Consider the following 71,653-nt stretch of genomic DNA (forward strand, 5'->3'; position numbering starts at 1 on the left):
GTTCCACCACAAAACTGCGGATGACAAAATCGCGGTCGACGAAAGCGCGTATGTGACGTCATCAAAGCGCGACGAAAAAGATCGAAAAATGTAAAAATAAAGCGAAAACCTTACCCTAACCCCCCCAAACCTAACCCTAAATCTAACCCTAAACCTAACCCTTAACCTAACCCTAAACCTAACGCTAAACCTAACCCTTAACCTAACAAAAAACCTAACGCTAACCCTTAACCTAACGCTAAACGTAACGCTAACGCTCTAAACCTAACCCTAACCCTTAACCTAACCCTAACCCTAACCCTTAACCTAACCCTTACCTTTATGTGAATTGGCTTGCTGTAATTTAATTTTTATTTCAATTTTTCGATCTTTTTCGTCGCGTTGTGATGACGTCACATACGCGATTTCGGCGACCGCGCTTTTGTGGAACGCGGTTTTGACGGGTCACGACTAATCTCGATTCTTCTTCCTTGTGAGGCTCCTCTTTGTGCATTTACACTAGTCAGTAGCACCTGGACTGTCTCTTTATGAGGCACCCAAACTTTATCTTGATCTCCAATTTTTAATCCAAATATGCAAAGTATATTTTTTTCACAAAGTCTGTAATATTCTGCTGTTGCTTCAACACTGTATATTCACCACATATGAAACAGAAACTGTCTGGCCAATTAATACACTTTTGCGAAACAATAACATAACGGTTGAAGAATGACGAGCTAACATGAATTGCAATGAAAAAGTGTAAACAGCCTAGAACCAAGAACTTGATGATGATTCATGCACAAGTGTGGCATGCAGGAGAGAGCAGGTTTTTGTCTGTACACGAGACGTCACAGTGCTGGCCACGCCCCCTGCACAGACCGGAGATGCTGCTATCTGCCCTGTGTCTCCCTCCCACTGGATTCTTCAGGAAAGATTAACCCCTTCTACCATTAGAAGCACAGACTTAAAACTTGCTTAGATTATGTATATATTGCTGACCATCAGATTTACAGTGCTATATTTTTTTACATAACTCAGACAAAACCTTTAGAGTTATTTCAGCATTTTATATCTTAAATGCACTTATGTGAATTAATTAATAGTAATTTGGACTTTAAATTTTGTTAAAAACCCATAATATAAAAAATACCAAAAATTAAAAAAATTGATAAATTTGAAGACAATTTTGCATGTTGTGGCAAATCATGACGTCTAGCAGTTTTTTCAATATTTTATTTGTTTTCAGTACACTAAATTAGATGAAAATAATCAAATAGCTTTTTAGTCACAGACTTTTGTAATGAACCATTTTTTTGTTGAAATTCCTGGGCAGAAAATGTTTCCACAAATACAGAAGTAATTTGGTTGGCTCAACTTATCCTCTTTTATAGCAGAGGATAACATTCAAGAGCTGCAGTAGTGCAGTGGTTAGAGTTCAGTACTGCAGGCTACTGCTGGCTGCTAGCTGTTCGGCAGTTCGGGTCTCACCAGGCTCAAGGTTGACTCAGCCTTTCATCCTTCTGAGGTGGGTAAAATGAGGACCCAGAGTGTTGGGGGCAATAGGCTGACTCTGTAAACTGCTTAGAGAGGACAATAAAGCACTGTGAAGCAGTATATAAGTCTAAGTGCTATTGCTATTATTCGCAGTTTCCAAAATTTTGAAAATGATCCCCATCCCATAAATTTAAAATATGATATTAAAAAGAAAATGTGTTGGAAAGAGGGTACCAATAAATTGGTAAACATAAATACCCCACACACATGCATGCTAATTGTTTCCAGCTCTAGGGGCTGTGCTCATCTCTGCTTCTAAGGCAAAGAACCAGCGTTGTCAAAAGACTCCGTGGTCATGTGGCATGACTCATGAAGGCATATGAAGGTGCTCAGAGCACTGTTACCTTCCCACCAAAATGGTCCCTATTTTTCTACTTGCACTTTTTATGTCATATTCTACTCAGTATCCAGAATGCAGCTCTAATGGTGATCAATAGCATTAAGTATCCGGGGGTGCAGACAATTAACAATCTGAATTGGTCTCTCCACATGTCATCCTGAGTGAAGCAAACCAACACCTGCATTCCTGTGTCAGATGAGGAGAGCAGATCTTTGTCCTTCTGTCCTGGTCACTTTTTCCAGAGAGAAGATTGAGATCATTTTAACAAACAATCTCTTCATCACTGTTTGCTTTGGTGGTAGTGCCTTAGTCAGAAAGTCCATATAGAGAGTGGTAAGGACAGCCAGAAAGGTTATAGGAAGGCCACTTCCTGTTATTCAGGATACTGCTTATAAGTGCTATGTGCATTGTTAGAGACCCCACACACCCACTTTATGGACTGTTTTGTTGCTTCCCTCTGGGAGGAGGTTTTGAAGTATTTCTACCAGGACTACTTGATTCTGTAACAGCTTTGTTCCCTATGCCATCTGTCCAGTAAACTCGCAAGATTTCTTTTTCTCACCCTGTACATTTATAAATCCAAACTAGACTGTATTATTTCTCTGTGTCATACAATATATTTGGGTATAGGGGAAAAGCTCATTTATTTATTTACTTATTTACTTATTCATTTATCATGTTTATGAAGTTATACTGGAGGAGATGACCCTTTGAGGGCTGTATGGAATGAAATTTCATTTTAATGTATGCCGATTAGTGTACATTTAAAGTGACAATAAAGTTATTCTAAATTTAAGTCTAAGTCTAAATATGAATGAGAAAAAATCTTACTCAATAAACAAAATTAGTTCTGGAAAACCCAAGCACTGAACAAAGAAGTCTTCATATAGATTCTCCTTGATATTGTGTATTTGTGAAGTTTCTTACATTAAGAACCCAGAGGGCATAGTAAGAGTAAATTTTCCTTTAAACTCTGCCCAAAGCCTTGACTTCAATCCTGAAGGCACTCAAAGTTGACTCAGCCTTCCATCCTTCCAAGAATTAAAGGACGCAGATTTTGGGTGCAGTATGCAAAGAATGCTTACATAGTAAACCACCCAGACAATAAAGCACTATTGGGCAACATACAAATCTAAATGTTATTGCTATTGAAAAATGGGAAAAGACAACTATTCCTGAATGACATTTTTGGCCGATTATTGTCATGTTCTTTTTATAGCATCATAGAATTCAATGTTCATGAATTCATGAATTCATATTGCACTTGAAATCACACCATTCTTTTTCCTAACTAGCTGATCCAGCTCTGGCCTCAGTGTGATAATGTAGCACTTGGGCAGGAAAATGCAAGCTAGTAAACCACCACTTGAGGCCAAAATAGAGAAGATTTCCACAGCCACCATGGATTTCCCCTTGGTGCTCAAGTACGTGGGCACAAAGGACACCCAAACACTGCAGAAGACCAGCATGCTGAAGGTGATGAGCTTGGCTTCATTGAACGTGTCGGGCAACTTCCGGGCAAAGAAGGCCACTGTGAAGCTGATGAGGGCCAAAAGCCACATGTAGCCCAGCACAACGTATAACATGATCTCCAAGCCTTCGTTGCACTGCACTAAGATCTCATCCAGCTGGGAATGCATGTCCAACTCTGGGAAAGGAGGAGAAATGGTCCACCAGGCAGCACAGATACTTGTTTGAATAAGGGAGCAAAAAACAATGACTGAGACGGACAGCCTTTTCCCCACCCACCACCTCATGCGGTTCCCTGGCTTTGTGGCCATGAAGGCCAGAACCACAGTGATGGTTTTGGCTAACACACAAGACACTGCAATGGAGAAGACAACTCCAAAGACTGCTTGCCGGAGCAGACATGTGACTTTCCCTGGACATCCAAGGAAGAGGAAGGAGCAAAGAAAACAGAGCAGGAGCGAGACAAGCAGGGTGCAGGTGATATCCCAATTGTTGGCTTTGACGATGGGAGTGTTCTGGTGGAAGATGAATGTCCCCATCACCAAAATTGTGATGACAGCAAAAGAAACAGCAACGCCAGTCAGGACTTCTCCCAGTACTTCTTTGTAGGATAAGTAGGTGATAATTTTGGGAATACATTGATAGTGTTTCTCATTTGGATATTGCTCCGCGGGACAACTCGCACATTGGTTGGAATCTGAAAACCATAAATAAACGCTCTAAAAAGTCTACACATTGAATAGAATTAAGTTCTTAAAAATTATTCCATCCTGAAGCTGTTTTGGCAGAGAATAAACCTCTTACATTTTTTTGCTTTAAGAAAATCCTTTTAAAGTTTATTTTTATTCAATAGACTACATTTCCTGAACAAGAGATTACGCAATTAAATAAAGAAATGTTTTTACTTTAAAAAGAAGAAAGAGAACAAGGCTGGTGAGAGATCCCAATCAATCCATGCTTTTCTTTAAAACCACCGTATTTTGGGGAGAATAAGATTTTGAAGAGGTGAACTAAAAAAAATTTTTTTTGCACTGTGCAATCCTCCCAAACCTCTGCACACCTCATTTTTTTTTAAAAAAAAAATAAAGCATGCAGAGAGTTTGAGAGGGTTGCAAAGTGATCCTGGGCCTGGGTTGTTTTATTTATTTATTTGCAAAAACAAGCGAAAAATGACCCAGGTTTTTTTTTGCCAAAAAGGAGCATGCATAGCTTTTAGGATACTAAAATCCAGTAACTGTTTGGAGGACTGTAAAGCACTATGAAGCAGTATAAGTCTTAGTGCTATTGCTATTACTCTTTCAGTTTCCAAAATTTTGAATATAATCCCTGTCCCATAAATTTAAAAAATGATATTAGAAAGAAAATGTGTTGGAAAGAGGGTACCAATAAATAGATAAAGATAAAGACAGGTGTGCTAGTTGTTTCCATCTCTAGGGGCTGTGCTCATCTCTACTTCTAAGGCAAAGAACCAGCATTGTCTGAAGACTCCGTGGTCATGTGGCATGACTCATGAAGGCATATGGAGGTGCTCAGAGCACTGTTACCTTCCCACCAAAATGGTCCCTATTTTTCTACGTGCACTTTTTACATCATATTCTACTCAGTATCGAGAATGCAGCTCTAAAGGTGATCAATAGCATTAAGTATCTGTGGGTGCAAACAATTAACAATCTGAATTGGTCTCTCCACATGTCATCCTGAGTGAAGCAAACCAGTACCTGCATTTCCTGTGTCAGATGAGGAGAGCACAGCTTTCTCCTTCTGTCCTGGTCACTTTTTACAGAGAGACGATTGAGATCATTTTAACAATATCTTCATCACTGTTTGGTTTGGTGGTAGTGCCTCAGCCAGAAAATACATACAGAGAGTGGTAAGGACAGCCAGGAAGGTTATAGGAAGGCTTCTTCCTATTATTCAGGATACTGCTTATAAGTGGTATAGTATTAAAGCATTGTTAGAGACCCCACACACCCACTTTATGGACTGTTTCTGTTGCTTCCCTCTGGGAGGAGGTTTTGAAGTATTTCTACCAGGACTACCTGATTCTGTAACAGCTTTGTTCCCTATGCCATCTGTCCGGTAAACTCACAAGATTTGTTTTTCTCACCCTGTACATTTATAAATCCAAACTAGACTGTATTATTTCTCTGTGTCATACAATATATTTGGGTATATGGGCATATACTAATTTATTTATTTACTTATTTATTTATCATCTTTATATAGTGTATTTTGGAGGAGATGACCCTTTGACAGCTGTATGGAATGAAATTTTATTTTAATGTATGCCAATTAGCGTACATTTCAAGTGACAATAAAGTTATTCTAAGTTTAAGTCTAAGTCTAAATATATATTAGAAAAAATCTTACTCAATAAACAATATCAGTTCTGGAAAACCCAAGCACTTTATTTCTGAACAAAGAAGCCTTCATCTAGAAAAAGTTCTGCACATTTTTTTCTCCTTGTTATTGTGTATTTGTGAAATTTCTTACATTAAGAACCCAGAGGGCATAGTAAGAGCAAATTTGCCTTTAAAGTTTGCCCAAAGCCTTGACTTCAATCCTGAGGGCACTCGTTGACTCAGGCTTCCATCCTTCCAAGAATGGAAGGATGGACCCAGATTTTGGGAGCAGTATGAAAATAATGCTTACATAGTAAACTATCCAGACGATGCTATAAAGCACTATGGGGCAGTATACACATCTAAATGTTATTGCTATTAAAAAATGGGAGAAGAAAACTATTTCTGAATGAAATTCTTTGGCCAATTATTTTCATGTTCTTTTTATAGCATCATAGAATTCAGCCATCATTCATGTTGCTCTTGAAATCACATCATTCTTTTTCCTAACTAGCTGATCCCTCGTATTCAGCTCTGGCCTCAGTATGATAATGTAGCACTTGGGCAGGAAAATGCAACCTAGTAAACCACCACTTGAAGCCAAGATAGAGAAGACTTCCACAGCCACCATGGATTTCCCCTTGGTGCTCAAGTACGTGGGCACAAAGGACACCCAAACACTGCAGAAGACCAGCATGTTGAAGGTGATGAGCTTGGCTTCATTGAAAGTGTCGGGCAACTTCCGGGCAAAGAAGGCCACTGTGAAGCTGATGAGGGCCAGAAGCCACATGTAGCCCAGCACAAGGTAAAACATGATCTCCGAGCCTTCGTTGCATTGCACTAAGATCTCATCCAGTTGGGAATGCATGTCCAACTCTGGGAAAGGAGGAGAAATGGTCCACCAAACAGCACAGATGCTTGTTTGAATAAGGGAGCAAAAAACAATGACTGAGACGGACAGCCTTTTCCCCACCCACCACCTCATGCGGTTCCCTGGCTTTGTGGCCATGAAGGCCAGAACCACAGTGATGGTTTTGGCTAACACACAAGACACTGCAATGGAGAAGACAACTCCAAAAACTGCTTGCTGGAGCAGACATGTGACTTTCCCTGGACATCCGAGGAAGAGGAAGGAGCAAAGAAAACACAGCAGGAGCGAGACAAGCAGGGTGCAGGTGATATCCCAATTGTTGGCTTTGACGATGGGAGTGTTCTGGTGGAAGATGAATGTCCCCATCACCAAAATTGTGATGACAGCAAAAGAAACAGCAAAGCCAGTCAGGACTTCTCCCAGGACTTCTTTGTAGGATAAGTAGGTGATAATTTTGGGAATACATTGATGGTGTTTCTCATTTGGAAATTGCTCTCTGGGGCACCTCTCACATTGGTTGGAATCTGAAAACCATAAATAAACTCTCTAAAAAGTCTACGCATTAAATAGAATTAAGTTCTTAAAAATTATTCCATCCTGAAGGTGTTTTGGGAGACAATAAACCTCTTAAATGTTTTGCTTTAAGAAAATCCTTTTAAAGTTTATTTTGTATTCAATACAGTACATTTCCTGATCAAGAGATTACACAATTAAATAAAGAAATGTTTTTACTTTTAAAAAAGAAGAAAGAGAACAAGGCTGGTGAGAGATCCCAATCAATCCATGCTTTTCTTTAAAACCACCATATTTTTGGGAGTATACGATTTTGAAGAGGTGAACTAAAAAAATATATTGCATTCTGCAGCCCTCCCAAACCACTGCACACCTCATTTTTTGTGAAAAAATAAGGCATGCAGAGAGTTTGAGAGGATTGCATAGTGCTCCTGGGGCTGCATTTTTTTTTGGGGGGGGGGCAAAAACAAGAAAAAAATGACCCTTTTTGCCAAAAAAGGAGCATGCATAGCTTTTAGGAGGCTTGCAGAGTGCTCCTGGGGCCTGGGGGGGGGGGGAAATGAGCAAAGACCAGTCCACATTTCCCTCCTGTTTGCCCTCCCCAGTCCCCAGGAGCATTTTGCAAGCCTCCCAAATGCTCTGCACATCCATTTTTGTGAAGGGGCGTGGGGTTTCTGGAGGCCAAAAACCCTGTATTCACAGTATAAGATGCACCCAGATTTTCACCCACCTTTTGGGGGGGAAATGGTGTGTATTATGCTCTGAAAAATATGGTATATTCAAGAACCCAAACTTGGTTAAAACAAAATGTATTTTTAAAGAAACACAGATCTCTTTTTTCTTACCAATCATGGTGGAAATGCTTCCCTCTGAACACTTGACACAGTCATAGCAGCAAACCTGTTTTCTCTCCTCAATCAATTTCCTGTACCCAGGATGGCAGCTTTCTACACAGGTGGCAGAAGGTGGTGTCTAATGAGAATGGCCAGAGGAAGACATTAAAATGGATTAGAATCAAGCTTTGAATCAATCAGTCAGCAATCACGGTCTTTAAATAAATCTAACCCCACCCACCACAGTTTCTTGTAATTTCTAATAATGCAAAATTTGGAATTCCTAGGACCAATTGCTAGACTTAGTCAGAGGAGCATTTAAAATCTGAAAAGTCTTTGAACTGCTATTGAAAATTTGAAGACAGATCCAAATCCGGACATCTCTTCACATTACATAAAGAAACTTGAGATGTCCTAAAGAGGACCATTAAAGAGTATGTTTCTCATGACCTTAATGAGCTGTTTTAAATTTGAATAGTAATAAGAAAATCCAAAATAAATTTGTGATGTATGGGAAAGAATGCTGAAACTTGCTGAGCTGACAGCCAAAATATTCCTGTTTAGCATTTGGTATCCTTTTCCAATTATTCCTCTGTTATGTTGCCACTCAAGGGTGGTATCCCAATTTTCATTGATTCAGCTGATTCAAACTACAGAGTACTCATCAGTGGGAAAGTCTGTCTATCTGTCGGTCTGTTTATCTATCAATCATCCATCTGTCCGTCTGTCCGTCCGTCCATCCATCTATCTATCTATCTATCTATCTATCTATCTATCTATCTATCTATCTATCTATCTATCTATCTATCTATCTATCTATCCATCCATCCATCCATCCATCCATCCATCCATCCATCCATCCATCCATCCATCCATCCATCCATCCATCCATCCATCCATCCATCCATCCATCCATCCATCCATCCATCTATCTATCTATCTATCTATCTATCTATCTATCTATCTATCTTGTTAGATTGGGTAATGGATAGGCACAAACAGGGTTAATGGTAACAACAGCTCTTTATTAAGTACAACAAGTGAGAACAATCCAGCGAAGGTTGAGTCTGACAACAGCCCTTTTATAGTGAGCTGTCAGACCCTTCACCCAATAGGATTAAGTGTTATTTTTCATATTTTTTAAAGGAGAAGGGTAAATCATCCATTCAGTGTTACCTTGCAAAAGACGAATCTTCCACTTCACTAAGCTCTCATGAAGCCCCTGAACTCAAAGGGTCCAAAACCCCAGTGATCAGAGCTCCCTTTCCCTACAATCTGAAAGTGTAATGTAGATTTGAGAACTTCTTCATTTTTCCACAATAAAAGAGTGTTCTAACAACATTCAGAAGATATCAAATGATCTTGGAACTACTCTTAAATTACTGGTTTAAAATTATAGAAATTTGAGAAAATATCCCCATGTTTTATTTGGTTTGTTTAACTCACCTTCTTAAATTTGGGGTTCCATACAATGACAGATGTATTTATGGCGAAGTCCTCCTTTTGAGAACTCAGAGGTTCAATATGTCCAACTTGGACCTTCTGAAAGGATCGATTAGGGAAAGTAATCAAGTTGATGATATCGTATGCTGCTGCCAGGTTTCCATTCTCATTGAAAGCTATTTCTTCCCCAACACTATTGTTGAAATGGAGGTTTTTCAGAAATAAACGAAGCTAAAAGATAAGAGAGACAAATGAGAATTTGGTGTCCATAGCAGGCAATACAATATGGGATTCATCAAATGGTGCTCAACCAGTTTTTAATGAACAATCAAACATTTGAGTTGAAAGTATTTTTTAATGTTCCAACGGCATAATTCTGTTTTGCAGGACTATATTCATATTTTTATGTTTAAGTATTACTAATAGATATATTTGTACATATATTTCTTATTTGTACTTCATGATGGATAAAAACAATTGCCAAGAAATATAACACAATAATAGAATAAAAGATTTGGAAGGGAACTTGGGTATTTTCATCTCTTCTTGTCCAACTCCCTGCTCCACCGGGAAACCTTGTACCATTTCAGAAAAATAGTTATCCAATCTCTTCTTAAAATCATCCAGAGTTAGCACACCCACAACTTCTGGAAGCAAGTCATTCTACTGATTAATTGTTTTAACTATCAAGAAATTTCTCCTTAGTTCTAGATTGGTTTTCTCCTTGATTATTTTCCATCCATTGCTTCTTGTCCTGCTTTCAAGTGTTTTGGAGTATATCTTGACTCCCTCTTCTTTGTGGCAAGCCCCTTATATATAATGGATATCACAGGAAAACATATTTATTCGAGTTCTATTCCAGAAAACACGATTAAGAAGTTAAATGATGACCTTGATATATTAAATCAAATTTTCTTCAGGCATGGGACAGAAAATGCCTACACCAAACATATCTCAGAGAAAGACAAGTTTTGTCATTCTATCCTACCCTTGCCTTTCATTTCATCAATTATTATTATTATTTTGCAAAATTCTTCCTTCTGTCTACTTTGGTGAATTTTTCTTCTGCTACTCAACTTCAAAATGTTGCAAAATTGGAGTCTTTTATTGGATTTGAGAGTTTTTTGGGATTGAAGATTGGAAAGGAAAGAGAACGCCTCTGGGAAAAGATTACTTCCATATATCTAACATAATATCTGAAATAAAAATCTAAATTTCCACAAGGAATAAGCATTTTCAGAGATTACCATGAAGCCTCTATACAACTAAAATTATAAATTTGAAAGACAAAAAGAACAAATATAAAAGGTGGAAAGCGGGGCACCCAATTAAGGCAGAATATCAACAAATAACCCAAGGCTGCAAATATGAAATCAGGAAAACTAAGGCTCAAAATCTTGTGAGAAACAAAACCCTTCTTTCAACATGTAAAAAATAAGAAAAAAGTCAAGGAAACAATTGGTCCACCAGTGGGAGAAAATGGCAAGAAGATGATGAGCATCAGAGAGAAAGAACACTGTTTAATTCTTTTTTTGCATCTGGCTTTACACAAAAGGAAAAAAAAACAATCCAACCTATCAAAAACAGAACCATGAAAAACATATCAGGAACAGAACTTAAAATTAAGATATTGAATTTTTATGTTTTGAATTCTTAAAAAAATAAAAAAATATAGAAAGAATAAAATAAACAGCCCAAAGCATATATTTCAGTAGAGGGAAATATTCTGAAGATGGGCTCTAGCATGCGTCTGGAAGCTCGGATGAATAAATCTCTTGTGCCATTGACCGACCCAGATTCAATCTCTCATCATTATCCTGGGAGATGTATATTCATCTTCATTCATAAAAGTATACTTAATGAATTTTGTAAATATTAAAATAACTATGCTATTATGGATACGTTCCCATTGAAAGGCAATGTAACTCACCTGCCAAGGTTGGACTTTCAGAAAATTCCACTTCTCTTCATTGCCTCTTGTCTTCTGCTTGGCTCTGGATGAATATATAGCATGGAGACCATGTGCTACAGCATACACAGCATTGTAAATACTGTAGCTCTGGCCAGACATCTCCATTTCAAAGACAGTTCCAGGGAGACTCCCCAAATCCTCTTTCCCAGTGCATTTTCTTTGGCCTGGTGCAAGTATACTGCTTATTGGAAATGAACAGATAAATGCGGCACTCCAGAACATAGGTAGCAAAGGGACTTCAGAGTGATATGGATTTAGTTTCTCCAGGTACTCTTGAAAGCCTGGTACCCTATTTGTGTGTAGGGCAAAAGACAAGCTGCCATTGAAGGAGAATGTGGTGAATGTCTTTGACTCAAAGACAGATGTGATATCCCAGAGAGCACTTATGATCCAAACCCTCTCTATTGGGCACCTGCTACCAATTTCATAGGCTTCAAGAATTATTCGTAAACCTTCTATAGATTCCATGTCCCCATAAACAAGTTTTATGTTGGTTTTACTATACCACAGGAGACGTCCTATGTTATTTAGATTACCCTTCCTTATTACACTGGGGTTATAAGTGGTCACTCTTGGAACAAACTGAATTAAAGAAATGCAAATGTCACTCTGGATGAATTTCGGTCTCAGAATTCTGAGAAATCTCTCTCCAGTGGCATCTTCTGGAATGAGAAGATCAATCCAATTCCATCCAAAATATTTCAAGAGCTGAATAATCCCAGCATACTGGAGGTTTTCATTTGGAGTCATCCAAAAGAAAGAAGGAAACTGCTGTTTATCACTCAATGCCAGGTCAAAAGTGCCAAAACTGAGCTGCAGAGTGGGAATAATAATGATGTGCTTTTAGACAATGTACTGTTTTTGCAGATATGTCAACAAGAAGTAAGGAAGGACATTTCTTTTGGACCTTATTTTAATAAAAAAAATCCTGATGGGAGACTTAAATATTAAATCTGGGGATCAACCAGTCTTTCCTTATAGCTTTTGCTATAAGACCTTCATTTGTTTTCCATTCATCACTTTTTAGACCAAGTCATCTCAGTTTTTGATTGTGCTAAGCAGAAATAGACAGCAGATAGGAATGGGTAAAAAATGTGGAGGCTTATTCATTAAGGATTAATTACCCATCTTGATACTCAAATAACTTTTTTTCTGTATATTATAACGGTTTTATATCTATTACTTTACTGATCAATATATTTAAAATTTTTATGGCATAAAGAACAAGAGGAGAAAGTCCAATAACAAGAGGCATGCCCAGAAGATGGAGATACAATATCAGACACATTGCTACCATATCAGTTAATAATGGCAAAGTGACACTGAGAAAGAGAAGGAGGAGGAGGGGGAGGAGGGGGGAGGGGAAGGGGAAGGGGAAAGAGAAGGAGAAGAAGAAGGAGAAGAATGAAAGATAGCAAGGACAGGTAAACAATTTTTTTCATACCAAATGAAATGTTTGCCCTTATTAAGAATTACTCCTGTTGCAATAGTAATAGATGCATTGCATTTCTCTGACAAAATAAACAAATAAAAACTTGATCTGCTTTTGAGAGATTACCCCCAATTTTCGTCCTCCGATAGTTTTTTTTAACTACCACCTTTTCCTCTTCCTGCTTGAGCATCTATGTGAATCCAGATCCTTACCTGTGGAATTTTGTAGGCATTTAAGATGTTGGCTATCTGGATGGTGTTCTGGGAAGGAAGATCACCAATGACAGCCATAATGTTTTGGTCCTTTCCCTTTCTGTAATTGAAGGGGCAGTAGCTTCCAAGAAAGAGGAAAGCCAAAAGGTTCTCAGAGGCTTTCATTGCCTGAAAACCATTATCATGTATCTTGGAGACCAAGGTGATGTTGGGTAACAAGTCCTCATTCATGTTGATCTCCTGAATGGCAAAACTGAAGGCTAGGACATGCTGTAAGTTTTTAGGCAATGGCCTGCAAGAAGAATTTCAATTAGTTCTACAATATTAATGTTTTTCTTCACCCCTAAAATGATATATTTGTCTGCTTGAATGAGTACAGGAAGTCCTCAGCTTACAACAGACCATACAAAGTTACAATGGCACTGAAAAAAGCGATTTATGACTATTTCTCACACTTAGAACCATTACAGCATCCCCTTGGTCACCTGATTTATATTTGGATGCACAGCAACTGATTCATATTTATGGCAGTTGCAGTCTTCTGGGATCACATGATCACATTTTGGGAACTTCTGACAAGCAAAGTTAATGGGGAAACCAGATTCACCTCACAAAAATTACTAATTTGAGAACTGTAGTGATTCACTTAACAAATGTGGCAGGAAAAGTAATGGGGACAAAAGCTTTGATTCTTAAATTTCAGAAGTTTAGATATTCCAGAAGTAAGGGAGGCATGGAATGAGGAACTGAATTGGAGGGTCCGAATCTCACTTGAGGATCTGACAGCATTTGTATATAACATTTTGAGAAGTTTAAAACATAGGTTTAATGCAATTGCAAGGATTGTTTCATGTATGTAGGGCAACAATGCAACTGGAGGGCAGAAGCTGATGGATTGTGCCATCTATTAATGACAATCCAAATACTTAAGATATACTTGCCAAACTGGTAGGGACAGCTTGCTCATCTCCATTTCTAAGCCAAAGAATCCGAAGTCGTCTCCGTGGTCATGTGGCCAGCATGACTAAACATCGAAGGTGCACAAAATGCTGTTACCTTCCTACCAAAGGTAGTTCCTATTTTTATACTTGGACTTTTACATGCTTTCAAACTGGTAGGCTGGCAGAAGCTGGGACAAATAATGGGAGCTCACTCCGCTACACAGCATTAGGGATTTGAACCGCCGAACTGCTGAACTTTCTGATTGATAAGCTCAGTCACTGAGCCTCTGTGTCCCTTATATCTTAAATACAATCCCCTTAAAAAAAACCAACCCTTGAAGGGCACATCATTTTCTTTCAAAGGAGTACTTGCCTTCCTCTCAAAGATCCTTCTGGAAATTCCATAAAGTGCAGTAAAGGCAATTCAGAATATAGAGTAGACACAAATTCTCCAATGACTACATCACTGAAGTGAGCAGGGAAACTAAGCTGAAAACGTAGTTTCTTACTGCAAATGGGGTTCAAGGTCTTGTTGAAAGAAGCTTGGAGGAGAAAAAAAGAGAATAGAAACCCATGGCAAAGTATGTGAGTCTCTTTGAATGCCAAAGTAATTTGGCTCCATTCATAAGAATGCAGCCACATCTTTTTCACCACACTTTGCCTGGGACAATGAAATTGACTCTCTATTGGTTTTATGCATATCTGAAGTTGTAGATTACAATAATTATCATCTGAGTCATTCATAATGCCACCTACTGAGCCTCGTGGAGTTGTTGCTAATGGTAAACTTAAACTGCATTTTCTCCCTAGGTTTCGTGCGTGCCCAAAAAACAAGTTTATTTACTTTAGGTAGGTAGGCAATTCCCTTTCCCAAAGCTATTCAAATATTTTTCCAGTTGGAGAAATTATGTGACCCATCTCTTGACAGCTCCTCATCAGGAAAGAAAGAACTGATCTTGGGATCATAACAGATTTTGAGTCTTGCTTTCTCAATCCAAGGAAAGCAATGCTGATTAAAAGAACAAGAGATTGATTAGTAGCCAGATAAATTCTCCCTTCTCATCTCACAATCTCCTAATTCAGTTAAATGCATATCTCTTCTGCCCCTCCTCTTTGCTGACATGTTTTAAGACATGGTACATGTTGTACCAGTGCCCCCTCCATAACTATAATCACATGCCTTCATGATTAAGATCCAGTCACACTCACTTCTCTTATGATTAAACATTTGAGAGTTTGGTAATGGACTACCGTATTTTTTGGAGTATAAGTCACACCGGAATATAAAACACACCAAGGTTTTGAAGAGGCAAATAAAAAATAGTTTTTCCACTCTGCAAACCTTCCAAAAACGGCCCACATTTTGCAAAAATGGGCCCCTTTTTTTGAAAATAAGGGCATGAATAGCCCTTAAGGAGGCTTGTAGAATGCTCGGGGGGGGGGCACATTAACAAGCAAAAATAGGCCCATTTTTCATGAAAATGGGCCCGTGTTTTTTGTCAAAAAAAGGGGCATGGATAGCCTTTAGGACGCTTATAGAGTGCTCCTGGGGCTGGTGGCTGGACAAAATTGAGCAAAAAACTTCCAGTTTTTCACTCATTTCTGCCTTCCCCAGTCTCTAGGAGCTCTTTGAAAGCCTTCTACAGGCTCTGCATGGCCATTTTTGTGAAGGGGTGGAGTTTCGAGAGGGAAAAATGCTGTATTCAGTGTATAAGACACACCCAGATTTTCAGCCTCCTTTTTAAGGGAAAATGATGCGTCTTATATTCTGAAAAATATGGTATATGGTTTCATGCCTTCCCCCTACTTTTGACTCATTACAACTTGAGAATTTGAAGAGGATTTATGTATGTGACACTGTAGGTGCACAGATACATCTTACATGCAAACTGTTTAGGGCACGTCTTCTGAAAGGTGGAGATATGTTAGCTCATTTAACATTTATGAAAGGGGTTTTCCAAGAGCTACATGAAAAAGAACTATTTTTTTCTGAGATACAGCAAGTTTATATCACACTCTCCTCACTGGATGAGAGTTATGATGATTTGTATCTTCTCTTGAATAACCTGAAATGAACTAGCATTGACTGACATTACTGCATGACTGTTGGAAGAGTTAAGAAGAAGGATGGAGAGGGAACAACTGAGAGAGAAACCATCACAACATGAGGAGTCACCTTCTACTGCCTATACTGTTCAAAAAATGTTTTTCTTGTGGAGCCAAGGGACATATCTCTAGATTCTGTAAAAAGGCAAAACAACAGAATGCCGGAAGAGCTAGAAAAATGCTAATGTCAACTTAGCTATGTCTACTTTGGCTATGTCTAGCAATGCACCAGTAAACCATGATTTGTGAATTGTTGATAGTGGAGCATCACAGTGCATTGCTAGAGATAGAAAAAGGTTTGTAAAAATGACCACGAGCAAGGAACGTGTATTTTTGGCAAATGGATGGAAGGTGAGGGCGTCTGGTGAAGGTAATGCATGTTGTTCATTCCTAAATGAGCCGTTACCAATGTCATATGTACCTAACCTGAAACTCAATTTACTATCAGTTAGGGCTCTGGTTAACATTGGGTATGTGGTAACCTTTAGGGGAGATATCTGTATCATTGAAAAGGAGGATATCAGGGTTACTGCTACTTTAAAAAACAATTTGTATGTTATACCGGATGGCCAGATGGCTAACACAGCTTATCATAATGTTAAACCCCATGACGAATGCATACATTTACTATATAGAAGCATGGGGCACATTAATTTCAAGATGCTGCAACAAACTGTAAAGTTAGCAGAAAGAGTAAAACTAAAACTAAGCGGAAAATATATAAACTGCAATGTTTGCAAACAGGAGAAAAGCAAAGTTACTCCAACAAACAGTGGTCATGGCAGGGGAAGGATACTGAAAAGCCTCGATTTCTTCCCAATCAGCTGGGATTTGAGAGGCTGCGAATAGATGGGAGTGGAGCCAGTCAGTAGTATTTACCGGTACTCCAAACTACTCAAAATTTCCATTATTGGTTCTCCAGAACTGGCCAGGTCCTGCTGAATACCACCTCTGCCCTTTATGTAACTAGATACTTGATTTCCTTCTTGATAGCCCCCAGTTTATGCCAGTTGGAAGAAACGTTTCCATCTCCATCTCCTTGAGTGCAGATTCCCCGCAGGTCTGTGTCTTAAGTTCATTACTGTTCACCTTGATGACCCACAAATGGTGTCCCATATCTAATACAAATCATATTGTGAAGTATGCGGATGACATGGCAGTGGTGTGTCTTATCTGGGATGACAATGAAGATGCTTGTAGGGAAGAGGTGAAGGCTCTGGTGGTTTGGTGCAATAAAAGTAATCTGGTCCTAAATGTTAATAAAACAAAGGAGATCATTGCAGATTATAGAAAGAACCAGCATTTCATACTCCACTCAGAATCAAGGATGCAGACAAGAAAGGCTTTTTTAGGAAGGAAACACCCATTATGAAATTGTTTTCCCTGGAAGACCTTAACACAGATAACACCTTCCATCTGACCTCTGGAAATTGTTTCTGCTATTTTTATTGTCTTTTACTCTTCTACTTCTTGGAATGTTTTTAGTTTGCAATTGTAATACCTATAATTATTATTATAACACTAAATTTTGTATTCCTAGCTAAGGCACCACAAGCCAGACTTGCAAGGTAATGAGATTCATGTGCGCGAAGAACATGGTGGTGATGGCAGCAGCTTTTTCATCAACCTCTGGTACTTCTTGGTGGCCTGCGGCCAGCTGTCGCCTCTTTGAGAGCCGCTTTGCGGCTGTGGACCAGCTGTCACAGAAGGTAAGGAGCCCAAACAAGGAGGCAGTGATGGAGGAGGAAGCAGGGCTAGGGCCAGGGCCACTAAAGGAGAGGAAACAAGGGTGACTGTCGAAGGGAAGGTGGGGGTAGATAGGTAGAAATTCTCAAAAGAATCCTACCTTTTCCTATGAGCATGGCTTGGTAGGGTGTATGTGTCATGTGACTGAGTGGGCATGGGCGTGGGTAATGTCAAGTTGGCCACACCCACTCAGTTATATGCCCCCCCCACCCAGCCATGCCCACAGAACTGGCAGTAAAACCTTTTGAAACCCACCACTGCATGTTTTACTTGTTTAGACTATTATTGTACACATTCTAGTCCACTTTCCAGGCAGTTGGTGAGGAAATATGAAGATACAAGCACTATCCATCTTCATCCTCTGTTTCCTCAACAAACTCCTCTTTGGGAAGGGTGGTTGGATACCTCTCACCTCCTCTAAACAATGGTCTTTTGCTAAATAATGACAAGATAAATACTAAGTATATCTTCAAATTTACTGAAACATATCATGCGTAACAATAGAGTACTGTATGTATAGATTACATCCCATTTATTCACTGAGGGATTCATTGAATGATAATGTTGCATCTACTAGTATTGCTTGCAAAATGAAACACTTTTTGCCTATTCACCTTATCTGTTATTACAAATTTTCCCTTTTTATTTCCCTTATATCTTCTCTCTTCCCCCACATTTGTATGCCAGCCATTTCCCTCGTTTGTTTGCAAAATCAAAGTTTTATTTTGTTTTGTGTAATTCATATTTATAAATAATTGCTGTGATGGAAGCCTCATTTGTTGAAAAAAATGATTTCTTCTCTAGAACCTTCTTTAATTGTTCTTCTTTTCTTTTTCTCTCATCTAAGGCAGCTTGAGATTTACCTAGATTCTTTTTAAGTTCATTGATATGTTTTATAAGATATCCCCATATGAAAAAATATCTTCCTTAAATCCATTTACTATCTGTCCATTTGTGTCATTTAGCTTAACAGTTCAAGGTTGGAATTTTGTTTAGCATTTAGAAAATCTTTGCTAAGAATTTTAACTTCTGTTTCCATCTTTCATATCTTTTCAGATGTCACATTGCTTCTTGTCTCTTCTAACAGCTCACTGAAATCTTTTGTTAATTTTTTTTTTGAACTTTTCATGGCTTTTGCTTCTTTTCACTTCTTAGAAACTGATACTGTTTGCGTAAACACTTTTATTTTATGCATAAAATAAATGTCTTTGCTAAGGATTAAGAAAACTTTATTGTATAAGTTGAAGGGGATGTTATCAACAGGAATGATTTGTCTAAATTAATAAAATTTTCTAAATATTGAGAAATGAAAAAAGCTTGTACATTTCAGATACAAATCAATGTGAAACATGCCCTTTGGTTGTTCAGTTGCAAAGTCAAGTCTCGTACTCCCATGTCTTTAAAAACTTTCCAGAGTATTTTGTGGTCCATCTGTAAGAATAGGGATGAAATCCTAGTTATTTCAGTAAAGTGGTTGAGGTTATTTGAGGAATCTGATAGACTCCATTTTGAATAAAGGAATATTTATTCTGCTTAGACTGGAAAAAAACTGTTCATGTGTTGCTGATAGCCTGGGTCACTTCGACCTAGCCAGGAATAGGAAAGCCACAAAAGCTAGGCTGCTGCCACTTTGGGCCATGTGTGAAAGCTGCCGCTGCCACCATCGCCAACCAGTGCCTTTCATCCATGCAGCGTAAGCCAGCTTGCGGCTTTCACGATGGAAGGCCTCGAAGGCCTTCCCTTGTGAAAGCCGCAAGCTGGCATAAGCTAGCCTACTGCCGCCCCCTTGCACTTAGTTGCTTACCTGAGGGAAGCAGCAAGCTGCTGGAAGGCGAAGCGAAGCAAAGGGAGGATCGACTAGCAAGCGCAATGCGACAGCTGCTTGGAAACGAGAAAGACTCTGATACCACGCTTTTAAACGGGTTGCCTCCATCCAATCAGTGAGCAGTGGGCTGGGCTAGTTTAGTGTGGACAGGTGGGGGAGCGAGCGAGCTGTGACGGGATGACAAGGGTGAGCGAGCAACCAGGCCGGACATGCATTCTGGAAGTTACTTCCGGGTCCACTGGTCAGACCTTCTATCCCCGGATTGGTAAATTTCACCACCATTTCTCCGGAGTCAGTGCGAACGGGCAGAAACCCAACACTGCTACAATGGCACCCTGTATATTCTCACTCCATACAAAGTGGTGCCAGGATTTCAAAATTGTATTGAATCAACAAATCCCCTTAAGTCTAGACTGTTAGTGTGTATGAGAGTTCATGACTGGCAGAGACATGGTATTAAGGTCAGTCAATGAATAGACATGGAAACTGGGTCAGCCAATGAGGGCTGTTTGGAAACTGAAGCGTTATTTGCAGTGTGAGCCATAAAGAGACAGCAAGGAGCCCTCAGTTGTTCTGTACTAAAGCTCTGAGTCTGTGCTGAGCTCTAAACTAGTCTGCTGCTCTGAACTGAAACTGAAACTGTTCTCTCCTCTGCTTGTGTTTGCTTGTATATACTACCACATTGGAAAACCTGCTTTTGATATTGTATATTGACTTCATATGTTATATTATATATAAAGAGACATTAATGAATCCTGCTGAATCAGTTACCTGTTTGTGCTTTCTGGATGTGAGTCCTGCTGCAAACTCTGACATATACTTTATTTTCTCCCTGAATTATGGACATCAACACGATTCTACTCAAGGATGACAGACTGCACGTGCAGAAAAGAAAAATTAATAAAATAAATAAAAATAAATAAAAATGAAATATAGATATCTGCGAGGAAAGGAGAATTATTTATTTCCAATCAAAGAGGTTGCCTATAGGGACAGTTGCAGAGAAAATGGATACAAAAAGGAATTTGTCCTGGATGCACAAGTGTGTTTGTGCTATATCTAGGGTGACACTTGACCCACATTTGTTAAATCTAGTGTTATGGATTGGGTCTCTTCCTTTAATCTGTGAGCATTATAATTATGTTTTCATGTTAATTGAGTTTTGTGTGTTTGCTTATGTGTCAAATTTATAATTTGAAATAAGTGTTTAATTAATTATGTTATGTTTTCTGTGAATTTAAAGGATCTTTGAGACTGTTAACCAAGAACCTGTTTTGGACAGCTGGGTTAGTTAACATATGAATCCCTAGAAAATATTTCTAACAGTTATAATATTTATAAATTCTTCCCACAATGGAGATGTTTGCATCAAGACTGAGCGAGAACTATGTATTCTAACTGGCTGAGATGGGTTGCTGCCGGTTTGGCCCGCAACTGGCGAACTGGTATTAGTGGTGGCAGGAGGCTCTGCCCACCCACCCAGAAACTTCTACGCATGCACAGAAGCATTGTGCACACATGCGTATGTGTGAGCACACCCGAACCTGTAGTTAAAATATTGGCAACCCACCACCTGAATGAGTACCGTATTTTCACCCATATCACCCGCCCACACAAATAACCCACCCACGCGAATAACCCGCAGGTTTTCCAGATCATGTAAAATATTTTCCATATACCCCGCCCACATATATAACCTGCGACGAGTACCGTAAGGGAGAAGGGAAACTGCTGAGCTGAAAGCCTCTGCTAGCTGCAGAAGGGTTGGGGGGGGGGATGGGGGAAGGAATGGGAGGAACGGGAGACGAAAGCCTGTGCCATTTGCGTAAGGGTTGGAGGAACGGGAGGAATGGGAGACGAAAGCCTGTGCCATTTGCGGAAGAGTTGGGGGGGGAAGGAACGTGAGCCCAAAGCCTCTGCCAGCTGCGGAAGAGTTGGGGGAATGGGAAGGAAAGTGAGCCGAAAGCCTCTGCGAGCTGCGGAAGGGTTGGGGGGGGAAGGGGGAAGGAATGGGAGGAACGGGAGACGAAAGCCTGTGCCATTTGCGGAAGGGTTGGAGGAACGGGAGACGAAAGCCTGTGCCATTTGCGGAAGGGTTGGAGGAATGGGAGGAACGGGAGACGAAAGCCTGTGCCATTTGCGGAAGGGTTGGAGGAACGGGAGACGAAAGCCTGTGCCATTTGCGGAAGGGTTGGAGGAACGGGAGGAACGGGAGACGAACACCTGTGCCATTTGCGGAAGGGTTGGGGGGGGAAGGAACGTGAGCCCAAAGCCTCTGCCAGCTGCGGAAGAGTTGGGGGAATGGGAAGGAAAGTGAGCCGAAAGCCTCTGCGAGCTGCGGAAGGGTTGGGGGGGGAAGGGGGAAGGAATGGGAGGAACGGGAGACGAAAGCCTGTGCCATTTGCGGAAGGGTTGGAGGAACGGGAGACGAAAGCCTGTGCCATTTGCGGAAGGGTTGGAGGAATGGGAGACGAAAGCCTGTGCCATTTGCGGAAGGGTTGGAGGAACGGGAGGAACGGGAGACGAAAGCCTGTGCCATTTGCGGAAGGGTTGGAGGAACGGGAGACGAAAGCCTGTGCCATTTGCGGAAGGGTTGGAGGAACGGGAGACGAAAGCCTGTGCCATTTGCGGAAGGGTTGGAGGAACGGGAGGAACGGGAGACGAACACCTGTGCCATTTGCGGAAGGGTTGGGGGGGGGGAAGGAACGTGAGCCCAAAGCCTCTGCCAGCTGTGGAAGGGTTGGGGGAACGGGAAGGAAAGTGAGCCGAAAGCCTCTGCGTTCTTCTGGAGGGGAGTGGAAGGAAATATTTTTTCCCCAAAGAAGAAAAAATCCATATCCCCAGATATTTGTAAGAGGATTTGAGCGGATTTTCTTGTAAAAGGTTATTTTATTATTTTGTTATTTAGGAAGGGTGGATGGATGGACGGATAGATGGACAGTATATCAACGCAAGCGGCTCTGGTTCAAGAAGGGCTCTGGTTCATCTCAATGGGCGGAAAGTAAGAGGGAGGGACCCTTCCTCCCTCCCTTCCATCTACTTTATTGAACTCCGTGGGAGGAAAAGCTCTCCTAGCCCCGCTCTGAAGTGAAGGAGTATAAACTATGCCATAAGGAAGTATCTTTAATGTCATCGTCACCCAGCTGACTGTACCCCAGTCCTCCTTCTGGGGGTCGCGGGCTTGTGCCTCGTTTCACACGCTTCGCTTTTGGCTGGCCACGTTGGAAACATGGAGGGGTCAATGGGCTGTGGGGTCTCCCGTTCCTCCCGTTCCTCCAACCCTTCCGCAAATGGCACAGGCTTTCATCTCCCGTTCCTCCAACCCTTCCGCAAATGGCACAGGCTTTCGTCTCCCGTTCCTCCCGTTCCTCCAACCCTTCTGCAAATGGCACAGGCTTTCGTCTCAGCAGTTTCCCTTCTCCCTTACTCGTGGCGGGTCAATTTACTGTAGTCAATCTGTGTAAAATGTTATACCCCGCCCACTTTTATACCCCGCAGGGGCATGCTGTGTTTGTAAAAAACGCGTATAACCCGCGGGTTATATGGGTGAAAATACGGTAAATATGTCTCTCTCTGTTGTCCTTGTTAACTGGGCTTTCTTCTTCAATTTGGATCTTGGTGAGTGAACTCTTACCAGTTCAATTCAAGGTGCTGGTTTTGATCTATAAAGCCCTTCATGAGACGTGACCAGGCTATTTTATGGACTGCGTCTCCCTGATTACATCAGGTCACCTCATCAGATCTGCCAGAGAATACATCCTGTAGGGACTGTCATATAAAGACATGCACTCAGTGGTTTCCATGGAATTGAACTTCTCTGTTTATGTTTCCCTGCTTATGAAACATTCATTGTCCTTAAAATTAGATGAGCCATCCTGTTTTATTCCTGAAGGCCCTCAAGAACTGATTTTATTATCAAACCTGGGGCTCCCAGGGAATGGGAGACGTGTTTAGATGGCTCTATTGCTGAGATGGGTGTTTTTACTCCCTCTGTGCCTAGAATTTGTAGCTCTGTTTTTATATTTACCATTCATATGATTTTTATGTATTTGTATATCTGTTGTTTCTATTTGTGGTTTTAAATTTTTGTTGCCTTCCCTATGCGGTGGGTTGTTTAAAAAATTTAATAAACAAATAAATGAACAAAATAAGGGATAAGATGGCAAAGAAAATGATCCTAAAATTGCATAAATATTGCAAGCTGAAGCAATAACTAGGCAAAAAGTGTTTCCACAAGTACAGAAGTAATTTGGTTGGCTCAACTTTTCATCTTGTATAGCAGAGGATAACATTCAAGAGCTGCAGTAGTGCAGTGGTTAGAGTCCAGTACTGTAGGCTACTTCTCTTGATCACTGGCTGCTAGCTGTTTGGCAGTTCGGGTCTCACCAGGCTCAAGGTTGACTCAGCCTTCCATCCTTCCGAGGTGGGTAAAATGAGGACCCAGAGTGTTGGGGGCAATAGGCTGACTCTGTAAACTGCTTAGAGAGGACTGTAAAGCACCGTGAAGCAGTATATAAGTCTGAATGCTATTGCTATTACTCTTGCAGATCCCCATCCCATAAATTTAAAATATGATATTAAAAAGAAAATGTATTGGAAAGAGGGTACCAATAAATAGGTAAAGATAAAGACACCCCCCCCCCCATTCCAGCTCTAGGGGCTGTGCTCATCTCTGCTTTTAAGGCAAAGAACCAGCGTTGTCTGAAGACTCCGTGGTCATGTGGCATGACTCATGAAGGCGTATGGAGGTGCTCAGAGCACTGTTACCTTCCCACCAAAGTGGTCCCTATTTTTCTACTTGCACTTTTTATGTGCTTTCGAACTGCTAGGTTGACAGGAGCTGGGACAAGTATTGGGAACTCACTCCATTATGCAGTGCTAGGGATTCAAACCGCCGAACTGTCGACCTTCTGATCTATAAGCTATGTATTTTAGCCACTGAGTTATTGCGTCCCCCTAAATGCATAACTATAAATCATATTAGTATTTTATTGTAATTAAAGTAACTAGATTCTAAATATTAATAAAACAAAGAGATCATTGTAGATTTTAAAAAGAGCCGGCATTGTCATAGTACACTCAGTATCAAGAATGCAGCTCTAAAGGTGATCAATAGCATTAAGTATCTGGAGGTGCAGACAATTAACAATCTGAATTGGTCTCTCCATATGTCATCCTGAGTGAAGCAAACCAACACCTGCATTTCTGTGTCAGATGAGCACATCTTTCTCCTTCTGTCCTCATCACTTTTTCCAGAGGGACGATTGAGATCATTTTAACAAACAATCTCTTCATCACTGTTTGCTTTGGTGGTAGTGCCTCAGTCAGAAAGTCTATATAGAGAGTGGTAAGGACAGCCAGGAAGGCTATAGGAAGGCTGCTTCCTGTTATTCAGGATACTGCTTATAAGTGCTATGTGCTTAAAGCATTGTTAGAGACCCCACACACCCACTTTATGGACTGTTTCTGTTGCTTCCCTCTGGGAGGAGGTTTTGAAGTATTTCTACCAGGACTACCTGATTCTGTAACAGCTTTGTTCCCTATGCCATCTGTGCGGTAAACTCGCAAGATTTGTTTTTCTCACCCTGTACATTTATAAATCCAAACTAGACTGTATTATTTCTCTGTGTCATACAATATATTTGGGTATATGGGCATATGCTAATTTATTTATTTACTTATTTATTTATCATCTTTATATAGTGTATTTTGGAGGAGATGACCCTTTGACAGCTGTATGGAATGAAATTTTATTTTAATGTATGCCAATTAGCGTACATTTCAAGTGACAATAAAGTTATTCTAAGTTTAAGTCTAAGTCTAAATATATATTAGAAAAAATCTTACTCAATAAACAATATCAGTTCTGGAAAAAACCAAGCACTTTATTTCTGAACAAAGAAGCCTTCATCTAGAAAAAGTTCTGCACATTTTTTTCTCCTTGTTATTGTGTATTTGTGAAGTTTCTTACATTAAGAACCCAGAGGGCATAGTAAGAGCAAATTTGCCTTTAAACTTTGCCCAAAGCCTTGACTTCAATCCTGAGGGCACTCAAGGTTGACTCAGGCTTCCATCCTTCCAAGATTGGAAGGATGGACCCAGATTTTGGGAGCAGTATGCAAAGAATGCGTACAAAGTAAACCACCCAAACGATGCTATAAAGCACTATGGGGCAGTATACACATCTAAATGTTATTGCTATTAAAAAATGGGAGAAGACAACTATTCCTGAATGAAATTCATTGGCCGATTATTTTCATGTTCGTTTATAGCATCATAGAATTCAGCTATCATTCATGTTGCTCTTGAAATCACATCATTCTTTTTCCTAACTAGCTGCTCCCTCGTATTCAGCTCTGGCCTCAGTATGATAATGTAGCACTTGGGCAGGAAAATGCAAGCTAGTAAACCATCACTTGAAGCCAAGATAGAGAAGACTTCCACAGCCACCATGGATTTCCCCTTGGTGCTCAAGTACGTAGGCACAAAGGACACCCAAACACTGCAGAAGACCAGCATGCTGAAGGTGATGAGCTTGGCTTCATTGAACGTGTCGGGCAACTTCCGGGCAAAGAAGGCCACTGTGAAGCTGATGAGGGCCAGAAGCCACATGTAGCCCAGCACAAGGTAAAACATGATCTCCGAGCCTTCGTTGCATTGGACTAAGATCTCATCCAGCTGGGAATGCATGTCCAACTCTGGGAAAGGAGGAGAAATGGTCCACCAGACAGCACAGATGCTTGTTTGAATAAGGGAGCAAAAAACAATGACTGAGATGGACAGCCTTTTCCCCACCCACCACCTCATGCGGTTCCCTGGCTTTGTGGCCATGAAGGCCAGAACCACAGTGATGGTTTTGGCTAACACACAAGACACTGCAATGGAGAAGACAACTCCAAAAACTGCTTGCCGGAACAGACATGTGACTTTCCCTGGACATCCGAGGAAGAGGAAGGAGCAAAGAAAACACAGCAGGAGCGAGACAAGCAGGGTGCAGGTGATATCCCAATTGTTGGCTTTGACGATGGGAGTGTTCTGGTGGAAGATGAATGTCCCCATCACCACAATTGTGATGACAGCAAAAGAAACAGCAAAGCCAGTCAGGACTTCTCCCAGGACTTCTTTGTAGGATAAGTAGGTGATAATTTTGGGAATACATTGATGGTGTTTCTCATTTGGATATTGCTCTGTGGGACACCTCTCACATTGGTTGGAATCTGAAAACCATAAATAAACTCTCTAAAAAGTCTACACATTAAATAGAATTAAGTTCTTAAAAATTATTCCATCCTGAAGGTGTTTTGGGAGACAATAAACCTCTTAAATGTTTTGCTTTAAGAAAATCCTTTTAAAGTTTATTTTGTATTCAATACAGTACGTTTCCTGATCAAGAGATTACACAATTAAATAAAGAAATGTTTTTACTTAAAAAAAGAAGAAAGAGAACAAGGCTGGTGAGAGATCCCAATCAATCCATGCTTTTCTTTAAAACCACCGTATTTTTGGGAGTATACGATTTTGAAGAGGTGAACTAAAAAAAAATATTGCATTCTGCAGACCTCCCAAACCACTGCACGCATCATTTTTTGTGAAAAAATAAGGCATGCAGAGAGTTTGAGAGGATTGCATAGTGCTCCTGGGGCTGCATTTTTTTTTGGGGGGGGACAAGAAAAAATGGCCCTTTTTGCCAAAAAAAGAGCATGCATAGCTTTTAGGAGGCTTGCAGAGTGCTCCTGAGGCCAGGGGGGGGGGGAATGAGCAAAGACCAGTCCACATTTCCCTCCTGTTTGCCCTCCCCAGTCCCCAGGAGCATTTTTCAAGCATTCCAAACCTTCTGCACATCCATTTTTGTGAAGGGGTGTGGGGTTTCTGGAGGCCAAAAACCCTGTATTCACAGTATAAGATTCACCCAGATTTTCACCCACTTTTTGGGGGGGGGAATGGTGTGTATTATGCTCTGAAAAATATGGTACATTCAAGAACCCAAACTTGGTTAGAACAAAATTTATTTTTAAAGAAACACAGATCTCTTTTTTCTTACCAATCATGGTGGAAATGCTTCCCTCTGAACACTTGACACAGTCATAGCAGCAAACCTGTTTTCCCTCCTCAATCAATTTCCGGTACCCAGGATGGCAGCTTTCTACACAGGTGGCAGAAGGTGGTGTCTAATGAGAATGGCCAGAGGAAGACATTAAAATGGATTAGAATCAAGCTTTGAATCAACCAGTCAGCAGTCACGGTCTTTAAATAAGCCCAACCCCGCCCACCACAGTTTCTTGTAATTTCTAATAATGCAAAATTTGGAATTCCTAGGACCGATTGCTAGAATTAGTCAGAGGAGCATTTAAAATCTGAAATGTCTTTGAACTGCTATTGAAAATTTGAAGACAAATCCAAATCCGGACACCTCTTCACATTACATAAAGGAACTTGAGATGTCCTAAAGAGGATCATGAAAGAGTATGTTTCTCATGACCTTAATGAGCTGTTTTAAATTTGAATAGTAATAAGAAAATCCAAAATAAATTTGTGATGTATGGGAAAGAATGTTGAAACTTGCCGAGCTGACAGCCAAAATATTCCTGTTTAGCATTTGGTATCCTTTTCCAATTATTCCTCTGTTATGTTGCCACTCAAGGGTGGTATCACAATTTTCATTGATTCAGCTGATTCAAACTACAGAGTACTCATCAGTGGGAAAGTCTGTCTATCTGTCGGTCTGTTTATCTATCAATCATCCGTCTGTCCATCTGTCCGTCCGTCTATCTATCTATCTATCTATCTATCTATCTATCTATCTATCTATCTATCTATCTATCTATCTATCTATCTATCTTCTTGTTAGATTGGGTAATGGATAGGCCCAAACAGGGTTAATGGTAACAAAAGCTCTTTATTAAGTACAACAAGTGAGAACAATCCATCGAAGGTTGAGTCTGACAACAGCCCTTTTATAGTGAGCTGTCAGACCCTTCACCCAATAGGATTAAGTGTTATTTTTCATATTTTTTTTAAAGGAGAAAGGTAAATCATCCATTCAGTGTTACCTTTCAAAAGATGAATCTTCCACTTCACTAGCTCTCAAGAAGCCCCTGAACTCAAAGGGTCCAAAACCCCAGTGATCAGAGCTCCCTTTCCCTACAATCTGAAAGTGTAATGTACATTTTTCCATAATACAAGAGTGTTCTAACAACATTCAGAAGATATCAAATGATCTTGGAACTACTCTAAGATTACTGGTTTAAAATTGCAGAAATTTGAAAAAATATCCCCATGTTTTATTTGGTTTGTTTAACTCACCTTCTTAAATTTGGGGTTCCATACAATGACAGATGTATTTATGGCGAAGTCTTCCTTTTGAGAACTCAGAGGTTCAATATGTCCAACTTGGACCTTCTGAAAGGATCGATTGGGGAAAGTAATCAAGTTGATGATATCGTATGCTGCTGCCAGGTTTCCATTCTCATTGAAAGCTATTTCTTCCCCAACACTATTGTTGAAATGGAGCTTTTTCAGAAATAAACGAAGCTAAAAGATAAGAGAGACAAATGAGAAATTGGTGTCCATAGCAGGCAATACAATATGGGATTCATCAAATGGTGCTCAACCAGTTTTTAATGAACAATCAAACATTTGAGTTGAAAGTATTTTTTAATGTTCCAACGGCATAATTCTGTTTTGCAGGACTATATTCATATTTTTATGTTTAAGTATTACTAATAGATATATTTGTACATATATTTCTTATTTGTACTTCATGATGGATAAAAATAATTGCCAAGAAATATAACACAATAATAGAATAAAAGATTTGGAAGGGAACTTGGATATTTTCATCTCTTCTTGTCCAACTCCCTGCTCCACCGGGAAACCTTGTACCATTTTAGAAAAATAGTTATCCAATCTCTTCTTAAAATCATCCAGTGTTAGCACACCCACAACTTCTGGAAGCAAGTCATTCTACTGATTAATTGTTTTAACTATCAAGAAATTTCTCCTTAGTTCTAAATTGGTTTTCTCCTTGATTATTTTCCATCCATTGCTTCTTGTCCTGCTTTCAAGTGTTTTGGAGTATATCTTGACTCCCTCTTCTTTGTGGCAAGCCCATAATATATAATGGATAACCCAAGAAAATGTATTTATTGGAGTTCTATTCCAGAAAACACGATTAAGAAGTTAAATGATGACCTTGATATATTAAATCAAATTTTCTTCAGGCATGGGACAGAAAATGCCTACACCAAACATATCTCAGAGAAATACAAGTTTTGTCATTCTATCCTACCCTTGCCTTTCATTTCATCAAATATTATTATTATTTTGCAAAATTCTTCCTTCTGTCTACTTTGGTGAATTTTTCTTCTGCTACTCAACTTCAAAATGTTGCAAAATTGGAGTCTTTTCTTGGATTTGAGGGTTTTTTGGGCTTGAAGATTGGAAAGGAAGCAGAACATCACTGGGAAAAGATTACTTCCCTATATCTAATAATATCTGTAAATAAAAATCTAAATTTCCACAAGGATTAAGCCTCTACACAACTAAAATTATAAATTTGAAAGACAAAAAGAATAGGTATAAAAAGTGGAATGCGGGGTACCCAATTAAGGCAGAATATCAACAAATAACCCAAGGCTGCAAATATGAAATCAGGAAAACTAAGGCTCAAAATCTTGTGAGAAAAAACCCTTCTTTTAACATGTAAAAAACAAGAAAAAACTCAAGGAAAGAATTGGTCCATCAGTGGGAGAAAATGGCAAGAAGATGATGAGCATCAGAGAGAAAGAAGAACTGCTTAATTCATTTTTTACATCTGGCTTTACACAAAAGGAAGAAAAAACAATTCAATCTATCAAAAACAGAACTATGAAAAACATATCAGGAATAGAACTTAAAATAGAGAAGAAAATGGTAAGAGAGCACCTGTCCACCCTAGATGAATTCAAATCATGAGAACCAGATGGATTAAATCCCAAGATTCTGAAGGAACTGGCAGACATGATCTCACTGAACTATATCTTTCAAAGATCCTGGAGTACTAGAGAACTACCAGAGAACTGGAAAATAGCTGATGTAGTCCCCATCTTCAAAAATGGGGTAAAAGATAAATCCAGCAAACCTCAGACCTATCAGCCTGACCTCAATACCTGGGAAGATTCTGGAAAAGGTAATCAAGGAATGAATCTGCAAACACACTTTTTATATAGATATTGAATTTTTATGTTTTAAATTGTTAAAAAAATAAAAAAATACAAAATATAAAATAAATAGCCCAAAGCATATATTTCAATAGACATAAATATCATTAAGATCATTTCCAGCATGAGCCGGGAAGCTCGGATGAGTAAATCTCTGGTCCCATTGACCGACCTAGATTCAATCTCTCATCGTTATCCTGGGACGTGTATATTTGTCTTCATTCATAAAAGTATACTTAGTGAATTTTGTAAACATTAAAATAACTATATTATTATGGCTACATTCCCATTGAAAGGCAACGTAACTCACCTTCCAAGGTTGGACTTTCAGAAAATTCCACTTCTCTTCATTGCCTCTTGTCTTCTGCTTGGCTCTGGATGAATATATAGCATGGAGACCATGTGCTACAGCATACACAGCATTGTAAATACTGTAGCTCTGGCCAGACATCTCCATTTCAAAGACAGTTCCAGGGAGACTCCCCAAATCCTCTTTCCCAGTGCATTTTCTTTGGCCTGGTGCAAGTATACTGCTTATTGGAAATGAACAGATAAATGCGACACTCCAGAACATAGGTAAAAAAGACACTTTAGAGTGATATGGATTTAGGTTCTCCAGGTACTCTTGAAAGCCTGGAACCCTATTTGTGTGTAGGGCAAAAGACAAGCTGCCATTGAAGGAGAATGTGGTGAATTTCTTTGACTCAAAGACAGATGTGACATCCCAGAGAGCACTTATGATCCAAATCCTCTCTATTGGGCACCTGCTACCAATTTCATAGGCTTCAAGAATTATTCGTAAACCTTCTATAGATTCCATGTCCCCATAAACAAGTATTACATTGGTTTTACTATACCACAGGAGACGTCCTATGTTATTTAGATTACTCTTCCGTAAGAAACTGGGGTTATAAGTGATCACTCTTGGAACAAACTGAATTAAAGAAATGCAAATGTCACTCTGGATGAATTTTGGTCTCAGAATTCTGAGAAATCTCTCTCCAGTGGCATCTTCTGGAATGAGAAGATCAATCCAATTCCATCCAAAATATTTCAGGAGCTGAATAATCCCAGCATACTGGAGGTTTTCATTTGGAGTCATCCAAAAGAAAGAAGGGAACTGCTGTTTATCACTCAATGCCAGGTCAAAAGTGCCAAAACTGAGCTGCAGAGTGGGAATAATAATGATGTGCTTTTAGACTAGTTACTGTTTTTGCAGATATGTCAACAAGAAGGAAGGAAGTACATTTCTTTTGCACCTTATTTCAATCAAAAGTCCTGATGTTAAATGTTAAATCTGGGCATCAACAAGTCTTTCCTTATAGCTTTTGCTATAAGCCCTTCATTAGTTTTCCATTCATTACTTTTTAGACCAAGTATTCTTAGTTTTTGATTGTGCTAAGCAAAAATAGAAGGAATGGGTAAAAAAAGAGGAGGCTTATTCTTTAAGGATTTGACAGTATTAATTTCCCATCTTGATACTCAAATAACTTTTTTTCTGTACATTATGAGAGCAACATATCTATTTCTTTACTGATCAATATATTTAAAATTGGTAAGGCATAAAGAACAAGAGAAGAAAATAAAATAACAAGAGGCATGCCCAGAAGAATGAAAGACAAAATCAGACACATTGCTACCATATCAGTTAATAATGGCTAAGCTTGAGACTGAGGAGGAGGAGGAGGAGGAGGAGGAGGAGGAGGAGGAGGAGGAGGAGGAGGAGGAGGAGGAGGAGAAGGAGAAGGAGAAGGAGAAGGAGAAGGAGAAGGAGAAGGAGAAGAATGAAGATAGCAAGAAGGACAGTTACACCTTTTCTTACATTCCAAATGAAATGTTTGCGCTTATTAAGAATTACTCCTGTTGCAATAGTAATTGATGCATTGCATTTCTGTGACAAAATAAACAAATAAAAATTTGATCTGCTTTTGAGAGATTACCCCCAATTTTCGTCCTCCGATAGTTTTTTTTAACTACCACCTTTTCCTCGTCCTGCTTGAGCATTTATGTGAGGCCAGATCCTTACCTGTGGAATTTTGTAGGCATTTAAGATGTTGGCTATCTGGATGGTGTTCTGGGAAGGAAGATCACCAATGACAGCCATGATATTTTGGTCCTTTCCCTTTCTGTAATTGAAGGGACACCAGCTTTCAAGAAAGAAGAGATCCAAAAGGTTCTGAGAGGCTTTCATTGCCTGAAAACCATTATCATGTATCTTGGAGACCAAGGTGATGTTGGGTAACAGGTCCTCATTCATGTTGATCTCCTGAATGGCAAAACTGAAGGCTAGGACATGCTGTAAATTTTTAGGCAATGGCCTGCAAGAAAAATTTCATTTAGTTCTACAATATTAATGTTTTCCTTCAGCCCTAAAATGATGTATTTGACTGCTTGAATTAGTTCAAGAAGTCCTCAGCTTACAACAGACCATACAAAGTTACAATGGCACTGAAAAAAGTGATTTATGACCATTTCTCACACTTAGAACCATTACAGCATCCCCTTGGTCACCTGATATTTATTTGGGTGCCTGGCAACTGATTCATATTTATGGCTATTGCAGTGTTCTGTGATCATATGATCACATTTTGGAACCTTCTGACAAGCAAATGTAATCGGGAAGCCAGATTCATCTCACAAAATTTACTTATTTGAGAACTGTAGTGATTCACTTAACAAATGTGGCAGGAAAAGTAATGGGGACAAAAGCTTTGATTCTTAAATTTCAGAAGTTAAGACATTCCAGAAGTGAGGAAGGCATCGAGTGAGGAACTGAATTGGAGGGTCTGAATCTCACTTGAGGATCTGACAGCATTAGTGTATCACATTTTGAGAAGTTTAAAACAGAAGTTTAATGCAATTGCAAGGATTGTTTCATGTATGTAGGGCAACAATTCAACTGGAGGGCAGAAGCTGATGAATTGTGCAATCTATTAATGACAATCCAAATACTTAAGATACACTTGCCAAACTGGTAGGGACAGTTTGCTCATCTCCGTTTCTAAACCAAAGAATCCGAAGAGGTCTCCGTGGTCATGTGACCAGCATGGCTAAACGCCAAAGGTGCACAAAACGCTGTTACCTTCCTACCAAAGGAAGGGCCTATTTTTATACTTGCACTTTTACATGCTTTCAAACTGGTAGGCTGGCAGAAGCTGGGACAAATAATGGGAGCTCACTCCGCTACACAACATTAGGGATTTGAACCGCCGAACTGCTGAATTTTCTGATTGACAAGCTCAGTGTCTTAGTAACTGAGCCTCTGTGTCCCTTATATCTTGAATACAATCCCCTTAAAAAAAAAACCAACCCTTGAAGGGCACATCGTTTTCTTTCAAAGGAGTACTTGCCATCCTCTCAAAGATCCTTCTGGAAATTCCATAAAGTGCAGTAAAGGCAATTCAGAATATACAGTAGATACAAATTCTCCAATGACTACATCACTGAAGTGAGCAGGGAAACTAAGCCGAAAACGAAGTTTCTTACTGCAAATGGGGTTAAAGGTCTTGTTGAAAGAAGCTTGGAGGAGAAAAAAAGAGAGTAGAAACCCATGGCAAAGTATGTTGAATGCCAAGGTAATTTGGCTCCATTCATAAGAGTGCAGCCACATCTTTTTCACAACACTTTGCCTGGGGCAATGAAATAGACTCTCTATTGGTTTTATGCATATCTAAAGTTGTAGATTACAATAATTATCATCTGAGTGATTCATAATGCCACCTACTGAGTCTCCAGGAGTTGTTGCTAATGGTAAACTTAAACTGCACCATCCCCCTAGGTTCTGTGCATGCCCAAAAAACAAGTTTAATTAATTTAGGTAGGTAGGCAATTCCCTTTCCCAAAGCTATTCAAATATTTTTCCAGTTGACGAGATTATGTGACCCATCTCCTCATCAGGGAATAAAGAAATGATCTTGGGATCATAACAGATTTTGAGTCTTGCTTTCTCAATCCAAGGAAAGCAATGCTGATTAAAAGAGCAAGAGATTGCTTAGTACCCAGATAAATTCTCTCTTCTCATCTCACAATCTGCCAATTCAGTTAAATGCATATCTCTTCTGCCCCTCCATTTTGCTGACATGTTTTAAGACATGGTTTTAAGACATGGTTTTAAGACATCTCTCCTTGTCCCGGACCTAATTTTAGACGAGGGGGCAGACCTGGCATGTATTACTGAAACCTGGCTGGGCCCGGAGGGAGGAGTCCCCCTCACTGAAATGTGCCCAGAAGGATTTCAGGTGCTTCATCAGCCACAACCTCAGTAAAGGGGTGGGGGAGTGGCTGTCATCGTCCGAAGGTCTTTAGTTCCTCGTAGGATCCCTTCTCCGGAGCTTGTTGGGTGTGAGTCCCTGTTGATGAAGTTGGACCTTGGTGGTCACAAGGGTTTGTTGCTAATGTATCTACCTCCCAACAGCGTTGCAACAGACCTCCCCTCGCTCCTCGAGTCAGTAGCTGAGCTGACGGTAGAGGTCCCCAGGCTTATGGTTCTGGGGGATTTCAACCTGCTTACACTTGGTGAACGCTTAGACGGGGCGCAGGAGTTCATGGCTTCCATGACAGCCATGGACTTGACCCAAGTAATTCGGGGTCCGACTCATTCAGCTGGTCACACGCTTGACCTCGTATTTCTTTCGGAGCAGTGGATATGTGATCTAGAGTTGAAGGGCATTAAAACCTTGCCATTGTCATGGTCTGATGACTTCCTACTGAGGCTTGACTTTTGGAAACCAATCTCCCACTGTAGGGAGGGGGAACCGATTAGGTGGTTCCGCCCCAGGCGCCTGATGGATCCTATGGGATTTCAGACGGCGCTTGGAGAAATACCTGACACTATCGTCCACAATCCGGTGGAATCCTTAGTAGCTGCTTGGAATACAGTGGCAGCTGGGGCTCTAAACTGGATTGCGCCTTTGCCACCTCTCCAAGGCAGCGGATCCAGGAGGGCTCCTTGGTTTACCGAGGAACTCCAGGAGATGAAGTGCCAAAAGAGATGCCTAGAGCGCCGCTGGAGGGCCATTAAATCTGAGTCAGACCGAGGACTGAAGAGAGCCTTTATCAGAGCCTATCACGTGGCAATATGGGCGGCGAAATGTTCGCATTTTGCCGCCCTTATTGCATCCGCTGAATTGCGCCCAGCCGCCTTGTTTAGAATAACCCACTCCCTCTTGAAAGGGAGGGATGCGGATGACCCTTTACAAGGAAGAGCTGAGGAATTTGTTCAGTATTTAACAGATAAAGTCGCTCGGATTCGGACAGAGCTGGACTCCAATTGCACGGTACCATACGAGGTACCGGGGGAAGGTATTGAGTATACTTTATGGATTGAGTTTAAACGTGCTTCTCCTGAGGAAGTGGACAAGGCCATGGGAGCTGTGAGTGCCTCCACTTGTATACTGGACCCGTGTCCCTCCTGGCTTGTCTCGACCAGCAGGGAGGTGACACGCGGCTGGATCCGGATGATAGTTAACACCTCTCTCCAGGAGGGAATCTTCCCGCCCCTCCTAAAGGAGGCGGTGGTGAGACTCCTCCTGAAGAAACCGTCTCTGGACCCAGCCATTTTGAGCAACTATCGTCCAGTCTCCAACCTTCCCTTTGTTGGGAAGGTTGTTGAGAAAGTGGTGGCCTCTCAACTCCGACGGTCCTTGGATGAAGCCGATTACCTAGACTCCTTTCAGTCGGGTTTCATGCCTGGTTACAGCACGGAAACTGCTTTGGTCGCGCTGACCAATGATCTCTGGCAGGCCAGGGATAGGGGTTACCCCTCTATCCTTGTGCTCCTTGACCTCTCAGCAGCCTTCGATACCATCGACCATGGTATCCTTCTGCGACGGTTCCGAGAGGTGGGCGTGGGAGTCACTGTCCTTCAGTGGTTCTTCTCCTACCTCTCGGACAGGTCACAGTCAGTGTTGGTCGGAGGGCAGAGATCGACCCCAAGGCCCCTGAATTATGGGGTGCTGCAGGGTTCAGTCCTGTCCCCCCTCCTGTTTAATATCTACATGAAGCCGCTGGGTGAGATCATTCGAGGGCACGGGATAAAATACCACCAATACAAGGATGATACTCAACTGTATCTGTCCACCCCGTGCCAACTCAGCGAAGCAGTAGAAGTGATGTGCCAGTGCCTGGAGGCTGTTAGGGTCTGGTTGGGAGCAAACAAGTTGGCACTCAATCCAAACAAGACCGAGTGGCTTCTGATGTTCCCTCCCAAAGATTGGCCAATTATTCCATCTCTCAGGCTGGGGGGTGAAATTATACACCCCTCAGAGAGGGTTCACAATTTGGGAGTCCTCCTGGATCCCCAGCTGACTTTAGAACACCATTTGTTGGCTGTGACCAGGTGGACCTTTGCCCAGGTTCGCCTGGTGCACCAATTGCGACCCTACCTGGATCGGGAGGTCCTTCAGACAGTCACTCATGCCCTTGTGACCTCAAGACTGGATTATTGTAACGTGCTCTACATGGGGCTGCCCTTGAAGAGTGTTCAAAGACTTCAGTTAGTCCAGAACGCAGCCGCGCGAGCGATTGTGGGTGCACCCAGGTACACCCACGTCACACCTATCCTCCGCAAGCTGCACTGGCTACCCATTGGTCTCCAGATCCACTTCAAGGTGCTGGTCGCTACCTATAAAGCCCTACATGGCATCGGACCTGGGTACCTGAGAGACCGCCTCCTGCCCATAGACCGATTAGATCTCACAGGTTAAGTCTCCTCCGGATTCCATCCGCCAGCCAATGTTGGCTGGCGACTCCCTGGGGGAGAGCCTTCTCTGTTGCAGCTCCAGCCCTCTGGAATGACCTCCCCATGGAGATCCGTACCCTTACTACCCTCCCAGCCTTCCGCAAAGCCACCAAGTCCTGGCTGCTCCAGCAGGCCGGGGGGCTTGTGAAACATCCAGCCCCATGGAAACTGTGAATGTTGCGGTTTTTTTAAAGTGTTGTCTTTTGTCTAGTTATTTCCCCTTCCCTTGTCTATTGTGAACTGCCCGGAGTCCTTTGGGAGTGGGCGGCATACAAGACAAATAAATAATAATAATAATAATGTTACATGTTGTACCAGTGCCCCCTCCATAACTATAATCACATGCCTTCATGATTAAGATCCAGTCACACTCACTTCTCTTATGATAAAATATTTGAGAGTTTGGTAATGGACTACCGTATTTTTTGGAGTATAAGTCACACCGGAATATAAGACATACCAAGGTTTTGAAGAGGCAAATAAAAAAAAGTTTTTGCACTCTGCAAACCTCCCAAAAACGGCCCACATTTTGCAAAAGTGGGCCCGTTTTTTAAAAAAAATAAGGGCATGAATAGCCCTTAAGGAGGCTTGTAGAATGCTCGGGGGGGGGGAGGGCATTACCAAGCAAAAATAGGCCCATTTTTTCCATGAAAACGGGTCTTTGTTTTTTGTCAAAAAAAAAGGGGCATGGATAGACTTTAGGAGGCTTATAGAGTGCTCTTGGGGCTGGTGGCTGGGCAAAATTGAGCAAAAAACTGCCAGTTTTTCACTCATTTCTGCCTTCCCCAGTCTCCAGGAGCTTTTTGAAAGCCTTCTACAGGCTCTGCATGGCCATTTTGGTGAAGGGGTGGAGTTTTGAGAGGGAAAAATGCTGTATTCAGTGTATAAGACGCACCCAGATTTTCAGCCTCTTTTTTGAGGGAAAATGATGTGTTTTATATTCTGAAAAATATGGTATATGGTTTCATGCCTTCCCCCTACATTTGACTCATTACAACTTGCCTATCAGAAGTACCGCTCTATAGATGATTCACTTTTGTGTATGCTTCATGTTAGCTTGGTGCACCTGGAGGAGAAGAATACTCATGTGCGAATGCTGTTTGTTGGTTTTAGCTCAGCACTCAACACAATCATTCCTCAGCATTTGGTGAACAAACTGGGCCTATTAGGTTTTGATACTCCTTTATCAGTGGTGGGATTTTTTTACTACTGGTTCTGTGTGCATGGCTTGGTGGGTGTTAGGAATATAATCTAACGGTTGGGTTTGGCAATATATAAATCATATAGCAATGCTGTACCTGTTTCTTTAAATCATACTGTAAAGTGTGATTGGTTGCTGTTTTCCTCAATCGGCCATAAGAGGGAGCCAGAATGACTGTTAGCTCTCTGTTTGTTAGGTGCTGGTCTGATCTGATCTGAGTGTTTTGGATGCTGGCTGTTAGAAAGTGCTGTGAGCTATTGTAAATTTTGCAACTGCCAGCAAACTTTGGGTACCTCTCAACAAGCCTATCTATGATAACCCAGTTGGATGGCACAAACTATGTTTCCTGGTTTATGAAATGCAGTCTACTCCTGCCTAGGGAAGGTTTATGGGTTGCTCTACAGAATCCACCGGATGTAACTGCTTGGAATCCAGATAACGATGACGATGCCAAGAAGATAGCAGATTTTCAGCGATGCAATGAATGGGTGTTGTGTATTATTAGTCTAACACTGAACGACCAACAATTAATACATATTCATGGAGAAAATTCTGCTGCAAGATGTTGGGAGAATTTGAAGAGGATTTATGTACGTGACACTGTAGGTGCACAGATGCATCTTACATGCAAACTGTTTAGGGCACGTCTTCTGAAAGGTGGAGATATGTTAGCTCATTTAACATTTATGAAAGGGGTTTTCCAAGAGCTACATGAAAAAGAAATACTTTTTTCTGAGCTACAGCAAGTTTATATCATACTCTCCTCACTGGATGAGAATTATGATGTTTTTGTATCTTCTCTTGAAGTCCTAACCCGAAATGAACTAACATTGACTGACATTACTGCATGACTGTTGGAAGAGTTAAGAAGAAGGATGGAAAGGGAACAACTGAGAGAGAAACCACCACAACATGAGGAGTCACCTTCTACTGCCTATACTGTTCGAAAATGTTTTTCTTGTGGAGCTAAGAGACATATCGCTAGATTCTGTAAAAAGGCAAAACAACAGAATGCTGGAAGAGCTAGAAAAAATGCAAATGTCAACTTAGTTATGTCTACTTTGGCTATGTCTAGCAATGCACCAGTAAACCATGATTTGTGAGTTGTTGATAGTGGAGCATCACAGTGCATTGCTAGAGATAGAAAAAGGTTTGTAAAAATGACCACAAGCAAGGAACGTGTATTTTTGGCAAATGGATGGAAGATGAGGGTGTCTGGTGAAGGTAATGCATGTTGTTCATTCCTAAATGAGCAGTTACCAATGTCATATGTACCTAACCTGAAATTCAATTTACTATCAGTTAGGGCTCTGTTTAACATTGGCTACGTGGTAACCTTTAGGGGAGATATCTGTATCATTGAAAAGGAGGACATCAGGGTTACTGCTACTTTAAAAAACAGTTTGTGTGTTATACCGGATGGCCAGATGGCTAAAACAGCTTATCATAATGTTAAACCCCGTGACGAATGCATACATTTACTATATAGACGCATGGGGCACATTCATTTCAAGATGCTGCAACAAACTGTAAAGTTAGCAGAAGGAGTAAAATTAAAACTATGCGGAAAATATATAAACTGCAATGTTTGCAAACAGGAGAAAAACAAAGTAACTCCAGCAAACAGTGGGCATGGCAGGGGAAGGATACTGAAAAAGCTCAATTTCTTCCCAACCAGCTGGGATTTGAGAGGCTGAGAATAGATGGGGGTGGAGCCAGTCAGTAGTATTTACTGGTTCTCCAAACTACTCAAAATTTCCAATATTGGTTCTCCAGAACTGGCCAGGACCTGCTGAATACCACCTCTGCTCTTTATGTAACGAGATACTTGATTTCCTTCTTGATAGCCCCCAGTTTATGCGAGTTGGAAGAAAAGTTTCCCTCTCCATCTCCTTGAGTACAGATTCCCCGCAGGGCTGTGTCTTAAGTCCATTACTGTTCACCTTGATGACTGGTGTGCCATATCTAATACAAATCATATTGTGAAGTATGCGCACGACACGGCAGTGGTGTGTCTTATCTGGGAGGACAATGAAGATGCTTGTAGGGAAGAGGTGAAGACTCTGGTGGTTTGTTGCAATAAAAGTAATCTGGTCCTAAATGTTAATAAAACAAAGGAGATCATTGCAGATTCTAGAAAGAACCAGCATTTCATACTCCACTCAGAATCAATGATGCAGACAACAAAGACTTTTACAGGCAGGCAACACCCATCATGAAATTGTTTCCCCTGGAAGACCTTAACACAGATAACACCTCTCCATCTGACCTCTGGAAATTGTTTCTGCTTTTTTATTGGCTTTAACTCTTCTTCTACTTCTTGGGAATGCCTTTTTTTGCAATTGTAATACCTATAATTATATAACAATAAATGTTGTATTCCTAGCTAAGGCACCACAAGTTGGAATTGCAAGGCAATGAAATGCATGTACACGAAGAACATGGCGGCAATGGCAGCAGCTTTTTTGGTGACCTCTGGTATTTTTGGTGGCCTGCGGACAGCCATCACCTCTTTGAGAGCCGCTTTGTGGCTGTGGACCAGCCGTCACGGAAGGTAAGCAGCCCAAACAAAGAGGCAGTGATGGAGGAGGAAGCAGGGCTAGGGCCAGGGCCACTAAAGGAGGGGAAACAAGGGTAACTGTCGAAGGGAAGGTGGGGTTAGATGGTAGAAATTCCCCCCCAAAATCCTACCTTTTCCATCTTCATCCTCTGTTTTCTCAACAAACTCCCCTTTGGGAAGGGTAGTTGGATACCTCTCACCTCCTCTAAACAATGGTCTTTCACTTAATAATGACAAGATAAATACTAAGTATATCTTCAAATTTACAGAAACATATCATGCTTAACAATAGAGTACTGTATGTATAGATTACATCCCATTTATTCACTAAGGGATTCATTGAACAGTAATGTTGCATCTACTAGTATTGTTTGCAAAATGAAACACTTTTTGCCTATTCACATTATCAGTTATTACAAATTTTCCCTCTTTTTTCCCCCTTGTATCTTTTCTCTCCTCCCCTTATTTGTATACCAGCCATTTCCCTTGTTTGTTTGCAAAATCAAAGTTTTAGTTTGTTTTGTGTAATTAACATTTATAAATAATTGTTGTGGTGGAAACTTAATTTGTTGAAAAATAATTTCTTCTCTAGAACCTTCTTTAATTGTTTTTTTCCTTTTCTCTCATCTAAGACAGCTTGAGGTTTATCTAGATTTTTTTTAAAGTTCATTGATATGTTTTATAAGATATCTTTTCATGAAAAAAATATCTTCCTTAAATCCATTTACTATCTGTTCATTTGTGTCATTTAGCATAACAGTTCAAGGTTGGAATTTTGTTTAGGATTTTAAATATCTTTGCAAAGAATTTTAATTCCTGTTTCCATCTTTCATATCTTTTCAGATGTCATATTGCTTCTTGTCTCTTCTAACAGCTCACTGAAATCTTTTGTTAATTTTTTTTAAACTTTTCATGGTTTTTGCTTCTTTTCAGTTCTTAGAAAATGATACTGTTTGCATAAATACTTTTATTTTATGCATAAAATAAATGTCTTTGCTAAGGATTAAGAAAAGATTATTGTATAAGTTGAAGGGGATGTTAGCAACAGCAATGATTTGTCTAAATTACTAAAGTACTTTGTGGTCCATCTGAAAGAATAGGGATGAAATCCTAGTTATTTGAGTAAAGTGGTTGAGGATATTTGAGGAACCTGATAGACTCCATTTTGAATAAAGGAATATTTATTCTGCTTAGACTGGAATAAAACTGTTCATGCGTTGCTGATAGTCTGGGTCACTTCGACCTAGCCATGAATAGGAAAGTCACGAAAGCTAGCAGGCCACTGCTGCCACCCACCCGCTTTCAGCCACATGGCATATGCCAGCTCATGAAACCTAGCCCGCCACTGCCCACCCACTTTTGGCCATGTGCAAATGCAGGCGCTGGCACCATCGCCGACCATCACTATTCAGCCAGGCTGCATACAGCAGCTCGTGGCTTTTGTAAGGGAAGGCCTAGAAGGCCTGCCCTCGTGAAAGCCATGAGCTGGCGTGAGCTAGCCACCCGATGCCCCCCTCGCACTTGGTTGCTTACCTAAGGGATGCAACAAGCTGCTGGAAGGCGAATCGAAGCAAAGGGAGGACCAATCAGCAAGCATAATGTGACAGCTGCTTGGGAAAGAGAAAGACTCTGGCGCCAGGCTTTTAAATCAGTCGCCTCCAGCCCTCTCACTGATTGGCTGGACTCCAGCCAATCAGTGAGCAGCGGGCTGGGCTAGTTTAGTGTGGATGGGTGGGGAAGCAAGTGAGCTGCGATGGGACAGCCAGGGCGAGTGAGCGACCAGGCTGTGGCACCCGTGACTTCCGGGTTCACCAGTTGGACCTCCTCTCACTGGATTGGTAAATTTCACCACCCAGTTCTCCCGAGCTGATGTGAACTGGCAGAAACCCACCACTGCTACAATGGCACCCTGTATATTCTCACTCCATACAAAGTGGTGCCAGGATTTCAAAATTGTATTAAATTAACAAATCCCCTTAAGTCTAGACTGTTAGAGTGTGTGAGAGTTTATGACTGTCAGAGACATGCTAATAAGGTCAGTCAATGAATAGAAATGGCAACTGGGTCAGCCAATGAGGGCTCTTTGGAAACTGAAATGGTATTTGCTGTCTGAGCCATAAAGAGACAGCAAGGAGCCCTCAGTTGTTCTGTACTAAAGCTCTGAAACTGTGCTGAGCTCTAAACTAGTCTGCTGCTCTGAACTGAAACTGAAACTGTTCTCTCCTCTGCCTATGTTTGCTTGTATATACTACCACATTGGAAAACCTGCTTCTGATATTGTATATTGACGTGTTATGTTATATATAAAAAGAAATTAATGAATCCTTCTGAATCAGTTACCTGTTTGCGTTTTCAGGATGTGATTCCTGCTTCAAACTCTGACATAGACTTTATTTTCTCCGTGAATTATGCGTGGTACGACTAAAGCGTGCCCGATTAAACCGTGTCACTGACGTTATCAACAGGGCGACAACAGCGAGCGCGGAGAAAGAAGGGCGCTTTAAATAGCGCTTTGAAAGCAAGCCGATTCAAGTTAAGGTAAGGGTTAGGTTTAGGGGGGTTATGTTTAGGTTTAGGGGTTAATTTTTAGGTTTAGCGTTTAGAGCGTGCTTCTGTCTCCACGCTGTTGTCGCCCTGTGATGACGTCAGCTATGTGGTTTCGTCAAGCGCCCTTTAGTCGAACACGGTTTTGTGGTGGAACCGAATTATGGACATCAACATTCTCCTACTCAAGGATCACAGACTGCACATGGAGAAAAGAAAAATTAATAACAATAATAAAAATAAATAAAAATGAAATGTAGATAGTTGTGAGGAAAGGAAAATTATTTATTTCCAATCAAAGAGGTTGCCTATAGGGACAGTTGCAGAGAAAGTGGATACAAAAAGGGAGTTTATCCTGGGTGCGCAAATGTGTTTGTGCTGATTCTAGGGTGACACTTTAGGGACGTGGCCGCCTATATATGTTGACCCACTTTGTTTAAATCAAATGTTATGGATTGGGTCTCTTCCTTTCAACTGTGAGCATTATAATTATGTTTGCATGTTAATTGAGTTGTGTGTATTTGCTTTTGTGTCAAATTTATAATTTGAAATCAGTGTTTAATTAATTATGTTATGTTTTCTGCGAACTTAAAGGATCTTTGAGAATGTTAACCAAGAACCTGTCTTGGAATGTGGGGCTAGTTAACATCTGAATCCCTATAAATTATTTTCTAACAGTTATAATATTTATGAGTTCTTCCCACAATGGAGATGTTTGCATCAAGACTGAGCGACAACTATGTATTCTAACCGGCTGAGGTGGGTTGCTGCAGGTTCGGCTCGGATCTGGCGAACTGGTAGCATTGGTGGCAGGAGGCTCTGCCCACCCACCCAGAAACTTCTACGTATCCACAGAAGCATTGTGCGCAACTGCGTATGTGTGAGCTCACTCAAACCTGTAGTTAAAATATTGGCAACCCCACACCTGAATGAGTAAATATGTCTCTGTTGTCCTTATTAACTGTGATTTGTTCTTCAGCTTGAATCTTGGTCATTCCTATATGATACCCACTGGTTGCACAATTTGCAATCTTAGCACTGGATGGAGTGTTACACCGCCCCAGATTGATCCAACCTGAAGGTCCTTCAAATAACTGCTGCTAAATGAGCAGATGGCAGCTCTGGCTAGGAGATCCTTTGTACAACTTATTTCTGCATTGGTAGGCTCCTGATGCTCAAGTCACCTCCATATTGGACTACTGCAATGCTTTCCACATGGGGCTGCCCTTGAATGTGGAAGCTTCACCTGGTACAGAATGCAACAGCACTTGCACTGCTAAAACAGCCCATGCTATACTTCTGCTCTGTGAGCTGCATTGATTTAAATTCAAGGTGCTGGTTTTGATTTATAACGCCCTTCATGAGACGGGGCCAGGCTATTTTATGGACTCCGTCTCCCTGATTACATCAGGTCACCTCATCAGATCTGCCAGAGAATACATCCTGTAGTGACTGTTATATAAGGACATGCATTCAGTGGTTTCCATGGAATTGATCTTCTCTGTTAGTGTTACCATGCTTATGGAACGTTCTTTGTCCTTAAAATTAGATGACCCATCCGGTTTTATTCCTGAAGGCCCTCAAGAACTGATTATATTGTCAAACCTGGGGCTCCCAGGGAATGGGAGACATGTTTAGATGGCTTTATTGCTGATAAGGCTGTTTTCAATCCCTCTTCGCCTAGAACTTGTAGCTATGTTTTTATATTTATATTTTATATAAGAGCCAAGGTGGCGCAGTGGTTAAATGCAGCACTGCAGGCTGACTGCTAGATCAGCAGTTCAGCGGTTCAAATCTCACCGGCTCAGGGTTGACTCAGCCTTCCATCCTTCCTAGGTGGGTAAAATGAGGACCCGGATTGTTGTTGGGGGCAATATGCTGACTCTGTAAACCGCTTAGAGAGGGCTGAAAGCCCTATGAAGCGGTATATAAGTCTACTGTTATTGCTATTGTTATTGCTATTGCTATATTTACCATTCATATGATTTTTATATATTTGTATATCAGTTGTTTTTATTTGTGGTTTTAATCTTTTTGTTGTGTATTACTGAGGACTGCCTCCCATATGGGGTGGGTGGGTTTATAAATTTGATAAACAAATAAATAAACAAAATAAGGGATAAGATGGCAAAGAAAATGATCCTAAAATTGCATAAATATTGCAAGCTGAAGTAACATCACTAATAATGAACCATAATTTTGTTGAAATTCCTGGGCAGAAAATGTTTCCACAAGTACAGAAGTAATTTGGTTGGCTCAACTTATCATTTTGTATAGCAGAGGATAATATTCAAGAGCTGCAGTAGTGCAGTGGTTAAAGTCCAGTACTGCAGGCTACTTCTCTTGATCACTGGCTGCTAGCTGTTTGGCAGTTTGGGTCTCACCAGGCTCAAGGTTGACTCAGCCTTCCATCCTTCTGAGGTGTGTAAAATGAGGACCCAGAGTGTTGGGGGCAATAGGCTGACTCTGTAAACTCCTGTGAGAGGACTGTAAAGCACTGCGAAGCAGTAGATAAGTCTAACAGCTACTGCTATTACTCTTGCAGTTTCAAAAGTTTTGAATATGATCCCCGTCCCATAAATTTAAAATACCATATTAAAAAGAAAATGTGTTGGAAAGAGGGTACCAATAAATATGTGAAGATAAAGATCCCCCACACATGCGTGCTAGTTGTTTCCAGCTCTAGGGGCTGTGCTCATCTCTGTTTCCAAGGCAAAGAACCAGCATTGTCTGTAGACTCCATGGCCATGTGACTCATGTAGGCGTATGGACGTACTCAGAGCACTGTTACCTTCCTACCAAAGTGGTCCCTATTTTTCTACTTGCACTTTTTAGGTCCTTTCGAACTGCTAGGTTGACAGGAGCTGGGACAAGTAATGGGAACTCACTCCATTATGCAGTGCTAGGGATTCAAACCACTGAACTGTTGACCTTCTGATCTATAAGCTATGTGTTTAGCCACTGAGTTATTGTGTCCCCCTAAATACATGACTATAAATCATATTAGCATTTTATTGTAATTAAAGTAACTAGATTCTAAATATTAATAAAACAAAGAGATCATTGTAGATTTTAAAAAGAACTGGCATTGTCATATTCCACTCAGTATCAAGAATGCAGCTCTAAAGGTGATCAATAGCATTAAGTATCTGGGAGGGGCAGACAATTAACAATCTGAATTGGTCTCTCCACATGTCATCCTGAGTGAAGCAAACCACCACCTGCATTCCTGTGTCAGATGAGGAGAGCAGATCTTTCTCCTTCTGTCCTGGTCACTTTTTCCAGAGAGAAGATTGAGATCATTTTAACAAACAATCTCTTCATCACCGTTTGGTTTGGTGGTAGTGCCTCAGTCAGAAAGTCCATATAGAGAGTGGTAAGGACAGCCAGGAAGGCTATAGGAAGGCCGCTTCCTGTTATTCAGGATACTGCTTATAAGTGTTATGTGCTTAAAGCATTGTTAGAGACCCCACACACCCACTTTATGGTCTGTTTATGTTGCTCCCCTCTGGGAGGAGGTTTTGAAGTATTTCTACCAGGACTACCTGATTCTGTAACAGCTTTGTTCCCTATGCCATCTGTCTGTTAAACTCACAAGATTTGTTTTTCTCACCATGTACATTTATAAATCCAAACTAGACTGTATTATTTCTCTGTGTCATACAATGTATGTGGGTCTATGGGCATATGCTCATTTATTTATTTACCTATTTACTTACTTATTTCTTATGTTTATGTAGTGTATATTGTAGATGACCCTTTGACTGCTGTATGGAATGAAATTTCATTTTAATGTATGGCATTTGCGTACATTTCAAGTGACAATAAAGTTATTCTAAGTTTAAGTCTAAGTCTAAATATAAATGAGGTAAAATCTTACTCAATAAAAAAGATCAGTTCTGGAAAACCCAAGCAATTTATTTCTGAACAAAGAAGTCTTCATCTAGAAAAAGTTGTGTACCGAGAAGAAGGCGGGGCTTAGCAGTGAGAAGACGGAGTTTCATGCTATTCCTGAAATTCCCCTATTCCGAAGGAAATTGGACGGGTCGTTTTCGATCCTAGCTGTCCCAAAGAGACAGTGAAAGGTTTGGGGAGATCCAGTGACCTCAGAGTGGTTGCAGGTCTCTTGGGGGGCTTGAAATTCAACCCCTTTTGTCAGCTCCTTCTGGATTAGCTGTATGCTAACCGAAACTGCAGGTTGCCCCTAAGAATGGTGGAAGTGATTTCAACTGGTAAGCTGATTTTATTACTCAAAAAGAGACGGTCTGCACTAAAATTTAAGCTAATTGAAACCAAAGAACAAAAGAATCTAGTGGCGAATTGGTTTTTCTTTAATGGATTTATGGCCGGTGGTTACCCTATTTCTTAAATGTTTTAAAGATCTACTTCAACATTCCCTCTGACTCTTTTTAAGTGGGCTGTAAACTAATTTACTATAAATTGGCTTTTTACGATCTGACACTTTTATTGCTTGGCTGTGTTGGTCTAAGATCAGATAAGATCGCACAGCTCCCAGCGTGTTTTTACTTGCAAATATTTTAGAGCTTCTAACTGCGTCACAACATGGCGTCGATACATACTCCCAAAAGTTTGTTTCAAATGTTTTTCTCTGCATTTCAAAAGTTGTTTGACTCATATGAAAGATTTGAAAAAAAATTGGACTATTTGACATTAAAATATGAAGAAAAAAGTGAGAATGTTGAATGTTTGAATGTTCCTGAAATACAAATGAAGAATGTGAGAAATGAAGTCTCTCAACTTGCTGACACGCAGGGCGTCTGGTTTATTTTGGAGGGAGAAAGAGATGCAACGCTGGAAAGGGGGGGCAGCCATACAGAAGATTTATTTTAAAACACAGAGCGCAGGAGGAATGAGAAGCATTAAAGAATCTACACTTTATGAGAAATCAGTTGCAGAATTTTTAATTCCACCCTTGAGAATTAAAGACAAATTGAAAAGTGTAACAAGGGGGACAACGTTATTATTTTATCAGAGGCATCCTGAGTAAAAAGGTGCGAAGATATCCCTGTTTGGACTTGCTTATAAAAACATTTGGTAAATCTGTTCCATGAATGGCAATAGGATTAAGAAGGTTTTGTTATTGGAGAGACATAGGCTGATAGATGGAAGAATACAATTTAAAATTAGCTAAATCTGATTACTCTTATTTGTAATAGATATGGCTGAATAATAATTGATATTGATAGTAATGTATATAATGTGGAGTTGATATGATAAATAATTGGATATGAGAAGGGAAGGTTGGAAATATTTTTGGACCATATACAAAGGTTATTAATCACAATAATTGTCACTATTAAAAAATAAAATAAAATATATACAGTTAAATGTTAACTAATAATGGGAAAATGTTACGATATACGATATAATTACATAAAGAAGGGAGAATGATAATAAACTACATTGCATGGAAGATGGAATTTTTGGTATTAAATATTATGGATGCTCAGCTAAAACAGGATATGAGGATTTGATGTTAATGGAGGATTTTACAAACAAGTAAATAAATGTCAGCATGTGGTTATGGACTAAATCCTTGGCATAGTTAAGGATGAAGGATGTTTAAATAACTGTAGTCAACTAAAAGTGGAGGTATAATGATGTCAATATGGTAAACATTTGAGTTAAGATATTTGAATTAATATGAATTATGATATGATTTAATTATAATATGAATTAATGGAAGAGATGCACCAAAACATGTTGTAACCAGCTGATATACTTTTTTTATATAATATATACCTGTGTTACTTTTTTTGGGTTTTTCTTTTGTTCTTTTTTTTGTTCTTTTTGTCTTCTTTGTTTGTTTGTTTTTTCATTTTTTTCCCGATTTTTTCTTTTCCCACTGGTGTGGGCATGTATTGTTTAAGAAACAAAAATTATTATTATTATTATTATTATTATTATTATTATTATTATTATACAATTGTATCACAGCGGCCAGTTGTTTCGCCGGATTTGGCATTGGTTACTAGTCGGGCCCCACCCAGGGGCCTAGGACGTCGTAACGTATTTTCTTAATATGCGTGCAGATCCAAGCAGTGCGGCTTTTTGCATTTGACTGATGGTGATTTTGTCAATTTTTAACTGTTTTAAATGTAATTCCAGTGCTTTTGGAATAGCACCCAGTGTGCCAATTACCACTGGAATTACCACTGCTGGTTTGTGCCATAGTCGTTGAATTTCGATTTTTAAGTCCTGGTATCTTGCGATTTTTTCATGTTCCTTCTCGGCGACCCTGCTATCACCTGGTATTGCGATGTCTATGATTGCGACCTTATTTTTCTCAACCAGTGTGATGTCTGGTGTATTATGCGCCAGTATTTTGTCGGTTTGTATACGGAAATCCCACAAGATCTTGACCATCTGATTTTCGGTGACTTTTTCAGGCTGATGTTCCCACCAGTTTTTTGCTGTTTTGATATTATAATTTTTGCACAAATTCCAATGGATCATTTGTGCTACTGAATTGTGCCGCGATTTATAATCAGTCTGCGCGATTTTTTTACAGCAGCTGAGCATGTGATCAACAGTTTCATCAGCTTCTTTGCAAAGTCTGCATTTGGCATCATCAGAGGATTTTTCTATTTTGGCCTTAATGGCATTTGTGCGGATAGCTTGTTCTTGCGCAGCCAGGATTAGTGACTCTGTTTCTTTCTTTAATGTACCTGTTGTTAACCATAACCAAGTTTGTTCACTGTCCACTTTATCTTTTATTTTTTCCAGAAATTGGCCATGCAGTGCTTTGTTCTGCCAACTCTCCATTCTTGATTTTATCACATCTTTTCTGTATTCTTGTTTCGTCTGTTGGGCCTTCAGTAGATTTTTGTTCTTTACTTAGATTAATAGATGTTCTTGACTTTCTTTTAAATAATCAGCCAGTGCATGTTTTTCTTCTTCAACTATTTGCTTCACTTGTAATAATCCTCTGCCACCTGATTTTCAGGGCAGGTACAGTCTATCAGTATCACCACGTGGATATAAACTGTAGTGCACTGTCATTAGTTTCCTGGTTTTTCGGTCCAAAAGGTCCAAATCAGCTTGTGTCCAGTTAACTATACCAGCTGTGTATCTTATAACTGGTATTGCCCAGGTATTTATGGCCTTGATTGTATTTCCACCATTCAATTTAGATTTTAAATTTTTCCTAACTCTGTTGGTGTACTCTCGCCTGACAATAGTTTTTACTTCTCCATGCTTGATGTTATCTAACTGCAGAATGCCTAAGTATTTGTAGGCTTCATGTTCTTTGCATTTAATTAATTGGCCATTGGGCATTTCAATTCCCTCACATGCAGTGATTTTGTCCCTTTTTATGGATACAGTGGCGCATTTTTCCATGCCAAACTGCATTGAAATATCGGTGCTGAATACTCAGACTGTGTTTGTCAATGATTGGATTTCTGTTTCTGACTTTCCATAGAGTTTCAAATCATCCATATATAGTAAATGTGAAATTTTTTCAGCTTCTTTGGCTGTTTGGTAGCCTACTGATAGTGGGATCATTGCGATGATGAAGAGAAAAGGTGAAAGTGAATCACCCTGGAAAATTCCTCGCTTGATATTAACCATTCCATAGATCTCATTCCCTACTGCCAACTCAGTTCTCCATTGTTTCATTGCCTTTTCAGTAAAGGATGTAATATTTTTGCTAATGCCAGTTGTTTCTAAGCATTTTATGATCCAACTATGTGGCAGTGAGTCAAATGCCTTTTTGTAATCAATCCAGACCATATTCAAGTTCGTTTTTCTGTTCTTACAATTTTCTAATATCATTTTATCAGTATTATTATTATTATTATTATTATTATTATTATTATTATTGTCAAATGAAAATGGATATATGATGATGGTGACATGTATGAATATTTGAGTTAAAATGCTCGAGTTAATATGAACTATGTTTCTTGACTGTGGAAGAGATGCGCAAAAGTCTATTTGTAACCAACTGATACACTTTCTATAGCATGTAAAGAAGGATGTTGTATTTGTTTTAAATTAAAAATTAAAAAACTTTATTAAAAAAAGTTGTGTACCTTTTTTTCTCCTTGATATTGTGTATTTGTGAAGTTTCTTACATTAAGAACCCAGAGGGCACAGTAAGAGCAAATTTGCCTCTAAACTTTGCCCAAAACCTTGACTTCAATCCTGAGGGCAGTCAAAGTTGACTCAGCCTTCCATACCTCCAAGAATGGAAGGATGGACCCAGATTTTGGGTGCAGTATGCAAATAATACTTTCGTAGTAAACCACCCAGACAATGCTATAAAGCACTATTGGGCAGTATACACATCTAAATGTTATTGCTATTAAAAAAATGGGAGAAGACAACAATTCCTGAATGAAATTCTTTGGCCAATTATTGTCATGTTCTTTTTATAGCATCATAGAATTCAGCCATCATTCATGTTGCTCTTGAAATCACACCATTCTTTTTCCTAACTAGCTGCTCCCTCGTATTCAGCTCTGGCCTCAGTATGATAATGTAGCACTTGGGCAGGAAAATGCAACCTAGTAAACCACCACTTGAGGCCAAAATAGAGAAGACTTCCACAGCCACCATGGATTTCCCCTTGATGCTCAAGTACGTGGGCACAAAGGACACCCAAACACTGCAGAAGACCAGCATGCTGAAGGTGATGAGCTTGGCTTCATTGAACGAGTCGGGCAACTTCCGGGCAAAGAAGGCCACTGTGAAGCTGATGAGGGCCAGAAGCCACATGTAGCCCAGCACAAGGTAAAACATGATCTCCGAGCCTTCATTGCACTGCACTAAGATCTCATCCAGCTGGGAATGCATGTCTAACTCTGGGAAAGAAGGAGAAATGGTCCACCAGGCAGCACAGATGCTTGTTTGAATAAGGGAGCAAAAAACAATGACTGAGACGGACAGCCTTTTCCCCACCCACCACCTCATGCGGTTCCCTGGCTTTGTGGCCATGAAGGCCAGAACCACAGTGATGGTTTTGGCTAACACACAAGAAACTGCAATGGAGAAGACCACTCCAAAAACTGCTTGCCGGAGCAGACATGTGACTTTCCCTGGACATCCGAGGAAGAGGAAGGAGCAAAGAAAACAGAGCAGGAGCGAGACAAGCAGGGTACAGGTGATATCCCAATTGTTGGCTTTGACGATGGGAGTGTTCTGGTGGAAGATGAATGTCCCCATCACCACAATTGTGATGACAGCAAAAGAAACAGCAAAGCCAGTCAGGACTTCTCCCAGGGCTTCTTTGTAGGATAAGTAGGTGATAATTTTGGGAATACATTGATGGTGTTTCTCATTTGGATATTGCTCTGCGGGACACTTCTCACATTGGTTGGAATCTGAAAACCATAAATAAAATCTCTAAAAAGTCTACACATTGAATAGAATTAAGTTCTTAAAAATTATTCCATCCTGAAGATGTTTGGGGAGAGAATAAACCTCTTAAATGTTTTGCTTAAAGAAAATCCTCCTGGGGCTGGTTTTTTTTGGCAAAAACAAGCAAAAAATGACCCGGGTTTTTTTGCGAAAAAAGGAGCATGCATAGCTTTTAGGAGGCTTGTAGAGTGCTCCTGGGGGCTGGGGTGGGTGGGAAATCAGCAAAAACCATCCCATTTTCCACTCGTGTTTGCCCTCTCCAGTCCCCAGGAGCATTTTGCAAGACTCCCAAACCCTCTGCACATCCATTTTTGTGAAGAGGGGTGGGGTTTCTGGAGGCAACCCCCCCCCCTGTATTCAATGTATAAGACAAACTCAGATTTTCACCCTCTTTTGGGGGAGGAAATGGTGCGTCTTATGCTCTGAAAAATATGGCATATTCAAGAACCCAAACTTGGTTAGAACAAAATGTATTTTTAAAGAAACACAGATCTTTTTTTTCTTACCAATCATGGTGGAATTGCTTCCCTCTGAACACTTGACACAGTCATAGCAGCAAACCTGTTTTCCCTCCTCAATCACTTTCCAGTACCCAGGATGGCAGCTTTCTACACAGGTGGCAGAAGGTGGTGTCTAATGAGAATGGCCAGAGGAAGACATTAAAATGGATTAGAATCAAGCTTTGAATCAACCAGTCAGCAGTCACGGTCTTTAAATAAATCCAACCCCGCCCACCACAGTTTCTTGTAATTTCTAATAATACAAAATTTGGAATTCCCAGGACCGATTCCTTGAATTAATCAGAGGAGCAGTTAAAATCTGAAAAGTCTTTGAACTGCTATTGAAAATTTGAAGACAAATCCAAATCTGGACACATCTTCACATTACATAATGGAACTTGAGATGTCCTAAAGAGGACCATTAAAGAGTATGTTTCTCATGACCTTAAAGAGCTGTTTTAAATTTCAATGGTAATAAGAAAATCCAGAATAAATTTGTGATGTATGGGAAAGAGTGTTGAAACTGCTGAGTTGACAGCAAAAATATTCCTGTTTAGCATTTGGTATCCTTTTCCAATTATTCCTGTGTTATGTTGCCACTCAAGGGTGGTATCCCAATTTTCATTGCACAGGATGGGTCAAGCAAGGCAAAGAGATTGTCCAGCTTTAGTTGCCCCCCTTTTTTTGAACATACTCAATTATGAAAAAACCACCTGACAATTAAGAGTGTTTCAAGTGTGGTGAGCACAGGACTTGGGTGATGGCCAACTTTGGTATATATCCACAGTCCATCTATACTATTCTGTGACAAACAATAAAATGGGATAACACAATTATCCAATCTTGCCTGCATTTCAAAACACATAAGGACTAGTGCCTGCTGAAAAGTTATTTAGTTTTATGAGAAAAATAAGAGAAAAAATCCACTGAATCTCTAAATGGCTAGAAGCTGCCCCAGATTTTTGAATTGGCTATGGGAAGCAAAAGGAAATAGTGGCAAGAAAAATATTGCCTGTGAAGCTCCAGGGAAATGGGATGTTTATGTTAGACTGAAGTGGAAAATAGGTGTGATAACTTTGTGCCTCAGATGATTCAAACATTGACTACAAAGTCAGATAAACTCATCATTGGGAAGTCTGCCTGCCTGCCTGCCTGCCTGCCTGCCTGCCTGCCTGCCTGCCTGCCTGCCTGCCTGCCTGCCTGCCTGCCTCTCTATCTATCTATCTATCTATCTATCTATCTATCTATCTATCTATCTATCTATCTATCTATCTATCTATCTATCTATCTTCTTGTTCGATTGGGTAATGGATAGGCACACACATGCTTAACAGTAACAACAGCTGTTTATTAAGTACAACAAGTGACAACAACCCAGTGAAGTTTGAGTCTGACAACAGCCCTTTTATAGCGAGCTGTCAGACCCTTCGACAAATAGGATTAACTCTCTGTTCCCACTGGAACAGAGGAGCCTGTTGGAAACCACTGTAGTTAGAACTAATATCTAACACTTCTATCTATCAATCATCCTTCCTTCCATCCCTCCATCCCTTCATCCACCCACCTACCTATCTAGCTACCTATCTACCTTCTCTCTCTATATAAAAAATCTTTCCCTTTTTGTTTGTATTAATGTAAGTGTAATTTTTCATATTTGTTTTGAAGGAGAAAGGTAAATCGTCCTTTCAAAAGACGAATCTTCCACTTCACTAAGCCCTCAGAAAGCCCCTGAACCCAGAGGGTCCATAACCCCAGTGATCTGAGCTCCCCTTCCCTACAATCTGAAAGTGTAATGTAGATTTGAGAACTTAATCTTTCCACAATAAAAGAGTGTTCTAACAACATTAGGAAGATATCAAATATTCTTTGAACTATTCTAAGATTACTATTTTAAAATTCTACTAATTTGAGAAAATATCCCCATGTTTTATTTGGTTTGTTTAACTCACCTGCTTAAATTTGGGGTTCCATACAATGACAGTTGTATTTATGGTGAAGTCTTCCTTTTGAGAACTCTGAGGTTCAATATGTCCAACTTGGACCTTCTGAAAGGATCGATTGGGGAAAGTAATCAAGTTGATGATATCGTATGCTGCTGCCAGGTTTACATTCTCATTGAAAGCTATTTCTTCCCCAACACTATTGTTGAAATGGAGGTTTTTCAGAAATAAACGAAGCTAAAAGATAAGAGAGGCAGGTGAGAAATTGGTGTCCATAGCAGGCAATAGAATATGGGATTTATCAAAATGTGCTCAAGCAGTTCTTAATGAACAATCAAAATTTGAATTGATAGTATTTTTTAATGTTCCAACGGCATAATTCTGTTCTGCAGTACTTCATGAGGGATAAAAACAGTTGCTCAGAAATATAACAGAATAATAGAATAAAAGAGTTGGAAGTGACTTTGGATATTTTCTACTCTTCTTGTCCAACTCCCTGCTCAAGCAGGAAACCTTGTACCATTTCAGAAAAATAGTTATCCAATCTCTTCTTAAAAACCTCCAGTGTTAGCGAACCCACAACTTCTGGAAGCAAGTCATTCCACTGATTAATTTTTCTAACTATGAAGAAATTTCTTCTTAGTTCTAGGTTGGTTTTCTCCTTGATTATTTTCCAACCATTGCTTCTTGTCCTGCCTCCAAGTGCTTTGAAGAATATCTTCACTCCCTCTTCTTTGTGGCAAACCCGTTATATAATGGATATTACAAGAAAACATACTTATTGGTGTTCTATTCTAGAAAACACGATTGAGAAGTTCAATAATTACCTTGATATATTAAATCAACTTTTCTTCAGGCATGGGACACAAAATCCTACACCAAAAATATCTTAGAGAAAGACAGGTATTGTCATTCTAACCTACCCTTGCCTTTCATTTCATCAATCATTATTATTATCTTGCAAAATTCTTCCTTCTGTCTACTTTGGTGAATTTTTTCTTCTGCTACTCAACTTCAAAATGTTCCAAATTCTAGACTTTTATTGGATTTGAGAGTTTTTGGAATTGAAGATTGGAAAGGAAGCAGAACTCTTCTTGGAAAAGATTACTTTCATATATCTAACAATATATGTAAATAAAAATCTAAATTTCCACAAGGAATAAGCATTTTTAGAGATAACTATGAAGCCTCTACACAACTAAAATTATAAATTTGAAAGACAATAAGAACAAGTATAAAAAGTGAAAAATTGGGCATCCAAATAAGGCAGAATATCAACAAATAACGCAAGGCTGCAAAGATGAAATCAGGAAAGCTAAGGCTCAAAATCTTGTGACAAAAAAAACGTTCTTTCAACATATGAAAAACAAGAAAAAAGTCAAGAAAACAATTGGTCCACCAGTGGGAGAAAACGGCAAGAAGATGATGAGCATCAGAGAGAAAGAAGAACTGTTTAATTCATTTTTTGCATCTGGCTTTACACAAAAGAAAAAAGCAATCCAACCTACCAAAAACAGAACTATGAAAAACATATCATAACTTAAAATTGAGATATTGACTTTTTATGTTTTGAATTCTTAAAAAAAAATAAAAAATATACAAAAAATAAAATAAACAGCCCAAAGCATATATTTCAGTAGAGGGAAATATTCTGAAGATGGGCTCTAGCATGAGCCTGGAAGCTCGGATGAGTATATCTCTGGTCCCATTGAACAACCCAGATTCAATCTCTCATCATTATCCTGGGACGTGTATATTTGTCTTCATTCATAAAAGTGTACTTAGTGAATTGTGTAAACATTAAAATAACTCTGCTATTATGGCTACTTTCCAATTGAAAGGCAACGTAACTCACCTGCCAAGGTTGGACTGTCAGAAAATTCCACTTCTCTTCATTGCCTCTTGTCTTCTGCTTGGCTCTGGATGAATATATAGCATGGAGACCATGTGCTACAGCATACACAGCATTGTAAATACTGTAGCTCTGGCCAGACATCTCCATTTCAAAGACAGTTCCAGGGAGACTCCCCAAATCCTCTTTCCCAGTGCATTTTCTTTGGCCTGGTACATTTATACTGCTTATTGGAAATGAACAGATAAATGCGGCACTCCAGAACATAGGTAGCAAAGGCACTTTAGAGTGATATGGATTTAGGTTCTCCAGGTACTCTTGAAAGCCTGGAACCCTATTTGTGTGTAGGGCGAAAGACAAGCTGCCATTGAAGGACAATGTGGTGAATTTCTTTGACTCAAAGACAGATGTGACATCCCAGAGAGCACTTATGATCCAAACCCTCTCTATTGGGCACCTGCTACCAATTTCATAGGCTTCAAGAATTATTCGTAAACCTTCTATAGATTCCATGTCCCCATAAACAAGTTTTACATTGGTTTTACTATACCACAGGAGACGTCCTATGTTATTTAGATTACTCTTCCGTATGACACTGGGGTTATGAGTGATCATTCTTGGAACAAATTGAATTAAAGAAATGCAAATGTCACTCTGGATGAATTTTGGTCTCAGAATTCTGAGAAATCTCTCTCCAGTGGCGTCTTCTGGAATGAGAAGATCAATCCAATTCCATCCAAAATATTTCAAGAGCTGAATAATCCCAGCATACTGGAGGTTTTCATTTGGAGTCATCCAAAAGAAAGAAGGAAACTGCTGTTTATCACTCAATGCCAGGTCAAAAGTGCCAAAACTGAGCTGCAGAGTGGGAATAATAATGATGCTTTTAGACAATGTACTGTTTTTGCAGATATGTCAACAAGAAGGAAGGAAGTACATTTCTTTTGCATTTTATTTCAATCAAAAATCCTGATGGGAGATATAAATATTAAATCTGGGGATCAACAAGTCTTTCCTTATAGCTTTTGCTATAAGACCTTCATTTGTTTTCCATTCATCACTTTTTAGACCAAGTCATCTCAGTTTTTGATTGTGCTAAGCAGAAATAGACAGCAGATAGCAGATAGGAATGGGTAAAAAAATGTGGATTAATTACCCATCTTCATACTCAAATAACTTTTTTCTGTATATTATAACGGTTTTATATCTATTACTTTACTGATCAATATATTTAAAATTGTTATGGCATAAAGAACAAGAGGAAAAAGTCAAATAACAAGAGGCATGCCCAGAAGATGGAGATACAATATCAGACACACTGCTACCATATCAGTTAATAATGGCTAAGCTTGAAACTGAGGAGGAGGAGGAGGAGGAGGAGGAGGAAGAGGAGAAGGAGAAAAATCAAGATAGCAAGAAGGACAGTTACACCATTTCTAACATACCAAATGAAATGTTTGCGCTTATTAAGAATTACTCCTGTTGCAATAATAATTGATGCATTGCATTTCTCTGACAAAATAAGCACATAAAAACTTGATCTGCTTTTGAGAGATTGCCCCCAATTTTGGTCCTACCATAGTTTTTTTTTTAAACTATCACCTTTTCCTCTTCCTTCTTGAGCATTTATGTGAGCCCAGATCCTTACCTGTGGAATTTTGTAGGCATTTAAGATGTTGGCTATCTGGATGGTGTTCTGGGAAGGAACATCACCAATGACAGCCATGATATTTTGGTCCTTTCCCTTTCTGTAATTGAAGGGACACCAGCTTTCAAGAAAGAAGAGATCCAAAAGGTTCTCAGAGGCTTTCATTGCCTGAAAACCATTCTCATGTATCTTGGAGACCAAGGTGATGTTGGGTAACAGGTCCTCATTCATGTTGATCTCCTGAATGGCAAAATTGAAGGCTAGGACATGTTGTAAGTTTTTAGGCAATGGCCTGTAATCAGAATTTCATTTAGTTCTACTATATTAATGTTTTTCTCCACACGTAAAATGATGTATTTGTCTGCTTGAATGAGTACAGGAAGTCCTCAGCTTACAACAGACCATTCAAAGTTACAACAGCACTGAAAAAAGTGATTTATGACGATCCATCACACTTAGAACCATTACCACATCCCCTTGGTCATGTGATTTATATTTGGGTGCCTGGTAACTGATTCCTATTTATTGCAGTTGCATTGGAATGAGGAACTGAATTGGAGGGTGTGAATCTCACTTGAGGATCTGATAGCATTTCTGCATCATATTTTGAGAAGTTTAAAACAAAAGTTTAATGCAATTGCAAGAATTGTTTCATGTATGTAGGGCAACAATGCAATTGGAGGACAGAAGCTGATGGATTGTGCCATCTGTTAATGACAATCCAAATACTTAAGATATACTTGCCAAACTGGTAGGGACAGCTTGCTGGCCATGCCCCTAAATTGGTTCCAGGTTGCTGCTGTCAGCTTGTTTTTCAGTCATTTTTTCATGTTCTGTGCATGCGCAGAACAATTTATAGCCGACAGTGTATGAAGCATGTGCAATGGGAACTGGCAGCAATGCCAGCAGCAACCAATCCCTGCTTAAGATATATCATTTTTACACATTTATATATTTAAATCTGTCCCTTCTTTGTGTGCCTTAAAGTACCAAGGAGACTCACTGCATGATAAGTAGAAAACTCAAGTAACTACAATAGTTATAAAATATAAGTCTTGGTATATAGAAGTGTTTGCATATAAGGAATAAGTGAAAAAATCCAAACAGTGTCATTATATAGTATGGGAATCATAGATGTAGAGGACTCACAACTTTTATTAAAATATTCATCCAGAATAGTTTTGATGTGGTTTCTTTTTCTTTTTGTATACTAAATAAAAAAATAGATGAACAATGTAATTAAAACCAAATCTTCTCACGAACAGATTAATTCATGAATAACAACAGACACATGCAGAACCATGTCTATAAGGCTACATTCAACCGCTATATTCCAGCACCTGAAACATCATTAACAAAGACAAATGAATAAATAAATACCATATTTAAACCAGCTTTAATTCTCATCTAAAGTGGAAAAAATGTGCCCAGAATATCTTGAATGGTAAGGTTAAAGTTGCCCCTCGTACATATGTGCTAGTCGTTCCTGAATCTAGTGGGTGATGCACATCTTTGTTTCTAAGCCAAAGAATCTGAAGACGTCTCCGTGGTCATGTGCCCGGCATGACTAAATGCCGATGGCGCACACAATGCTGTTACCTTCCTACAAAAGGTAGTTTCTATTTTTCTACCTGCACTTTTACATGCTTTCAAACTGCTAGGTTGGCAGAAGCTGGGACAAGTAATGGGAGCTCACTCCGCTACACAGCTTTAGGGATTTGAACTGCCCAACTGTTGAACTTTCTGATTGACAAGCTCAGTGTCTTAGTCACTGAGCCTCCGTGTTCCTTATATGATGAATACAATCTTCTTTTAAAAAAAACCAACCCTTGAAGGGCACATCATTTTCTTTCAAAGGAGTACTTGCCTTCCTCTCAAAGATCCTTCTGGAAATTCCATAAAGTTCAGTAAAGACAATTCAGAATATACAGTTGACCCAAATTCTCCAATGACTACATCACTGAAGTGAGCAGGGAATCTAAGCCGAAAACGTAGTTTCTTACTGCAAATGGGGTTCAAGGTCTGGTTGAAAGAAGCTTGGAGGATAAAAAAAGAGAATAGAAATCCATGGCAAAGTATGTTGAATGCCAAAGTAATTTGGCTCCATTCATAAGAGTGCAGCCACATCTTTTTCACCACACTTTGCCTGGGACAATGAAATAGACTCTCTATTGGTTTTATACATATCTAAAGTTGTAGATTACAATAATTATCATCTGAGTGATTCATAATGCCACCTACTTAGCCTCATGGAGTTGTTTCTAATGGTAAACTTAAACTGCACTGTCTCCCTAGGTTCTGTGCATGCCCAAAAAACAAGTTTAATTAATTTAGGGAGGTAGGCAATTCCCTTTCCCAAAGCTATTCAAATATTTTTCCAGTTGAAGAAATTATGTGACCCATCTCTTGACAGCTCCTCATCAGGGGAGAAAGAACTGATCTTGGGATCATAACAGATTTTTATTCCTGCTTTCTCAATCCAAGGAAAGCAAAGCTGATTAATAGAGGAAGAGATTGATTAGTAGCCAGATAAATTCTCCCTTCTCATCTCCCAGTCTCCCAATTTAGTTAAATGCATATCTTTTCTGCCCCTCCACTTTGCTGAAATGTTTTAAGAGATGGTACATGCTGTACCAGTGCCCCCTATAAAACTATAATCACATGCCTTTATTATTACCATCCAGTCACACTCACTTCTCTTATGATTAAACATTTGAGTGTTTGGTAATGGACTACCATATTTTTCGGAGTATAAGACACACCAAGGTTTTGAAGAGGCAAATTAAAAAAGGTTTTTTTTGCAGGAAAAAGGGTGTGTCATACTCTGAAAAATATGGTATATTGTTTCAGGCCTTCACCCTACATTTGACTCATTTCAACTTGCCTATCGGAAGAACCGCTCTATAGACGATGCACTTTTGTGTGTCCTTTACGTTAGCTTGGTGCACCTGGAGGAGTGATGGTAGGATTTCAAACTTGTAATGAATCAACAAATCCCCTTAAGTCTAGACTGTCAGTGTGTATGAGAGTTCATGACTGGCAGAGACATGGTATAAGGTCAGTCAATGAATAGACATGGCAACTGGGTCAGCCAATGAGGGCTGTTTGGAAACTGAAGCGTTATTTGTTTTGTGTGAGCCAGCAAGGAGCCCTCAGTTGTTCTGTACTAAAGCTCTGAGTCTGTGCTGAGGTCTAAACTAGTCTGCTGCTCTGAACTGAAACTGAAACTGTTTTCTCCTCTGCTTGTGTTTGCTTGTATATACTACCACATTGGAAAACCTGCTTTCGATATTGTATATTGACTTCATATGTTATATTATATATAAAGAGATGTTAATGAATCCTGCTGAATCAGTTACCTGTTTGTTCTTTCTGGATGTGATTCTTGCTGCAAATTCTGACATAGACTTTATTTTCTCCCTGAAATATGGAGATCAACACGATTCTACTCAAGGATCACAGACTGCACATGCAGAAAAGAAAAATTAATAAGAATAATAAAAATAAATAAAAATGAAATGTGGATAGTTGTGAGGAAAGGAGAATTATTTATTTCCAATCAAAGAGGTTGCCTATAGGGACAGTTGCAGAGAAAGTGGATACAAAAAGGGAGTTTATCCTCGGTGCGCAAGTGTGTTTGTGCTGATTCTAGGGTGAGATTTGAGGGGCGTGGCTGCCTGTACATGTTGACCCACATTGGTTAAATCAAGTGTTATGGATTGGGTCACTAACTTTAAACTGTGAGCATTATAATTATGTTTTCATGTTAATTGAGTTTAGTGTGTTTGCTTATGTATCTAATTTATAATTTGAAAAAAGTGTTTAATGAATTATATTATGTTTTCTGTGAATTTAAAGGATCTTTGATTCTGTTAACTAAGGACCTGTTTTGGACAGCTGTGTTAGTTAACATGTGAATCCCTGTAAAATATTTCTAACAGTTATAATATTTATGAATTCTTTCCACAATGGAGATGTTTGCATCAAGGCTGAGTGACAACTTTGTATTCTAACTTGTAGAGGTGGGTTGCTGCAGGTTCGGACCCGGATCTGGTGAACTGGTAGTAGTGGTGGCAGGAGGTCCTGCCCACCCACCTAGACACTTCTGCGCATGCACAAAAGCATTTTGTTCATGTGGTTATGTGGGAGCACACCCAAACTGTAGTAAAAATATTGGCAACCCACCACCTGAATGAGTAAATATGTCTCCCTCTGGTTGTCCTTATTAACTGTGAATTGTTCTTCAGTTTGGATCTTGGTCATTCCTATGTGATACCAGCTGAAGTCTGGAAATGACACTGAATTCGGGGACCCACTGGTTGCACAGTTTGCCATCTTAGCACTGGAGGGAGTTACATGGCCCCAGATTCATCCAACCTGGAGGTCCTTCAAATAATTGCTGCTAAATGAGCAGATGGCAGCTATGGCTAGGAGATCCTTTGTACAACTTATTTTTGCATTGGTAGGCCCTGATCATAGCTACTCATGCCCAAGTCACCTCCATATTGGATTACTGCAATGCATTCCACATGGGGCTGCCCTTGAATGTGGAAGCTTCACCTGGTAAAGAATGCAACAGCACTTTCACAGCTAAAACGGCCCATGCTATACTTCTGCTCTTTGAGCTCCATTGATTACCAATTCAATTCAAGGTGCTGGTTTTGATCCATAAAGCCCTTCATGAGACGAGGCCAGGCTATTTTATGGAGTGCGTCTCCCTGACTACATCAGGTCACCTCATTAGATCTGCCAGAGAATACATCCTGTAGGGACTGTCATATAAGGACATGCGCTCAGTGGTTTCCATGCAATTGAACTTCTCTGTTTGTGTTTCCCTGCTTATGGAACATTCTTTGACCTTAAAATTAGATGAGCCATCCTGTTTTATTCCTGAAAGCCCTCAAGAACTGATTTTATTATCAAACCTGGGGCTCCCAGGGAATGAGAGCTGCTAAGCCCCGCCTTCTTTCCCTCTGGAATGAGAGACGTGTTTAGATGGCTCTATTGCTGAGATGGCTATTTTTCCTCCCTCTTTGCCTAGAACTTGTAGCTCTGTTTTTATATTTACCATTTATATGATTTTTATATATTTGTATATCTATTGTTTTTATTTGTGGTTTTAATTTTTTGTTCTGTATTACTGAGAGCTGCCCTCCATATGGGGTGGGTGGGTTTATAAATTTGATAAATAAATAAATAAATAAAATAAGGGATAAGATGGCAAAGAAAATGATCCAAAAATTGCATAAATATTGTAAGCAGAAGTAACATCACTCCACAGGTCTGCAAAAAAAAATTTTTTTCAAGTGCTGTTTTGGTTATTCCACGTAATCTTTATGTTTTTTGATGCGCTGAATCCAAAAATGACCTCTATGTTGTCATTGGACATCATGTTTCCTGACAATTTAGGTAACTATTTTAAATAAGGCAATACCTCAAAATAAATGGAAATAGACTTATAAAATTAAAGTTTTATTATAATATTTTCATTAAAATCCTTTTTTGAACTGAAATGGGCTCACCTACACATGCTAATCTTGATTCTTCTTCCTTGTGAGGCTCCTCTTGGTGCATTTACACTAGTCAGTAGCATCTGGACTCTCTCTTTATGAGGCACTCAAACTTTATCTTGATCTCCAATTTTTAGTCCAAAGTATGCAAAGTATATTTTTTTCACAAAGTCTGTAATATCCTGCTGTTGCTTCAACACTGTATGTTCACCACAGATGAAAAAGAAACTGTCTGGCCAATTAATACACTTTCGCGGAACAATAACATAATGGATGAAGAATGACAAGCTAACATGAATTTCAATGAAAAAGTGTAAACAGCCTAGAACCAAGAACCTGATGATGATTCATGCACAAGTGTGGCATGCAGGAGAGAGCAGCTCTTTGTCTGTACACGAGACGTCACAGTTCTGGCCACGCCCCCTACATGGACCGGAGATGCTGCTATCTGCCCTGTGTCTCCCTCCCACTGGATTCTTCAGGAAAGATTAACCCCTTCTACCATTAGAAGCACAGACTTAAAACTTGCTTAGATTATGTATATATTGCTGACCATCAGATTTACAGTGCTATATTTTTTTACATAACTCAGACAAAACCTTTAGTGTTATTTCAGCATTTTATATCTTAAATGCACTTATGTGAATTAATTAATAGTAATTTGGACTTTAAATTTTGTTAAAAACCCATAATATAAAAAATACCAAAAATTAAAAAAATTGATAAATTTGAAGACAATTTTGCATGTTGTGGCATATCGTCTAGCAGTTTTTTCAATATTTGATTTGTTTTCAGCAGACTAAATTAGATGAAAATAATCAAATAGCTTTTTAGTCACAGACTTGTGTAATGAACCATTTTTTTGTTGAAATTCCTGGGCAGAAAATGTTTCCACAAATACAGAAGTAATTTGGTTGGCTCAACTTATCCTCTTGTATAGCAGAGCATAACATTCAAGAGCTGCAGTAGTGGAGTGGTTAGAGTTCAGTACTGCAGGCTACTGCTGGCTGCTAGCTGTTCGGCAGTTCGGGTCTCACCAGGCTCAAGGTTGACTCAGCCTTCCATCCTTCTGAGGTGGGTAAAATGAGGACCCAGAGTGTTAGGAGCAATAGGCTGACTCTGTAAACTGTTTAGAGAGGACTGTAAAGCACTATGAAGCAGTGTATAAGTCTTAGTGCTATTGCTATTACTCTTTCAGTTTCCAAAATTTTGAATATAATCCCGTCCCATAAATGTAAAAAATGATATTAGAAAGAAAATGTGTTGGAAAGAGGGTACCAATAAATAGATAAAGATAAAGACAGGTGTGCTAGTTGTTTCCAGCTCTAGGGGCTGTGCTCATCTCTACTTCTAAGGCAAAGAACCAGCATTGTCTGAAGACTCCGTGGTCATGTGGCATGACTCATGAAGGATATGGAGGTGCTCAGAGCACTGTTACCTTCCCACCAAAATGGTCCCTATTTTTCTACTTGCACTTTTTACATCATATTCTACTCAGTATCCAGAATGCAGCTCTAAAGGTGATCAATAGCATTAAGTATCTGTGGGTGCAAACAATTAACAATCTGAATTGGTCTCTCCACATGTCATCCTGAGTGAAGCAAACCAGCACCTGCATTTTCTGTGTCACATGAGGAGAGCACAGCTTTCTCCTTCTGTCCTGGTCACTTTTTACAGAGACGCGATTGAGATCATTTTAACAATCTCTTCATCACTGTTTGGTTTGGTGGTAGTGCCTCAGTCAGAAAATACATACAGAGAGTGGTAAGGACATCCAGGAAGGTTATAGGAAGGCTGCTTCCTATTATTCAGGATACTGCTTATAAGTGGTATAGCATTAAAGCATTGTTAGAGACCCCACACACCCACTTTATGGACTGTTTCTGTTGCTTCCCTCTGGGAGGAGGTTTTGAAGTATTTCTACCAGGACTAGCTGATTCTGTAACAGCTTTGTTCCCTATGCCATCTATCCGGTAAACTCGCAAGATTTGTTTTTCTCACCCTGTACATTTATAAATCCAAACTAGACTGTATTATTTCTCTGTGTCATACAATATATTTGGGTATATGGGCATGTGCTAATTTATTTATTTACTTATTTATTTATCATCTTTATATAGTGTATTTTGGAGAAGATGACCCTTTGACAGCTGTATGGAATGAAATTTTATTTTAATGTATGCCAATTAGCGTACATTTCAAGTGACAATAAAGTTATTCTAAGTTTAAGTCTAAGTCTAAATATATATTAGAAAAAATCTTACTCAATAAACAATATCAGTTCTGGAAAACCCAAGCACTTTATTTCTGAACAAAGAAGTCTTCATCTAGAAAAAGTTCTGTACATTTTTTTCTCCTTGTTATTGTGTATTTGTGAAGTTTCTTACATTAAGAACCCAGAGGGCATAGTAAGAGCAAATTTGCCTTTAAACTTTGCCCAAAGCCTTGACTTCAATCCTGAGGGCACTCAAGGTTGACTCAGGCTTCCATCCTTCCAAGAATGGAAGGATGGACCCAGATTTTGGGAGCAGTATGAAAATAATGCTTACATAGTAAACTATCCAGACGATGCTATAAAGCACTATGGGGCAGTATACACATCTAAATGTTATTGCTATTAAAAAATGGGAGAAGAAAACTATTCCTGAATGAAATTCTTTGGCCGATTATTTTCATGTTCTTTTTATAGCATCATAGAATTCAGCCATCATTCATGTTGCTCTTGAAATCACATCATTCTTTTTCCTAACTAGCTGATCCCTCGTATTCAGCTCTGGCCTCAGTATGATAATGTAGCACTTGGGCAGGAAAATGCAACCTAGTAAACCACCACTTGAAGCCAAGATAGAGAAGACTTCCACACCCACCATGGATTTCCCCTTGGTGCTCAAGTACGTGGGCACAAAGGACACCCAAACACTGCAGAAGACCAGCATGCTGAAGGTAATGAGCTTGGCTTCATTGAAAGTGTCGGGCAACTTCCGGGCAAAGAAGGCCACTGTGAAGCTGATGAGGGCCAGAAGCCACATGTAGCCCAGCACAAGGTAAAACATGATCTCCGAGCCTTCGTTGCATTGGACTAAGATCTCATCCAGCTGGGAATGCATGTCCAACTCTGGGAAAGGAGGAGAAATGGTCCACCAGACAGCACAGATGCTTGTTTGAATAAGGGAGCAAAAAACAATGACTGAGACGGACAGCCTTTTCCCCACCCACCACCTCATGCGGTTCCCTGGCTTTGTGGCCATGAAGGCCAGAACCACAGTGATGGTTTTGGCTAACACACAAGACACTGCAATGGAGAAGACAACTCCAAAAACTGCTTGCCGGAGCAGACATGTGACTTTCCCTGGACATCCGAGGAAGAGGAAGGAGCAAAGAAAACAGAGCAGGAGCGAGACAAGCAGGGTGCAGGTGATATCCCAATTGTTGGCTTTGACGATGGGAGTGTTCTGGTGGAAGATGAATGTCCCCATCACCAAAATTGTGATGACAGCAAAAGTAACAGCAAAGCCAGTCAGGACTTCTCCCAGGACTTCTTTGTAGGATAAGTAGGTGATAATTTTGGGAATACATTGATGGTGTTTCTCATTTGGATATTGCTCTGCGGGACACTTCTCACATTGGTTGGAATCTGAAAACCATAAATAAACTCTCTAAAAAGTCTACACCTTATATAGAATTAAGTTCTTAAAAATTATTCCATCCTGAAGTTATTTTGGGAGACAATAAACCTCTTAAATGTTTTGCTTTAAGAAAATCCTTTTAAAGTTTATTTTGTATTCAATGCAGTACGTTTCCTGATCAAGAGATTACACAATTAAAAAAAGAAATGTTTTTACTTTAAAAAGAAGAAAGAGAACAAGGCTGGTGAGAGATCCCAATCAATCCATGCTTTTCTTTAAAACCACCGTATTTTTGGGAGTATGCGATTTTGAAGAGGTGAACTAAAAAAAAATATTGCATTCTGCAGACCTCACAAACCACTGCACACCTCATTTGTTGTGAAAAAATAAGGCACGCAGAGAGTTTGAGAGGATTGCATAGTGCTCCTGGGACTGCATTTTTTGGTAGGGGGGCAAAAACAAGGAAAAAAATGACCCTTTTTGCCAAAAAATGCGCATGCATAATTTTTAGGAAGCTTGCAGAGTGCTCCTGAGGCCTGGGGGGGGGGAGGGAATGAGCAAAGTCCAGTCCACATTTCTCTCCTGTTTGCCCTCCCCAGTCCCCATGAGCATTTTTCAAGCCTCCCAAACCTTTTGCGCATTCATTTTTGTGAAGGGGCGTGGGGTTTCTGGAGGCCAAAAACCCTGTATTCACAGTATAAGATGCACCCAGATTTTCACTCACTTTTGGGGGGGAAAATGGTGTGTATTATGCTCTGAAAAATATGGTATATTCAAGAACCCAAACTTGGTTAGAACAAAATGTATTTTAAAAGAATCATAGATCTTTTTTTTCTTACCAATCATGGTGGAAATGCTTCCCTCTGAACACTTGACACAGTCATAGCAGCAAACCTGTTTTCCCTCCTCAATCAATTTCCTGTACCCAGGATGGCAGCTTTCTACACAGGTGGCAGAAGGTGGTGTCTAATGAGAATGGCCAGAGGAAGACATTAAAATGGATTAGAATCAAGCTTTGAATCAATCAGTCAGCAGTCACGGTCTTTAAATAAATCTAACCCCGCCCACCACAGTTTCTTGTAATTTCTAATAATGCAAAATTTGGAATTCCTAGGACCAATTGCTAGACTTAGTCAGAGGAGCATTTAAAATCTGAAAAGTCTTTGAACTGCTATTGAAAATTTGAAGACAGATCCAAATCCGGACATCTCTTCACATTACATAAAGAAACTTGAGATGTCCTAAAGATGACCATTAAAGAGTATGTTTCTCATGACCTTAATGAGCTGTTTTAAATTTGAATAGTAATAAGAAAATCCAAAATAAATTTCTGATGTATGGGAAAGAATGTTGAAACTTGCCGAGCTGACAGCCAAAATATTCCTGTTTAGCATTTGGTATCCTTTTCCAATTATTCCTGTGTTATGTTGCCACTCAAGGGTGGTATCACAATTTTCATTGATTCAGCTGATTCAAACTACAGAGTACTCATCAGTGGGAAAGTCTGTCTATCTGTCGGTCTGACTGTTTATCTATCAACCATCCGTCTGTCTGTCTGTCCGTCCGTCCGTCCGTCCATCCATCCATCCATCCATCCATCCATCCATCCATCCATCCATCCATCCATCCATCCATCCATCCATCCATCCATCCATCCATCTATCTATCTATCTATCTATCTATCTATCTATCTATCTTGTTAGATTGGGTAATGGATAGGCACACACAGGGTTAATGGTAACAACAGCTCTTTATTAAGTACAACAAGTGAGAACAATCCAGCGAAGGTTGAGTCTGACAACAGCCCTTTTATAATGAGCTGTCAGACCCTTCACCCAATAGGATTAAGTGTTATTTTTCATAATTTTTTAAAAGGAAAAAGGTAAATCATCCATTCAGTGTTACCTTGCAAAAGACGAATCTTCCACTTCACTAAGCTCTCATGAAGCCCCTGAACTCAAAGGGTCCAAAACCCCAGTGATCAGAGCTCCCTTTCCCTACAATCTGAAAGTGTAATGTAGATTTGAGAACTTCTTCATTTTTCCACAATAAAAGAGTGTTCTAACAACATTCAGAAGATATCAAATGATCTTGGAACTACCCTTAAATTACTGGTTTAAAATTCTAGAAATTTGATAAAATATCCCCATGTTTTATTTGGTTTGTTTAACTTACCTTCTTAAATTTGGGGTTCCATACAATGACAGATGTATTTATGGCGAAGTCTTCCTTTTGAGAACTCAGAGGTTCAATATGTCCAACTTGGACCTTCTGAAAGGATCGATTAGGGAAAGTAATCAAGTTGATGATATCGTATGCTGCTGCCAGGTTTCCATTCTCTTTGAAAGCTATTTCTTCCCCAACACTATTGTTGAAATGGAGGTTTTTCAGAAATAAACGAAGCTAAAAGATAAGAGAGACAAATGAGAAATTGGTGTCCATAGCAGGCAATACAATATGGGATTCATCAAACGGTGCTCAACCAGTTTTTAATGAACAATCAAACATTTGAGTTGAAAGTATTTTTTAATGTTCCAACGGCATAATTCTGTTTTGCAGGACTATATTCATATTTTTATGTTTAAGTATTACTAATAGATATATTTGTACATATATTTCTTATTTGTACTTCATGATGGATAAAAACAATTGCCAAGAAATATAACACAATAATAGAATAAAAGATTTGGAAGGGAACTTGGGTATGTTCATCTCTTCTTGTCCAACTCCCTGCTCCAGTGGGGAACCTTGTACCATTTCAGAAAAATAGTTATCCAATCTCTTCTTAAAATCATCCAGAGTTAGCACACCCACAACTTCTGGAAGCAAGTCATTCTACTGATTAATTGTTTTAACTATCAAGAAATTTCTCCTTAGTTCTAGGTTGGTTTTCTCCTTGATTATTTTCCATCCATTGCTTCTTGTCCTGCTTTCAAGTGTTTTGGAGTATATCTTGACTCCCTCTTCTTTGTGGCAAGCCCCTTATATATAATGGATATCACAGGAAAACATATTTATTGGAGTTCTATTCCAGAAAACACGATTAATAAGTTAAATGATGACCTTGATATATTAAATCAAATTTTCTTCAGGCATGGGACAGAAAATGCCTACACCAAACATATCTCAGAGAAAGACAAGTTTTGTCATTCTATCCTACCCTTGCCTTTCATTTCATCAATTATTATTATTATTTTGCAAAATTCTTCCTTCTGTCTACTTTGGTAAATTTTTCTTCTGCTACTCAACTTCAAAATGTTGCAAAATTGGAGTCTTTTATTGGATTTGAGAGTTTTTTGGGATTGAAGATTGGAAAGGAAAGAGAATGCCTCTGGGAAAAGATTACTTCCATATATCTAACATAATATC

General features: G+C 39.7%; 5 protein-coding genes across 5 annotated transcripts in view; all 5 read right to left on the bottom strand.

The window, feature by feature from the left end:
• Positions 1 to 3,129: 3,129 nt before the first annotated feature.
• LOC148046372 (vomeronasal type-2 receptor 26-like) lies at positions 3,130 to 5,070 on the bottom strand. The gene is made up of 2 exons (XM_087714705.1): positions 5,065 to 5,070; positions 3,130 to 4,065 (listed from the first exon to the last, which is right to left on the bottom strand). Exons 1-2 carry the CDS (start codon positions 5,068 to 5,070, stop codon positions 3,130 to 3,132), a joined length of 942 nt encoding a protein of 313 aa, XP_087570831.1.
• A 1,090-nt stretch (positions 5,071 to 6,160) lies between these two features.
• LOC148046373 (vomeronasal type-2 receptor 26-like) lies at positions 6,161 to 23,260 on the bottom strand. The gene is made up of 9 exons (XM_087714706.1): positions 23,217 to 23,260; positions 17,573 to 17,780; positions 17,137 to 17,260; positions 14,279 to 14,447; positions 12,965 to 13,256; positions 11,279 to 12,133; positions 9,352 to 9,579; positions 7,918 to 8,044; positions 6,161 to 7,083 (listed from the first exon to the last, which is right to left on the bottom strand). Exons 1-9 carry the CDS (start codon positions 23,258 to 23,260, stop codon positions 6,161 to 6,163), a joined length of 2,970 nt encoding a protein of 989 aa, XP_087570832.1.
• A 2,616-nt stretch (positions 23,261 to 25,876) lies between these two features.
• On the bottom strand, positions 25,877 to 34,550 carry LOC148046374 (vomeronasal type-2 receptor 26-like). Its single transcript, XM_087714707.1, has 7 exons — positions 34,505 to 34,550; positions 34,131 to 34,299; positions 32,807 to 33,098; positions 31,091 to 31,945; positions 28,886 to 29,113; positions 27,624 to 27,750; positions 25,877 to 26,799 (listed from the first exon to the last, which is right to left on the bottom strand). The coding sequence occupies exons 1-7, from the start codon at positions 34,548 to 34,550 to the stop codon at positions 25,877 to 25,879; spliced, it is 2,640 nt and encodes an 879-aa protein (XP_087570833.1).
• A 17,698-nt stretch (positions 34,551 to 52,248) lies between these two features.
• On the bottom strand, positions 52,249 to 59,751 carry LOC148046375 (vomeronasal type-2 receptor 26-like). The gene is made up of 6 exons (XM_087714708.1): positions 59,723 to 59,751; positions 59,149 to 59,440; positions 57,504 to 58,358; positions 55,658 to 55,885; positions 53,715 to 53,841; positions 52,249 to 53,171 (listed from the first exon to the last, which is right to left on the bottom strand). The coding sequence occupies exons 1-6, from the start codon at positions 59,749 to 59,751 to the stop codon at positions 52,249 to 52,251; spliced, it is 2,454 nt and encodes an 817-aa protein (XP_087570834.1).
• Positions 59,752 to 67,180: 7,429 nt separating this feature from the next.
• The window catches only part of LOC148046376 (vomeronasal type-2 receptor 26-like), an 8,546-nt gene continuing 4,073 nt past the window's right edge, over positions 67,181 to 71,653 (bottom strand). Inside the window, exons 5-7 of the mRNA XM_087714709.1 lie at positions 70,460 to 70,687; positions 69,124 to 69,250; positions 67,181 to 68,292 (exon numbers count right to left, since the gene is read on the bottom strand). Coding sequence (XP_087570835.1) covers positions 67,370 to 68,292; positions 69,124 to 69,250; positions 70,460 to 70,687 — 1,278 coding nt within the window. The 3' untranslated portion in view covers positions 67,181 to 67,369. The remainder of the gene's footprint in view (positions 68,293 to 69,123; positions 69,251 to 70,459; positions 70,688 to 71,653) is intronic.

The sequence above is a fragment of the Thamnophis sirtalis genome, unplaced genomic scaffold, assembly GCF_051295495.1.
Source record: "Thamnophis sirtalis isolate CommonGarterSnake01/CBP01778 unplaced genomic scaffold, rThaSir2_p1.2 scaffold_4, whole genome shotgun sequence".
In the NCBI taxonomy this organism is placed as follows: Eukaryota; Metazoa; Chordata; class Lepidosauria; order Squamata; family Natricidae; genus Thamnophis; species Thamnophis sirtalis.

Bases quoted from the DNA above. Each gene is read 5' to 3' on its own strand.
- LOC148046374 (XM_087714707.1), bottom strand. From the start codon at position 34,550: ATGGTGCAGTTTAAGTTTACCATTAGCAACAACTCCTGGAGACTCA. The intron at 33,099-34,130 runs GCAAGTACTCCT...TTTTTCTTGCAG, and splicing joins GAAGGATCTTTGAGAGGATG to GCCATTGCCTAAAAATTTAC. The intron at 29,114-31,090 runs GTGAGTTACGTT...CTTATCTTTTAG, and splicing joins TGAAAGTCCAACCTTGGAAG to CTTCGTTTATTTCTGAAAAA.
- LOC148046373 (XM_087714706.1), bottom strand. From the start codon at position 23,260: ATGAAGGGCTTTATAGATCAAAACCAGCACCTTGAATTGAACTG. The intron at 9,580-11,278 runs GTGAGTTACATT...CTTATCTTTTAG, and splicing joins TGAAAGTCCAACCTTGGCAG to CTTCGTTTATTTCTGAAAAA. The intron at 7,084-7,917 runs GTAAGAAAAAAG...TATGGTTTTCAG, and splicing joins AAGCATTTCCACCATGATTG to ATTCCAACCAATGTGAGAGG.
- LOC148046375 (XM_087714708.1), bottom strand. From the start codon at position 59,751: ATGATGCAGAAATGCTATCAGATCCTCAA. The intron at 59,441-59,722 runs GTGAGATTCACA...TTCTGATTACAG, and splicing joins AAATGCTATCAGATCCTCAA to GCCATTGCCTAAAAACTTAC. The intron at 55,886-57,503 runs GTGAGTTACGTT...CTTATCTTTTAG, and splicing joins TGACAGTCCAACCTTGGCAG to CTTCGTTTATTTCTGAAAAA.